This window comes from Antedon mediterranea, chromosome 4 (assembly GCF_964355755.1).
Source record: "Antedon mediterranea chromosome 4, ecAntMedi1.1, whole genome shotgun sequence".
Classification (NCBI taxonomy): domain Eukaryota; kingdom Metazoa; phylum Echinodermata; class Crinoidea; order Comatulida; family Antedonidae; genus Antedon; species Antedon mediterranea.
Window position 1 is genome coordinate 13,555,942 of NC_092673.1, and position 72,089 is coordinate 13,628,030.

The 72,089-nt window shown below is 34.5% G+C and overlaps 3 protein-coding genes and 2 long non-coding RNA genes across 5 annotated transcripts in view; all 5 read right to left on the reverse strand.

Moving 5' to 3' along the window:
• LOC140046593 (putative nuclease HARBI1) overlaps positions 1 to 1,046 on the reverse strand; it is a 1,325-nt gene extending 279 nt beyond the window's left edge. The window contains exons 1-3 of the mRNA XM_072091287.1: positions 908 to 1,046; positions 376 to 440; positions 1 to 314 (exon numbers count right to left, since the gene is read on the reverse strand). The exon at positions 1 to 314 is cut by the window's left edge and continues 279 nt beyond it. Coding sequence (XP_071947388.1) covers positions 1 to 314; positions 376 to 440; positions 908 to 1,046 — 518 coding nt within the window. The remainder of the gene's footprint in view (positions 315 to 375; positions 441 to 907) is intronic.
• Positions 1 to 3,886, reverse strand: part of LOC140048016 (uncharacterized) — a 14,201-nt gene extending 10,315 nt beyond the window's left edge. Inside the window, exon 1 of the long non-coding RNA XR_011845028.1 lies at positions 3,597 to 3,886. This is a non-coding gene — a long non-coding RNA (uncharacterized lncRNA). The remainder of the gene's footprint in view (positions 1 to 3,596) is intronic.
• A 16,079-nt stretch (positions 3,887 to 19,965) lies between these two features.
• On the reverse strand, positions 19,966 to 26,065 carry LOC140046594 (uncharacterized; the record flags this gene model as incomplete). Its single annotated transcript, XM_072091288.1, has 4 exons — positions 19,966 to 20,212; positions 24,575 to 24,676; positions 25,054 to 25,565; positions 25,610 to 26,065. Coding segments are annotated over 4 exons (1,317 nt in total), but the record flags the coding sequence as incomplete, so codon positions are not given.
• Positions 26,066 to 27,366: 1,301 nt separating this feature from the next.
• On the reverse strand, positions 27,367 to 30,647 carry LOC140047866 (uncharacterized). Its single transcript, XR_011844976.1, has 3 exons — positions 30,606 to 30,647; positions 29,919 to 29,960; positions 27,367 to 27,408 (listed from the first exon to the last, which is right to left on the reverse strand). It is a non-coding gene; the product is annotated as an uncharacterized lncRNA (long non-coding RNA).
• Positions 30,648 to 63,329: 32,682 nt separating this feature from the next.
• LOC140047569 (uncharacterized) lies at positions 63,330 to 63,863 on the reverse strand. The gene has a single exon (XM_072092611.1). It carries the CDS (start codon positions 63,861 to 63,863, stop codon positions 63,330 to 63,332), a length of 534 nt encoding a protein of 177 aa, XP_071948712.1.
• Between the last annotated feature and the right edge of the window lie 8,226 nt (positions 63,864 to 72,089).

The window sequence follows — 72,089 nt, forward strand, 5'->3', positions numbered from 1 at the left end:
AACGGTGTCAACAGAAATGGCCGTAACGCATACCCAGAATCCCCCAACAAATATCCTTCTGGCATTTCACCATTTTCAAATGCTACACCAAGACCACTCTCCCTAAAAATTCTGGAATCAAGCGTTGAACCGGGCCAACGCAGTACACAATTTGTGAATCGCATGTTTGCGTCACAAACGACTTGGATGTTCAGGCTATGAGTATGATATCCTTTTCTGTTCACATAAACAAATTCGTCGACTGTTGGAGCTTGTATCCGGACATGAGTGCCATCAACCGCTCCAATGACATTAGGGAAACCAGATATGTCATGAAATTAAATTTTTGTTTCCCTAATGCTTGCTGCATCCATCGGGAAAAACACATACTCAATCATAATGTCTCTGTAAGGCCAGTGAAACTTGCCTTACAATTCGGCAAGCTGTCGATTCATGAATTCCTACAAACAAAGGAATACAAAATATTATAATCTTGAATTAACCTAAAGTATTAAATAACAATTGATAATAGAGAATAAATATGTATAAATTTAATTTTATAAATTTATAAGAAAAATTTAACTTAATTTATATATCAAAATTATAGATATTTTTACCATAATTTTATTTTTATTAAAAACTAAACTAAAAGATACAACAAAAAAACAAGCAGCCTATTTACTAGTTGGCTTGTTGACTCCGCTCACTCACCATACCGCCGCCGTGCAGCGGGTGAATGTTTTTAAATGGGTAAAGGTGCGAGAGTAAACTAGCGCCGGCGCGATAGTCTAGGCCTAGGTATAAATAATTATAATTTATTTTACTTAATTATACTAAGTATTTACTAATTTTATACCTTCATTATTATCATTAAAAACTAAACAATATTATTATTGTAGTTGTGCTAATTATTAATATTAATACTTACCAGAAAGATCGCCGGAAATGTTATGCATTGATCCACTTGCATAAAATCTAAGTGCTGTGCACACTTGGAGAACCGGTGGCACTGCATTATTCCTATTCGTTACATTTAAATCAATTGCTAAATTATCGCTAAGCGTCATTATAGCTTGCAGGTTGAACCGAAATTTTCTATATAATTCGTTGTCATCATATTTATCAAGCGGATGCAATCTATCGCGAAAAATACGACCTATTCTCTCTCGATAGCCTTGCACCGCGATAAAGTTCGCCATTTTTTTTGTCTTCGCAACGAATCCTAAGCCTGCTACGAGGAGGCTTAAAATTTAAGACCGCGAAACGTCCTCTCGTAGGCTTAGACTTTATATTGCAAGAGGCTTTATTCTATGACCTCCATTGAGGGTGGTATAAGACCTAGGCTTAAGTCTAAGACCCCGGTTAAGACCTTTATTGCAATCCGCCCAGGGACCTACTAGGCCTCCAACAATCTTCTTTTTGATTCTGACGGAGCAGGACGTGTTGTCGGGCCATCCATCCCAAACCTTATTTCTTATAATTTGTATCGTAGCTTGTATTAAATTGGTAAGTTCTACCATTATATAAATAAAAGGGCCATATGGCTCATGAGAATTTAACCTACTTGTACTTTCATCATTTAAATCAATTTAAGTATATCATTATCTATTTACATAGGACGTGAAGCCGACGGAATATGACCGTCGCCGAACCTGACGCTACCTGTCATAAACATAAACCCTCTTTACCTAGCAATAATTATTTAATTTAGTGTACGTCGTATGTGAGAGAGAGCAGACGGAACGAGAGGAACCTGAGAACCTGATAGGCTAGCCTAGTGACATTAAACTTCCCATCTCTCAGTAGAATAAACTAGTGCGTGGGACTCTTCCGGTGGTCCGTTTATTAGAAGGAGCACACTCCTTCCGATAAGCCGAGCATCTTATCTTTAACTTTATAATAAATAACTAGGCTAGACAGGCTCTAATCTAAGCCTAACGAACGAGATTGCTACCAGGCTAGTTGTACACAGTAGAGACAGGAAAGAGGGAAAAACTTTACAATATTTTTGAATTTATTTTATTTATTTATTAAGGGTACAGAAGAGAGCTCTAAGATGTATTTACGGTGCTAAAGTACATCAGTTATGAAAATGCTTTATCCATGTCTGGATTATGTTCCCTTGAAGCCAGAAGAGATAACTTGATGATGAAATTTGGGTAGGGGCTACTACTCTCTAAACTCTATCGTTATATGCTTCTCCCTTATCGTAACCACGGTCACAATTTGAGAAATGTTAATTTGTTAAATGCCCCCTTGTGTAAAACTAATCATTGGAAACGCTCTACCATCCCTAACATTATTGATAGAATGAATGAAGCCTCTAAAACTAAAACTTTGTAGGTTTATAACATTAATAATAATTAACGAATTAGTGATTACCGCATGCTTTGGTTTATCTGGGTCTTTTGGCATTTTAAAGAATTTTAACGGCTTTTAATGATCTGATTTACTGTGTACTTGTATATATTATATTGTTCTAAATTCTTTTAAATTTTTACTTTGTACGTTGTTTGCAGAATTTTTCAGCCGTTGGGCTGCCTTCTGTTTGTACTATTTATGTGTTTTTTTTATGAATAAATACCTATATATTTATTTAAATCATGGTAAATTTAACGCAGATCATGAAAGCGAAAGTGCTCGATACAAAATGTAGAGCCAAATATAAATAAATGATAAAGACGCTAGTAAATTACCAACTGAACATTTTATTGCACTACAGGCTGTTTCATGAGTATGAACTCAATCTTCAGGTGCTTGGCTCTGAATGATAGTCACAAAAAGCTATAATGAAGTTATAAGGCAAACTGTTTATGTGAACAATAGTATGTTAATTAGCAAGTACAACAGACTGTCCAGGAAATAGAAATGTGTTGTACTTGCTAATTAACATACTATTGTTCACATAAACAGTTTGCCTTATAACTTCATTATAGCTTTTTGTATTCACTTGTGACTATCATTCAGAGCCAAGCACCTGAAGATTGAGTTCATACTCATGAAACAGCCTGTAGTGCAATAAAATGTTCAGTTGGTAATTTACTAGCGTCTTTATCATTTATTTATATATATTTATTTACAATTATTTTTTATATATATTGGAAGCAAATTTTCTATAAAAAAAAGTTGTGAGTATTTTGTCTAATTTGTTGTCAAATTTCATGCAAAACAAAGTTTGCATGTAAAATTCTGTTTACTTCTTATTTGTTGACAATTTGTTTACAATGACCTTGATAACATTTTCATTGACAAAATATATTGAAATTAAACGTGTATTTCACCAACAATAAATGCATTAAAAGTTGACACATTCTAACAAGTTTTTAGCCCTCTATTGTTGTTGCTCTATTTGGCACTCCATAGAAACGAAAATTGAACATGGAATCGATGGATGCAAAATTCGCTAGGAGGAGAGGGAGAGAGAAACACGTCTGAAAAATCACCAATTTATAGAATTTATTTCTTACTTTTTATGTGATTCTCCTTCATAAAACCTAATTCTAAGCTGTGGTATTCGTGATAAACAAATTTGGAGTAAAAAAACAAGGCAGGTTGGATAGAGAACTGGCGCCGAAAAGTGAGTTTATGAAATTATTATACAAATATAATTAACTTACCCTCTTGCTGTTGTGGTTGTAAACACGTACGTCCCCGCCGGCCGTACGCGACGAGCACGCATGATACACTGTTTGACACGCGCGCAGGAGGGTTAGTTTAGGCCCCTCTCTAAATCAGCAGTCAGTGTTAGGAGAAGCATTTCAGCATCATGATCGTGTTCCTCAAAAGTCAATTGGGCTTGTTGTTGAAAAAACTACTGTATTTATTTATAGTTTAAGTTAGAAAATTCTGTTCTGAAAAACTGCCGAACTTCAAAACTGGCAAGAGCCTACAACAATACATCAATGTGCGCTCTCTTTTAGGCCTAGTATTTTTCCATTTATGGCGGCAAAGATCAATCTATGACGTGATTGCCTATGGGCGGCTAATATGACCATAACAGTGAAGTTAAAAATGAAAAAAATTAGCTCAGGCAACTGTGCTGCAGGAACCACGAAGTGGCGGGTTATGGTACTACAGTATTATATCTTTGGCAGCAAGAGAGAGAGAGAGGAACTGAGCGAAACACTTGGGCAAAAATGCAGAGCTACCGAGGGTGTGTTACTTAATATTATTTATTGAAGAATACTGTGTAACTCAAGTTTTTGTGAAGTCACCAATAGGCCTATTAGTGTAGGCTGGTATGTTGTTTATATGAATGTCGTGTATATTTTTTGTTAAAAGCAAACTTTGACTTTATTTCATATCTTGATAATATAAGGAATGAAAAAAAATATGTTGCCATTTTTTCAAGACATTTAAAGGACCAAATTCAAGATGGCCGCCAACATTCAAATAACCCTATTAAAGATCAGAATATCACCAATAATACAAATTATGAATGTGGAACAAGTCCGTTTTGATGGTATTACTGTACCCATTATACAATCCTAACTATGTAAAGCGATAATATGTCAGCCATCTTGGATTTCAAAATGGCCGCCAATAAAAATTAAATTCTTTAAATAATTTTTTTAAAATCTGTGTATAAATTGTTGTTTGTACACAATGTTCTAAAATTGTCACTTCTCACAGGATTGTAAATTGTAAATATAAGGCTAAAGTTGTCAATGTCCTCTATAACAGATATATAATACCCCACTATGACTATTAAATTAAATAATCGTTCAAAGTTGAAGTTGCAAAAGTATGGAACAAATTAACAATTTATATCAAATATTCAACAACAATTACGTCTAACTAGAGGGTTAGACCTCTAGTTCGCTCGCTCCCCTCAAGGAAGTGTAAACGAAGGTTCTCGGAAGGATAATGACTCGGGTAAAAAGGTTTTAGAAGGACGTCCTCCTTGTACGTTTTCTGTCGGTTACCATTATTGAAAATGCTTGACATTCGAAAAACTAAACCTACTCTGTTTCACAGTCTCTTAGATGATTAATAACATTTTAAAGTATAGTGTTTATTGTTTAATAGGGCGGAGGTGGGGAGGCAGAGTTCATTTGAGGGAGATGCTTATTCGAGGAATTTTTTAGTTTTAATAATATCGTAACATTTATAATCAAATAAAATCCTCTAATAGATATGAAAAGTGGTAAAAAATTATAACAAATGCTTGGTAAATTATAGTTAACAGTGTAATGAATTCTATTATAAATAGTATATACAATATCGTGTGTATAATTAATGTACTGTAGATGGGCGTTTATTAGATAGTTGGGTAGGTGGGGGGGGGGGGGGGGGGTGTAGGCGATTATTATTCAAAGTGATGTTTTATTGGGGAGGCGTTTATTCAAATAAATACCATCATAATACATTATTTCATTTAAACATCTTTTGAAACTAACTTCCGCGACAGTGTAGGCCGTTTCGGCCCAAGATGGAAGATGTTTTTAGACTGCTTGCAATATGGGCCCTAATGGGACACAGATATAAAACTCGGCTATCGGGATTTAATTTTTTAACTACTGTACCTTCACACGCGCGGTCCGATCCGAAAATAAACAAAAAACTAAAATAGCTATAGCCACTAACGACCAACTTAACTGAAACCAGGTAGTTGCAAGGTGAACCTGTGAACTCATCGTGAACCCGGAAATTACTTTGACCGCGTACAATTGAAATTGAGTTGAAAATCTACCGATGAATCAGAAATTTTGTTTTAAAACTCTTTATAATATATTCCTAAGATAGAAATATGGAACAATATCGTAATAGTGAAAACTGTTTTACATTTCGCGGTACACCTGAGATAGTTCAGGTAGGTATCCAAGGCAGAAAGTTGTTCCAAAGTTTTTCCATTGTGCTCGCCTATGTCAGAATTAACAATAATTTATATATAGATTCTAAATTACAGATCTCATTTCTTTTCATGAAACTGAAACTTGACAGGAGACAGGACCACAATATAAAACAAGTGCATTTATACCTTATTGTGAAATCCTGTATAAATAAGTTAAATAATAAATGCGTTATTGCTATGTAATTCAATGTCTGAACCTTCAGGGCCATAGTCACCAGTATGGTTGGTAAGTTTTCAACCTGTCAACTTTTGGCAGAAGGTTGAAGGAAATACAGATACAGCTCTGCCTATAAATAACCTTGTAAATGAATGAACTCCTACTTCTCATCATCTACAATCTCAACCAATTTCATTAGATATGTACCCCCTACAGACAGACCAGCATTATACACTGGTTTGATGAGTGCACATGGTTGTGGTATAAAAACTCATGTACTAGGGAAAGACAAGAATGCCTGGTGATGACTCTTGCCCAAGATGAGTGGAGGTGGACAGAGATGACATCAAAAAGCAATTATTATGTCGACCCGGTGAACTCTATGGCTTTTGGACATGTAGCATTGTGAAAATAGTGTTGAGGCAAGTGCTTTTGTTGAAACTGAACTTGTATTACCTATACAACCAGTGACACAAATCGGGACACAAATGGAAAACATCTGTAAAGGACAAAAGCACACTAATTCTGCTTTCTCTCTACAACTTGCTTCTAGTTTCTACAAATGCAGACGGAGAAAGAGATTCTAAGTTAAGTATCGTTTTGTTTGAAAGAGGCTGATCATAAAGATATTAACTTGAATACAGAGAGTCGACGAAATCTAAATGATGTGGTTAAACTATATCCCTATATATGTATATGAGAGGACATGTATGTGTGGGACTTGCTGGATTTACATCAATTGATCAGGGTCATTGAGCGTGGTATCATTGGAATAACACAAAATAATGATTTCATCAGAGCTGGCAAATCTAGTTAACATTTAAAGAGAGATGATATCCCGATTAATGAAGAATGCTGCAATGTTTGTTGGCCATGGCATGAAATTGGACAGAAAATGCCAATTTGTTTCTGAACAAGGTTGTTGGGAACGCAGATCAGTCTGTGGAAGTTTGATGGATACAGTAGTAGAGAACGAAGGAAGGTCAACTTACTGTATCGCATTCAAGATTAGAAATATTTCATTGAAGGACTTTGGCAGAGTTAGTTGTCATTTAACTGAAGAAGTTTATGAGATGTTTTAATATGAAGAAGTGTACAGTCAGTACTATAGACCTCCTGATGGTCAACATTTTGTGTTAATCACCATCATTTTGTATATTTCAATCTAATTTTATTTAACTTATACAAGTTTTAATAAGAAATTTAACCCATTTAAAAAAAAAATGTTGTTGTCATAGGCCTATCATTTTATGTGATTTCAATCAACGTCATAACTTGCACATGTTTTAATAAGAAATTTAATCCATTTTAAAAAAATGGCGGCCATTTTGAAATTCAAAATGTCAGAATACTAATGAATATAGGTTTATAATAATTCTTATATAGCAGAGAACCCATATGAACTTACAATATTATTCATAATGGGTGTTACTTTGTCCAATATGGTAAATTTATTGGATATTTTACGTATTGGCAGCCATCTTGGATTTGACACCCTTAAGCTTTTTTAAAAAAATGGCAACATATTTTTGTCATTACTTTACATCCTAAAGACACTAAATCAGCTGGAATTTTGCTTTTAACAAAAAAATGACACGAAATTAAATAGTGGCCTACTTACACCATATATCAATTTTTCTTAAAATCAATGGCAACAATTCAGGACGTTAATTTAAAACTTGTGGACGCTAACATTCAAAGCAAGTACTATACTTGGAAAAAGTACAATAATAAACAGTAATTTACTAAATATCGCACTAAGATTATAACGTGATACAGTATAATTAAGCTATTATAAATATAACATATATAAGATGCAGTCTTAACTCTTCTTGACTCTGTTTATTCTGGTCTCGAGAGACCGCGATCATATGTTTGCTCTATGTTCTTTGATTTCTCTTCAGCCTTTAATACTATCCAATCACATATTCTGCTCCGGAAACTCCGTGATATGAATATTAATTCAGTGTTCACACATAATCTTGTGGATTTGTGATTTTCTATCAAACAGACCACGTGGTTAGGATAGGTGGACTTTCTTCTAGTACTCTTTTCACTTCCTCAGGGATGTGTTCTTTCTCCTGTTCTTTTCTCTCTTTACACAAATGACTTTAAAATTGAAAGTAATTATGTTAGTATAGTTAAGTATGCAGATGATTCTGTTGTTACGGGTATAATTCAGCATAACTGTGAAGATGAGTATAGAAATACACTTAAGTTGTTTGAGTCGTGGTGTAAGAAAAATTTTCTTATATTGAACGCGGATAAAGACCAAAGAATTAATTTTTGATTTCAGAAAGAAGAAAAGTGTTATTGATAATATTGTATTAAACGACCAAAAGATAGAAACTGTAAAAGAACATAAATATTTAGGAACAATGGTAGATTGTGAATTAAATTAGAATGCAAATACTGTAAATATTGTTAAAAAATGTAATCAACGGCTGTACCCTCTCAGAAAGCTGAACTCTTTCAGAGTGAATAATGATGTACTTTTTATGTTTCACCAGAGTGTTATTCTTGGTGTTGTAACTTTCAGCTGTGTTGTTTGGTACAATAGTCTGAGTGCTAATGATAAAAAGAAACTTGACCGTACTATGAAAACTGCTAGTAAAATAATAGGAAGGAATGTCAATGTTATCGACGCAGTTAATTTACAGGCGCGATGTTATTAGCCAAGTTAAGAAAATAATGGAAGATAACTCGCACCCATTGAATGATAAATATGTTGTTAATAAATCAGGTAGAATTCGTCCTTTAATGTGCAATACCACTCAATGTAGGAACTCATTGTCCACAACTCTATTCATGTTTCCAACACAACATTCCAAAGATAGTTTGTTTACTTGTTTACTACTGTATATAGTTTTAATGTATTGTATTGATATTTTTAATGTTTTATATATTGTATGTGTTTTTAAGCATCAAGGAAAACCAATTTCATGGTCGCCTTGTTGTGTTCATGACAATAAAGATTTATTTTATCTTATCTTATCTTATATTTGATATGATATGTGCAATATGATAGATACGAGAAAATTAACTAAAACAAATAAAACCAAATCTTTTGATCGCCAATCAGTGTTCCCTGTCCTCCAACTCTACTATCTGTGCTTAGATCATTTCACGATGGAATGCAGGGTTGTGTTGTTCAATATGATGGCGATCTCTCTGACTCTTTTTCCATAAATAGGATGAGTCACAAGCAAAGCCAAGTTTCCGTACCTCTCTCTTTGGAATATAGCCTACTTCTCTTACGTGTTTCAGAGAGCCTTCATAAACCAGCTATGTTCTTAATGTATTCCACTTTAAAGTTAAAAAAACATGGGTGCAACACTTCATTATTATAGAACAGATGCAGCATTTTGTGATAACAACCTTTTTCAACTTTAATATCTGTCTTGATGGTTCTTACAGTTGGCGGGTTCTTACAGTTGGCATGTGTCAACTTCTTTGGCCCTAATGACCCTGCTCGATCGATTTTGCTAGCAGGAAAGGCCGAAGGTTTCGGCAGTTACAAATAAATTGGCCTAAAAAACACATTTTCGTACAATTTGCCGTTCTAATATAGACTAATTGATAAAGGGGAACTAAAAGGTGTGCAAGATAGAACCGCGGACTTGCGGTTTAGGAGGAGATAGAGGAACACATTTTGGGTATTATAATATAGATAATTTTATTATAGTAATCTTATCTTATTAATTATCACAATTAGCATTGTTCTTTGGCTGAATCACAAATTAATGGTTACAGATTATACCATCTCAATCCATATCACTATATGGCAGCAAAGATATGTTTGATACTTTTTATACTTCTCATGAAAATGACAAACTTAAATATATTTTGGGATACTCAAGATAATTTAATTGATGAAGAGTGTGAAAATATTTTGGATAGTTTTTGTAAAAGATACCTAAAACAAGCATGGAAATTTCTAAATGATTTACTGAATTCCATAACTCAATAACTATGTTATCTACATTGCTACATTAAGTAAATTGAAAAGGGGTGGGTGAGGGGGTTGGTGGGTTTACGTAATAACCTGAGTTTAGTCAGGTGATTTTATTTAATACACTTTTACTATATTTTGTTTTGTATTCATTTGTGTAAAGTAATGATCTACTGTATGTATCGATGTAAATTGGGGGTGGGGTAGGATAGGGGTTGTTAGTTGCTTTTGCCTTTTTACTTTTCTATTAATTGTTATTAGGTGATCATTTAGAATAAAATGATCACCTATTGTTATTGTATGAAATCTTTATTGGTTATCCGCCTCAAGCGGATAAGCATTTGTTATTGTAGTGTTACTTTTTTTTTTTTTTATTATTCTTCTTTCTTTCTCAGATTTTGTGCACGCGTTTTCTCTTCAACGTGTTAACATAACATTTTGTAACTTGGTCAACATATAGACAATTAACTGAAGATGTACTGCCAAGCTTTTTGACAATGTCAGATCCGCGTAGCGTAAGTTACGCGCGATTTTCTGAAAATCTTAAATCGGTCATAACTTCGAAACCGATAAATATTTTTTAACGAAATTTTCAGCCACGTTTTCTTCACATCAATGGCTAACTTTTGGAATGTTTAACAAATTTTTGGAGATTAGAAAGTTTTCGCGTAAATTGCGTTTGAAATATTTTACTCTTCTTATTTTGTGCACGCTGTTTCTCTTCAACGTGTAAACATAATATGTTGTAACTTGTTCAGCATTTAGACATTTTACTGAAGTTGTCCAGCCAAGCTTTTTGACGATGTCAGAGCCGCGTAGCGTAAGTTACGCGTGATTTTCTGAAAATCTTAAATTGGTTATAACTTCGAAACAAATGAATATTTTTTAACGTCATTTTCAGCCACGTTTGCTTCACATCAATAGTTAACTTTTTTAACGCTACCCCAATTTGTAACATTAGAAAGTGCGCGCGTAAATGGCGTTTGAAATTTTAAAATGCTTCAAATCAATTTCTGATCAAATTAGAGCACGATTCAGGTCATTTTAAGCGTTAAAAAAATTGCCACTGGTGCGCACATTTTTACGCGCGCACGACGCAGAGAACACGTATGAACATTTCTTTTGCACGATTTGTGTTTTTAAATCTTCGGTTAACAATTTTACGTTATTTTATTCACTTTTCAACTTGAAATGGCGTTCTACGAGCACGTTAAACATGACAGGTTGCGCACGAAAACGTCAACAAATTGTGAAAATGTTGCAAAATATGTCTACTTTTAAAAATGAAACAGTTCATCAGAATGCAAGGTTACCCCCATTTTTTATTTTATTTTCTTGCAGTGTATTAATCATAGGTCTAATTTATTATAGTCTTGAATGTTAAAAAGTGTTTGATAGCTACATTATTTGCATATTAAATGTAATTTTTGAAATAATTATCATCAAACTAACATAAACATATTCAAAGAGTAAAACAATATACATAACGTTTATCTTTTTTCTTTACATGTTAATATATAAAACTTGAAAGTATGCACTTTCATAATATGTAACTGTTTAAAATTTGTGAAGATTTCATCATAGTAAAAATTATGATTTAAGTTTGATATGTAATAATCAACTTGCATCGAGGGGGTTCACGACATACCGAATGAACGAGGACTCTTTCTTCGGATTTTCTTCAGCAGGTGCTCATATGGCTCGATGTGTAGTGCAACCGACTTTGGTATCAGAGGTACCGGGATCGAATCCCATCACGGGAAAGCAATTAAATAAAAAGATTTGTTTGGTTAATACACTGAAAGGACAGTTTTAATTTTGAATAGGCTACTTTTTGGAAAAGTCACAACTGAAAAGTACTTGAATGCGCAAGATATGTTTTGTTGCGGGCGGATAACCAAACTCGTCCTCAAGTGACGAGTTTAGATCTAGTTGGTTATCCGCAACGAAGTTGCAGGATAACCTCTTGTGATTGTACGAAATCATCATCAACATCAACTTTTTATTAGTTATCCGCATTGAGCGGATAACTCCTTGTAACTGTACTGGATCAATTTCTATGTTTTTCTTCTTTCTTTCCTCCACTTTTTTGTGGCTCATGTATCTCTAAAATGTGTTAACATAACATTTCATAACTTTGTCAACATATGAACATTTATATGAAGTTGTGCAGCATGTATTTTTTAAATACGTCAGAGTTGCGCAACATGACTTACGTGCGATTTTATGAATTTCAATGATTGATCATAGATTAAAAACCAAGCATAATTTTTTTTTTACACTTTGTGAAAATTTAAGTCATATCAAGGGAAAACTTTTTGTGGATTAAAAATGGCATGTTTTACAAGAAGTTACGCGCGCATGCGCATTTAAAATTTCAAAATGCACAAAATTTATTTCTAATCAACTTTCTACGCGTTTCATGTCATTTTAAGCATGTCAAAAATTCCCACGGATGCGCAAATTTTTGCGCGCGCGGTGTACACAAAGCGTGAAATACGTCAATGTTTTACGTAAATCATATTTTTCCAGCCTTTTATAGTAATTTTACCAAATATGGAACCATTTCGACTTAAAATTACGTCAATACGAGCACGTCGAATTGGACAATTTGCGCATGTTTTTGATGAAAAGGTTCAAAAATTCATCAAAATCATGCCCTTTTTTAAACAGTCGTAGTTTCTAAACTAAACGGTGAAAGTTATTTTTATTACATATTCTGGAAGTTGATGAGTTGTAGATATCGGTTCATGCTTTAATATGGCTAACCGGACATTGTGACGTCATCCTATGGCCACGCGAATATAAAATATAGGATTTTTGTATCTTTCGTCATAGCTCATCACATTTAATTGAGCGCATCTCCACTTATCTGTTTCTCATTTTCATCCCGATTTTTATATTTTCTAGGTCAATCAACTATCTTTCGCATTAGTTAAAAATATTTTAATTTTTATTACGTAATGATGTCTAAAAATGTAGATAACCTGGGTCACTTATTTTCATCTTTACAGTAAATTTCAATCTGTTATAGCTCGTCAGAATAAAACGTGATAATCATGATTAAAACATTTTCAGGAAGCTATTGGATTGTAGATACGAATTCATGTGAACATTTTGCCAATTAGATGTTGTGACGTCATCATATGGCCAGTTAAATAAAAAAAGTCGTATTTTCATCTTTTGCATCATAGTTCATTACATTTAAAAGAGCGCGCATCAATATTTCACATATTCAAATTTCTTAAATACGTTAATATGTTGTTGCTGAGATAATTTCCTTCCGAAATTGCTATCTTAGTTTTTCATTTTGATACCGTCGCCATGTTAAAAATTGGAATAAATAGCTGGTCCTGTAATTTCACCTATTCTACACTGTATGTAGTATACAGATTATACCGTTTGCACTGTATATACCATATGACACAAAATTGACAGAATTCAGCACTAAACAGCATATCATATTCTTCAGTTCAGGTCATAATGCCATAATCTTTTTCTGTGTGCAAACTGTCAACGTATGACGTGCACGTGGCGTTTGTGTGGTGCGGATAACTAACTCGTCAAAGTGACGAGTTACATGTCTAGTTTCTCTTCTTTCTTTCTGTATGATTTTTGTGGAACGCTTTTCTCGAAAACTTGCAAACATAACATTTTGTAACTTTCTCAAAATATCGTCATGCACATGAAGATGTGCAGCGAAGCTTTTCATGATGTTTACAATTGCGCAACGTGACTTAAGCGCGATTTAACGATTTTGTCGTATTTAACATAGCTCGACAACCAAATAACATTTCAACTTGAAACTTTGCAAAAGTTTAATTTATATCATGCGCTAACTTTCTGTTGAAAAAAAATTGCGTGTTTTACACAAAGTTACGCGCGCACGCGCATATAAAATTTCAAAATGCGCAAAATTAATTTATAATCAACTTTCTACGCGTTTCATGTCGTTTTAAGCATGTCAAAAATTCCCACGCGTGCGCACATTTTTACGTGTGCGGTGCGCACGTAGCATTGAAAACGTAATTTTTTCGCGTGATTTATGTTGTTCCAGCTTTTTCAAGTAATTTTACCAAATTTTAAACAATTTCGACTTAAAGATACGTCATACGAGCACGTCGAATTGGACAATTGGCGCGCGTTTTTTATGAAAAGGTTAAAAAATTCGTTTAAAATATGCTTTTTTTTAAACAGTCGTAATTTCTAAACTAGACGGTCAACTTTTTGTGGATGGCATATTCTGGAAGTAGATGAGTTGTAGATATCGGATCAGGTAGTAATATGGCTAACCGGACATTGTGACGTCATCGTATGGCCACACGAATATAAAATTTAGGATTTTTGTATCTTTCGTCATAGCTCATCACATTGAATAGAGCGCATCTCCACTTATCCGTTTTCCATTTTCACCCCGATTTTGATATTGTCTAGGTCAATCAAGTATCTTTCGCATGAGTTAAAAATATTTTAATTTTTTTTACGTCATCATGCCTAAAAATTTAAATCACGTGTGGCATTAATTTCATCTTTACAGTAAATTTTAATCTGTTATAGCTCGTAAGAATAAAATGTGATAATCACGATTAAAACTTTTTCTGGAAGCTATTGGATTGTAGATACGAAATTATGTAAAAATGTTGCGAATCGGATGTTGTGACGTCATCATATGGCCAGTTAAATAAAAAAGGTCGTATTTTCATCTTTTGCGTCATAATTCATTACATTTAAAAGAGCGCGCATCAATATTTCACGTATTCAAATTTCTTCTACACGCTAATACGTTGTTGCTGAGATAATTTCCTTTCGGAATTGCTACCTTCGCGTTTCATTTTAAAACCGTCAACATGTTAAAAATTGCAATAAATAGCGGGTCCCGTAATTTCACCTATTCTACACTGTATGTGATATGGATACAGATACTGTGTATACTATATATGAATTTAAATAATAAAATTCAGCAATAACAACATATCATATTCTTCAGTTCAGGTCATAATGCCAACGTGAACACTTCCTTTTGTCCTCAACCTATCCTCTTAATGTTAATGTTGCACCACTTGCGCGGCGGATAACCAAACTCGTCAAAGTGACAAGTTACATGTCAAGTTGGTTATCCGCAACGAAGTTGCAGGATAACCTCTTGTGATTGTACGAAATCATCATCTTTTTATTTTTCTTCTTTCTTTCTGTATGATTTTTGTGTAACGCTTTTCTCTAAAACTCGCAAACATAACATTTCGGTAACTATCTTAACATATTGACATTTACGTAACGTCGTCAAGCGAAGCTTTTCATGATGTTTGCAATTGCGCAACGTGACGTACGCGCGATTTAACGATTTTCTCGTATTTAACATATGTTGAAAATCAAATAACATTTCAACTTGAAACTTCGCAAAAGTTTAATTTATATCATGCGCTAACTTTATGTTGAAAAAAAATTGCGTGTTTTACACAAAGTTACGCGCGCACGCGCATTTAAAATTTCAAAATGCGCAAAATTAATTTATAATCAACTTTCTACGCGTTTCTGGTCGTTTTAAGCATGTCAAAAATTCCCACGCGTGCGCACATTTTTACGTGTGCGGTACGCACGTAGCATTGAAAACGTATTTTTTTCGCGTGATTTATGTTTTTCCAGCCTTTTCTAGTAATTTTACCAAATTTTAAACAATTTCGACTTAAAGATACGTCATACGAGTACGTCGAATTGGACAATTTGCGCGCGTTTTTTATGAAAAGGTTAAAAAATTCGTTTAAAATATGCCTTTTTTTAAACAGTCGTAATTTCTAAACTAGACGGTCAATTTTTTGTGGATGACATATTCTGGAAGTAGATGAGTGGTAGATATCGGATCAGGTATTGATATGGCTAACCGGACATTGTGACGTCATCGTATGGCCACGCAAATATAAAATTTAGGATTTTTGTATCTTTCGTCATAGCTCATCACATTGAATAGAGCGCATCTCCACTTATTCGTTTTCCATTTTCACCCCGATTTTGATATTGTCTAGGTCAATCAACTATCTTTCGCATGAGTTAAAAATATTTTAATTTTTTTGACGTCATCATGCCTAAAAATTTAAATCATGTGTGGCATTAATTTCATCTTTACAGTAAATTTTAATCTGTTATAGCTCGTAAGAATAAAATGTGATAATCACGATTAAAACTTTTTCTGGAAGCTATTGAATTTTAGATACGAAATTATGTAAAAATGTTGCCAATCGGATGTTGTGACGTCATCATATGGTCAGTTATATAAAAAAGGTCGTATTTTCATCTTTTGCGTCATAATTCATTACATTTAAACGAGCGCGCATCAATATTTCACGTATTCAAATTTCTTCTACACGCTAATACGTTGTTGCTGAGATAATTTCCTTTCGGAATTGCTACCTTCGCGTTTCATTTTAAAACCGTCAACATGTTAAAAATTGCAATAAATAGCGGGTCCCAGAATTTCACCTATTCTATGTATGTCACTGTATGTGATATGGATACAGATTATACTGTGTATACTATATATGAATTTAAATAATAAAATTCAGCAACATATCATATTCTTCAGTTCAGGTCATAATGCCAACGTGAACACTTCCTTTTGTCCTCAACCTATCCCCTTAATGTTAATGTTGCACCACTTGCGCGGCGGATAACCAAACTCGTCAAAGTGACGAGTTACATGTCTAGTTCTTATTCTTATTATTTATTTCTCTCTGTACAGATTTTGTGTAACAAATATCTCAAAAAGTTTAATGTTAATGATTACCAAAATTTCACAATGTCTTTCAAATACGTTAACTTAGTCCTAATAAGCTTTTCAGCGTGATCACTCATCCGTGACGTCACGTATACGTCATTTTGTGAAATCACATTATCAATCATATCTCCATAATTCATTATCACATATTAATGAAAATCACTACACGTAAACTTGAGGTCAAGGTAAAAAATATTAGCAAATAAAAACTCGGGCGTTTCAAGGTCATGCGCGTAAAATCGCGCGTTGAAATTTTAAAAAGCTCAAAATTTAGTTTTTATCAATTTAGAGCATGAAATAGGCCATTTGCGTGTTTAAAAAAATTACTGCGCAAAAACACATTTTTGCGCACGCGATTTTTAAAAAGGGTAAAAAATAAAATTTGATGTATACATCATATTCTACTCACAATCCTTAGTACATTCTCCGACTTTGAGTCCATTCCGAATTAAAATAACGCTATACGAGCACGTTAAAAATGACAAAATCCGCACATTAATTGTACAAAAGTGCTAAAAATGGTAAAAAATAAGGCCTTTTTAAAATGAATATAACTCTTCAGAATGGCAGGTGACCCCCAATTTTTTTAACTTATTATGGAAGCCAATAAGTTGTAGATATAAATATATATACATATTAGACGTACAAAATGGTATGACGTCATCAAATGGCCACTTGAATTTAAAAATTAGTAATATTATCTTTTTGTGTGGGTTATCACATTCAATAGAGCGCATCTCCGTTATTTGAGCCCGATTTTCGCACACATTTTAGTATGTGCTTCATAAGTTGTCAACATTTTTATTTTGATGACGGCATCATGCGTAAAAACTTGAATAACCTAGGTCGTGTAATTTCAGCTACACCATACATTTGAATATCTTATAGCTCCTCAGAATTAAAGGTGACCTTGAAGATTATAATTTATTATGAAAGCTGATGAAATGTAGATATGAATTCATATAAAAATTAAGCCTATCGGATGTTGTGATGTTATCATATGGCCAGTTGAAGTTAAAAAGTAGTTTTTAAATTTCTTTAGTCGAAGTTATACAAATTTCAAAGAGCGCGCATTGCGCTTCTACGTGTCAAATTCTCTTCCAATCCTTTCGAAATTGTCATCTTTGAGTTTATTTTGATAATTCCATCATACCAAAAAATTAGAACATGATGTGTGTCCCATAATTTCACCTATGCTACACTGTATATAGATATACAGTATTTACTGTACATTGTATATGGCATATAATAGGCACAACTCAGTACTATAGCGTATAATAGGATGGCATACATCAACATTTTCCTATCGTATGTTAACGTACGTACATGTTTAAAAAAAATTAATTTCATTAAAATGATAAAATGATCACCTATAATTCGTCAAAGTGACGAATTAAATTCTAGTATTTTATATTGTTATTGTGAAGGATGCACCTTTGTGCTAAGTGTGCCACCGATCTAAAGGTGTAATTCCAAATAAATAAATAAATAAATATCTTCCGATAGTCTAAATCTTCGTCAGTTTCAATATCATCATCGTTTGCAGTGACTCTCGTTTGAGCATGTTCTATTCATACATAGTTCAGAACAGGTACATATTCCATTGCAGTGCAAGTTGCTTTTATAACACCACACATATTGATTTTACATTCACTTTTACATTCACAGCAAGTCATTGATGGAACAACTGATGGAGCTGTTGTATATCCATCCAATCAATGTCAATACTTGAACCTGTTACAACTCATCCGATTTATAATGATTGGTAGTAATTTGCTCGCAATGTCTTCTTTAGTGGATCGGAAGTTCCTGAAGATAAGATAAGCAATTGCATTGCAGAATGTAGTTCTATTTTGTATCAACCAGAGTACACAGATGACTTTCTATTAGCTTTGAAAGAAGCACAAGTCCTGTCACAACATGACCTCCTATTAATGCTTCGCATACAGACTTTCCTAGGTTCTCGGCTATATATTCTTGTGACGTTGACCGAACGAATGGTTTCTCCCACTCCAGTAACAACTACACAATTAGTTGATATCCACTCCAGCCACATGCAGCTGTTTCCAAACCCATAACATCAGTTTCAGGTGACTGAATTCATATGACATCTGGTTTAGGTGTTTGGTTTAATGGGTAGTGTGCATGGAGAATGAGGCGTTGGTCAGCTTCTTGCATGTTATATTCTATGCAGGTCAATATCTCTTGTGACGCCAGTCTTGCAATAAAAAGTTATCAATTATTCTTTGGATTGTCCATCACGTGGAGCCTTTTTTTAATTTCTTGTCCACTCTTTGACATGAAGTACTTATTGTAGTTACAACACTGCCGTCAGTTGATTTAACTCTCTCATCTCTTTCCTCATTTTTGATAGATACTGATGGATAGGTCTCGCATACCCAATCCACAGGTTGAAAAAGTGAAGCATGTTGTGTAGTGAAACCTTCTTCATCGGATCATTAAACGATTTAGAATTTAGTTGATTGTTTCTTGATACATGTGCATTCATTGTTGGAACACACATTTAAGTTGGAGATGGTATTACTTGTAGCCACTTTCTCTGTTACAACCTTGACAAGTCCACATTTCCCCTTTTCTTTGGAATTCAGCATATCAATAGCAACTTGCTCTGAGCCTTGTCTCCCAGAAGAGATATCCGTTGGCAAAAAGGTTGTTCCATTTGTTGACAGTGTTGATGATTCCCTGTATCTTGTCTTCATCCTCTTTCATACGTGACATACTTGCATCGTCGGCTGTAAATCTTTTTTTTACTTTTCATCATTTAGTGTTGAACAACTCCTCATAAATACAGCTCTTTGAGTTGATAATATTTCCCATTTAAATGTTGCTGCTGGATTCATAGATATGTCAGTAATTCCCACCGTGGGATTTTAAATCCCTGTTCACTTCCATCTCCGTTTCCTGATCAACAAGAACTCTGCAAAACGGCATTGTTTGTGCTTTTTGTTAACAGTGAAAGGAATTCCGTTTAGAAGATTTACCTCAGAATCTGTATGCGGGTCTGCAAGATTTAGCATCGTTAAAAGGTGTGTCTTGCATAGACAGTTCTTCCACAAGCAAAGAACCAAGGTAACATTTCTAACTCGGTGTTGAGGCCACCATCACCTGTACGAGATGCTCTGACATGGCACAATAGTATGTCAATTTGGTCCAAAAACTTGCCTTTCAATTAGCTTCTGTAATGCATCAGCCTTTCAATCTCTGGTTTCATTTGATCAATATCGCTTCTGTCTTCAATAATGCCATAAATCGAAGACGACTAATGCTTCGGCTGTTAGTGAATGAGCATAGAAACCTCTTTCCCATTGCTTTCCTTCCAACACCCTATCAACTAAGCCCTCTGCTAGAATGCGAGCCTCTATCAGAATGTCACGTAACCCAGCACTTCCAAATCCGGGATATACAAGGAAGCGAATTGCTGTGTGAAATGGACCCTGATGCAATGCTATTCGGCCCATTTGAGAATCCTGATTAACTTTGCTAAGGATAAATTGAAAAGATTGTGTCCAAATTCCTATAAATACAATAACTGGAACGGAGCATGTACCCTTTCCATGATATGTCTATAATTTGGTCTGTCATCTCGACTGATCTTTTAAGGAAGGTGTAGGCCTATATCACATTATAATTAGGAGGTTTATGGATGGTTTGGCAGTAACCTATTTTATGGGGTACCATCTGTACTGTATCTCTACACACGTTGAAGCCTTTCCGTCCAGGATCACATCGTCGATGTTGTTATTAATTTAAAGAAAACTCCATTCGTGTAAGTTTCCAAGCCATGCCGGTTTTATCTGCAGTATCTTTTATACTGAACTTTAAAACTGATTGTTGTGAGCGAGGTGGATTAGTCTTTTTGTTTATAATATAACTATCAATCTGATCGACAAATGGCTTGATAGATATACGCCTTGTTCTTGAGTGACTAAAACTGATGTGTCCTGGAAGTCAATGGCTACCAATTGGTAGTCCCTGCTGAGCGATGTATCCTGTTGTATCATGTACTTGACGTGTTCCCGAGAAATGGCCGTAGTTGTTGTCCCATCCAAATAAAAGAGGAACATACCTTGTGGAATGTGGTATCATTATTTCTAATGCGTAATTCAGCATTTGCTCCATCGATTTCATTCATCCATAAACATTTATTTCTATTAATGGTGCATAGAAAATAACAATAACAAATTAAATAAAGAAATATATCATTAATAAAGGATTTTACAAAAAGTAAAACACGTAAAACCCTTAGGACAAAACAAGGGAGACTCATTGATGCAGTTTTGATTTTTGTTTAGAAGAGAACTTAAAGACAGGCTTCCTGTATTTGCTTGGCTTAGTCATTCCAAAGCTTTCCGACAATCGGTCTTTCTAATATCTCACAGGATGCCGTGATCCTGCACGAAATCACACATCATCTTCGCTTCGTCAACATCGACGATTGCCCTTTTCTTCTCGTTGACATGTACTACTGCTGATGTACAGTAAGAGGAAAGGCGTAATCGATATTCTCATGTATAGGTGACGCATTGGAATTCAACTATATGGTTCCATTTTATTTCATTTTCATTAATGACGAAAACATGGCGCTTTAAGTTATTTGTTATATTTTTGAGAATGTGCGATGGGTCATACATACAAAACATTTTCTGCATTTAAGTACCATCCATTCTATGTAAGGCTTATTTTCACTTACCACTATTCATTGAACATTCTCCTGTCATCATTTATGATGAGCCCAGTCTTTTGGTAGCAAATTAATGCACTCCTTTAATATACTCATTTGTCTGTAACCTGACGTTGCCCTTGCAGACAGAAAGTAACCCAAAGGTTGTTTCCATTTAGTGTAGGCCTTCATCCCTCTAACCATGAAAACCAGGACAACCTTTTTAAGTTCTTCCAAGACTGCCAACATCTTCCATACCTTCAATTATATCTTTACATCATAATGTAGAGCACCTTTGATACTCATTATCTCAGTTCTAGACGTTTTTGTGTATAACGTTTTAACTCATGTTATATAACTAAACAACTTAGTACCTATTTGATATTGCCTAAAGTAGCAGTAATATGACATGGACCGGGGACATTACTTGCCCCAATCAAAGTATCGTTATCTCAGTTATAAACATTTATGTGTATAACGTTTTAACTCATGTTATATAACTAAACAACTTAGTACCTATTTGATATTGCGTAAAGTAGCAGTTATATGGCATGGACCGAGGACTTTAGTTGCCCCAATCCAAGTATCGTTATCTCAGTTCATGACGTTTATGTGTATAACGTTTTTTACTCATGTTATATAACTAAACAATTTAGTACCTTTTTGATATTGCTTAAAGTAGCAGTTATATGGCATGGACCGGGGACATCACTTGCCCCAACCCAAGTATCGTTATCTCAGTTCTAGACGTTTATGTGTATAACGTTTTAACTCATGTTATATAACTAAACAATTTAGTACCTATTTGATATTGCTTAAAGAAGCAGTTATATGGTATGGACCGGGGACATCACTTGCCCCAACCCAAGTATCGTTATCTCAGTTCTAGACGTTTATGTGTATAACGTTTTAACTCATGTTATATAACTAAACAATTTAGTACCTATTTGATATTGCTTAAAGTAGCAGTTATATGGTATGGACCGGGGACATTACTTGCCCCAACCCAAGTATCGTTATCTCAGTTCTAGACGTTTATGTGTATAACATTTTAACTCATGTTATATAACTAAACAACTTAGTACCTATTTGATATTGCTTAAAGTAGCAGTTATATGGAATGGACCGGGGACATTACTTGCCCCAACCCAAGTATCTTTATCTCAGTTCTAGACGTTTATGTGTATAACGTTTTAACTTTTGTTATATAACTAAACAACTTAGTACCTATTTGATATTGCTTAAAGTAGCAGTTATATAGCATGGACCGGGGACATTACTTGCCCCAACCCAAGTATCGTTATCTCAGTTCATGACGTTTGTGTATAACATTTTAACTCATGTTATGTAACTAAATATTTTAGTACCCATTTGATATTGCTTAAAGTAGCAGTCATATGGCATGGACCGGGGACATTACTTGCCCCAATCCAAGTATCGTTATCTCAGTTCTAGACGTTTAAGTGTATAACGTTTTAACTCATGTTATATAACTAAACAATTTAGTACCTATTTGATATTGCTTAAAGTAGCAGTTATATGGCATGGACCGCGGACATTACTTGCCCCAACCCAAGTATCGTTATCTCAGTTCATATATTTATGTTTATTCAATATATAAAAAGATACAACATTTTAAAGTTGTTTTACAATCCATAATTATAAGTTTAATAATAATAATTCCCTTGGTCCATGGTGTCTAATGGCTACTTTAAACAATATTTACAACACAAATACTACATGATACATTGGTTTAGGCAAGTGAGGTCCAGGCCTAATATTATAGATATTGGGATAATGTTTGGACCACATGTGCTGACTTCTGTCATAGAAGCTTTCTAACAAATATACAAGGTAGCCTGGTTGTTCACCTCTTTGGAGGGTGAATGATGAACTTCTATCGTACAGATCATCTTGCATGTCATCGTATGTTACCCACGTGTCCCCTTCTCTCAACCTACATTTGAAATGTGATGTCGTATGTATCGTAAACGCCTGTAGCGTATATCTGTATTAGGGAAAACATATTTTGTTAGAGTTATCTTCTTTTTTTTTCTCTGTAGTGGTTAACCACCACCTTTATACATTCAGTCTTTCATACCTATTTTATTCATATTTCATTTTTGTACTATTTTTTCTCTTATCTCTTTAAGAGTTACAGTGTATGTACTGTTCAATGTTAGGGTGTAAATATAGGAACACTTTGGGATCATTGAAAGTAGGCATATATGTTATACCAATTTATAGTGCCTTGTGTTCGCTTCTAGAATGTTGTTTTAAATGATTTTCCGTTATTCGGATTTCCCTTATCACTTTCTTTTACAAATTTCTAATGCTAAAATCGCGGATTACTCATTCTTGTGATATATATTCTTTGATTCAGGGCATGGCCTAGTTAGACACGTTTTTGGTAGTTGACATGTGTGGCCGCACCGTCAAACACTAGCTTGGTTATTGTATGAAGTTAATGGGGACTGAGACGAGATTGAACATTCTACTAGAATAAGGTATATAGGCAACAAGAGTCATGGCTTAATATACCAACCTTTGTTCTTTAACGATTATCACCTCTTGATAAAACAGTGTAATCGTAGACGTTCCTTCGTCTTCATCGCTTACGTCGGTACTTATTATGCTTAATACAGGATTGATGAAAAGTATTGGAGGGACTCTGAAATTTGTAAATACCCGTGCACTCCGTTGCATTTCCTGTTTATTGTCAAACAAAAACTACGTAATATTTTTAGGGCAGTATATTTGTCTACAGCAATTAACCCTTTTTTAGATGTTAAAATTGCTATAAAGCTGTTTTATCTGCTATGAAGTTGGATTGTTTTCATAGTTACATAGTATAGATAGTTATAATAAATAAGAGATGACACCATATTATAACCAAGGCATTCCAACAAAAGGACTCTAAGCTCGCCTTGTCCAGATATGAACTATTAACAGTCCTTTGATCTTACGTCCGACTGCGACAAATACCAATATATGTACATATTCGCCACATTTCATGTCGCAGCCACAGATAAACCCTTTGATCTCCGGCGGTCAGCATCATGTTGTTAGATTGCCTTGATATATAACGTAACGAAATTGCAACATGGGATCTATCACTGTGGTTAAAACACTGCCTTACTTAACATTCGGCAAATTACCGAAATGTGAGAATATTACCATACCTGTTAGACGATAGAGCAAAACCACACGGTGATATAACGGAAGGGTGTATCCAATAATTCAGAGCTTCTTGAACAGTCGCTATTCTTCTGTCTTCTGGCATTCTATAAAAGGGAAAAGAACACAATTATAAAATGTTGAAAACATGTGACGTTGTTTGCAGTGTGTTTACACCCTAAAACTAAAACATTATTAACAATTTATTTACATTCGGACCACTTTTTAAACGCTTAAGAGCGCACTGTTTCAATAAGTATTGTTAATCATGCAATTCTGTCACTATGTTTTAGTCGCGTGTGTTCAACGCGACTCTACAGCTCACTCTATCGGTCGGATGGTCGGTCGGTTGATCGGATGGTCGGTCGGTAAACACTAACTCAAATTTGAGTACGCGACTGCTGTATATGGCCTTGTTAGTATTAGGAATATTTTTTACGTGTAAGTTATTGAATTGTAACTGTGTATTGTTTACTGAACTTACCCTAACTCAATGGACGGGCTACGGATATTCCTTATCTTCTTGACACACAGAGGATTTGAACATTCAGACTGTTGGATATTTTCTTGAAAGATGGACATATGTCGCACAAAAAAGTTGTACTCCGATCCAAAAGCATCTATGTTCTGCCGTTTCCGTTGTGTAAGTTGTATGTTGTGGACTTCACAAAGCCATCTGACTTTCGCCAACGACCATTGACCTTGGTTGTAATTGTTCACAATATTTTGCAACAACTTGCACATGTCACCTCCATGATCTTCTATGGTTTTGTACAGCATAGGAACATTTAGGATAAGCCTAGACAGTATAAGTAGCAAGTTGTCTATAGTGCATGTGTTTTGTATAAAACAATGAACACCACGATAGACAACTTGCCCACCCCATATTGGAATATTATTTGACATATGGGAGTCATTGCTGCAGAATGCATTGCCTTGGCTTTTACTCCTTCGTTTCCAAATTTCTTCCGGATTCTCTATGTCTTCTTTACTGGACTTTTTTTTGACTTGGTTTTGTTCCTGGCAGTGGGTGTGTTTACTGAAGCGGATTTGGTATCTGGTTCATTGGATTTTCCATTTTTTCGGTTAGTTTTACATTCGGATTGTGATGCGCTTCCTAATTTACTTGCATTTTCCGTATTTTGTGGAACGTTTTCCTGTGCCATCCGATTTTTATTATTTGAACGTCTTTTCTTTGGTTGTGGGAGCCCATTCTTTGGTTTTGAGAAGTACTTTCCCGGCTTAGTTCTTCGAACGTGTTCCTGTGTTTTCCCCTTAACTTTTCGCTTCTTGCTTTCTTTGAGATGTACTTCAGCTACTCTTCCGGTAATATTAAGGTAGGATTTGCGTATGAAGTGTGCTGGTCGTAAGCGTTGACGGTTTCCCCCGAGATAATCTTTTTTGACGTTCCCAAACCAATTTTCAATAACAGCATTTGTAGCTCTATTAATTACATACTGGTTTGTGGCTTGCAGTTTCCTTCCCGTATATTCTGTTTAGGTCTCCGGGAACATTGCGCTCCATAGCGGGAATATATGCAAGAATTGGTCGAGTATAATTTTTGCTAGTCCTTCAGTGTAGTATGGATTCTGTTCAGGATCAACCGGTGTATGGTCATCGTTGACACTTTCGTAAACTTCATTAAATGTTACGTACCAAGGCGATGATTTCCTGATTGTTGCAGATCGCTCTTGACATGCGTATTCTGCTTTCACATGCGATGCTGTAGGTGTCTTGCTAATTAGATTGTTCATGTACTTCACTGATGCATCAACCGATGTCGACGCTGTTTTGGTGTTTAGTATAACACACAAATGCCTGAAAATTGTTGATGCATCTTCCAGTTTATACTGAGTTTGTAGTGCGGCGAAACAGTATAATACGAACTGTCTCTTCTTAACGTCAGTTGAAAGACTTTTCAATTTGCGCGAAACATCATGAATCATGTGTGCAGCACAAATGTGCGGATAGGTATAGCCTTTAATTTCATGAACACTCCCGTGGGCAATGCGCCACGTTCGTTGCAAATATCCTTTGCAATCTTCTGAATTGAAGCTTCGCAAGACTGCTTTAATAAGGGCCCATGAATAGTCGATCTCAACTCGTCTTGGTACCACTGACGCCACAGGCCTGGTTCGGCTTACGGTATTCAGAAAACGCTCCAGAAAATGTTGTATTTCCGAGGCATGCTACTGGTACTGGTTCAAATAACCGTCTCACAGAGACATCTGGTAGCCATTGACTTAAAGTTGGCATTTGGATGTGTTACTTTTAAATGTACAGTACGAGAGTGACTACTACCAAATTGCACAGTCACAAAACAACTTATAAAACAGTTCATATACAGTTAAAACATTGCTGGGAATTATAAATTTCTGTTGAAGCAGGCTCCAATGAAGTTGCATCTAGGTCTTTAGTACAGTACCGTATGCATATTAAACAAGTTCTCAATATAAATATGGAATACAGTATTTAACATATTTTTATTTTAGTTTCAGTATCTATTTAAGATCACAATTATGAAATATACTAAGTATAGTACAAAATGCCAAATTATAATTCCTGAACAATAAAGATAACAATGAATTGTTAATTACAGGCAATATAAGGCAATAAACCAAAATTTTATTTTTATTGAATACAGTATCAATATGTGAAAATGGTTTCTTAATAGTTTAGCTGGTGCAAGTGTGTTTCACGTATTTATCATTAAATACAGTTTTTTTTTTTATATTTTGATGAATTTACAATTTTTGATTCAAATTTTTTCATAAAATAATATTGATGGAAAACATACCTTCTGGATTTCTTACAAACTGCCTTGAAGGTCCGGGTTCATCTGTAAAAAAGTGTTTACAGTTTACTATACTGAACAGTAAAGAGTCATTAGTATTTAATTTCTAAAAAGCCAGTGCATGCAAATTATTTTCACAAGTTTACAAAATAAGTCTACGAAAAGAAAGCTACAATCAACACATTCAGTTCTGATTATTGTATAGTACCCATGTTACCAGTACTGTTAATGTTAAAATTATATTTAGGTGATCATTTAGAATAAAATGATCACATATTGTTATTGTATGAAATCTTTATTTTTATTTTTTTCCTTTCTGTACACTTTTTGTGTAACAATTATCTCAAAAAGTTGAATGACAATGATCACAAAAATTTCACAATGTCTTTCAAATACTTTAACTTAGTCATAATAAGCTTTTCAGCGTGATCACTCATCCGTGACGTCACTTATACGCCATTTTGTGAAATCACATTATCAATCATATCTCCATAATTCATTATCACATAATTATTAATGAAATTCACTACACGTAAACTTCAGGTCAAGTGTAAAAATATTAGCAAATAAAAACTTGCACGTTTCAAGGTCATGCGCATGAAATCGCGCGTTAAAAATTTAAAAAGCTCAAAATTAAGTTTTGATCAATTTAGAGCATGAATTAAGCCATTTGCGTGTTTCAAAAAATACTGAACGTGTTTTTGAGCGTGCGTACATAGGAAGCGTAAAAAATATCAAATTTTTGTACAAATTGCATTATACTCATCTTCCTTAGTACATTCACCAAATTTGAGTTCATTTTGACTTAAAATAGTGCTATACGAGCACATTGAAAATGACAAAATGTGCACATTAATTGTACAAAAGTGCTAAAAATGGTACAAAATAAGGCCTTTTTAAAATGAATATAACTCCTCAGAATGGAAGATGACCCCCATTTTTTTTAACTTATTATGGAAGCCAATGAGTTGTAGATATAAATGTATATACACATTAGACGTACAAAATGGTATGATGTCATCATTTGGCCACATGACTTTTTAAAATAGGGTTTTTTCCCCTTTTGTCATAGACCACCATATTCAACAGAGTGCAGCTTGCTTATCTGTGATCGATTTTCTTTTAATTTTTAATTTATTCTACCTCAACCAATTATGTTACTCATGAGTTACCAATATTTTCATTTTGACACGTCTTAAAATTTGAATAACGGTGATTACGTAATTTCACCTACAACGTATATTTGAACACCTTACAGCTCTTCTGAATTAAAGTTGACCTTGATGTTTATAACTTATTATGAGAGCTGGTGAAATGTAGATATGAATTCATATACAAATTAAGCCCATCTGATGTTGTAACGTTATCATATGGCCAGTCGTACAAAAAAGTAGTTTTTAAATTTCTTTAGTCAAAGTTATACAAATTTCAAAGAGCACCCTCACCGCGCTTCTACGTGCCAAATTTTCTTCAAATTGTTATATTTTATTGCTCAATTCATTATCTTTCGATATTGTTATCCACAAGTTTATTTTGATAATGTCATACCAAAAAGTTAGATCATGATGAAACGTAACCGCTTTTGTTTATTTTTATAGCTCACGCATGTATTTTTAATGCTTTTATATAAACTTTAAATCATCGTTAGTGCAATATAATAATAAATCATATAATATAATTAAATAATAATAATATTTATCTAATTTTAACAATTTTTAGCCAACTTTTTGTGTGTGTTTTGTAAATTGTATTTTATATTTATATTTTTGTATTTTGCCAGTTTTCAAATCACATTTCTGTTTTTTTTTAAATGGACAATAAAGTATATATGACTATGACTATGACTATGTGTCCGTAATTTCACCAATGCTACACTGTATTTAGATATACAGTATATACTGAACATAATATGGCATATAATAGGCACAACTCAGCACTATAAGCGTATAATAGGATGGCATGAATCAACATTTTCCGATTGTATGTTAACGTACGTGCATGTTTAAACAATATTAACAGTAAAATCATAAAAATGATCACCTATAATTCGTCAAAGTGACGAATTAAATTCCAGTTCATATTACAATTGTTTTGTTAAATGTAGTTTGGTGGTTCTAAATGGTGATTGAGTAATTCTTGTTCATGTCTTGGTCACTCAAACCACATTGGATATGCTATGAGAATGTAGTTTGGAATGTACGTCACAGCAAGCTGGAAATTCTTGATGTGATTTAGCAAAAAAGGGCCATAATGATCAGCAGAATACTTCTTTGTTTATTGTAATCACTGTGCCTTTCCCTGTAGGTGGCCTCATACACACTCTAAACTGAATTGTGTGGTAAATGTAAAATTGCGACTCAATTAGTACAGTTTTTCAGTGTGGTGTATAAAAACTATAAGATGCAGGCTAACAAAAAATGAGTGATATTACAAAATTAGATATATATATATGCCTATGCCATTTCAGCATTTAATTTTGCCTTTGAAGTCTGACCAGGAGTACAGTATCATAAAACTTGGTGGAATTGATAAAATAGATGATAATACCAAATTACCTTCTTGATATTCAACTGTCTGTCTTGATGTTCCAGGATTATCTGTAAAAAGTTTCATACTGTAAATGGTATTTCTAAACTTTCCTTCATAAAAAAATACAAAAAATTGATTTTCACCACTGGTTTGGTACTATTCCATCTTTTCACTCTACTGCTAGCTTAAAAATTTTACTTTTTACACATTAACCAATCACCACTCAGTTTGTATCCTGATGGAAACATTGGGTAATCATAATAATTCCAATAAATCATCGGTAAAAATGAGCTTATTTCTTTCCTTTTAACTTTCTTGATTAGTCCTTCAGTTATTAATATTAAAAATGTTTCCATTGTTTTTTATCGATATTATAAATAATGGATTAACAAATTCATCAAATGACAGTCTAATCATACAAGATCATTACTTCCAACTATTTAAACTAACAGTAGTTAAACATTGTATACTCTATTTCTAACAAATTTCAATCTTCTATCAACTAAAGACAAAGTTTAGTCATTGTCTTGGACCACTCTATAGTCACCACCAGGTGGGCTTTCTTCATCAGTGCTTCTATGAATGGATTATTTGGGAGCAGGAATGCTAGTGGACCAAACTCTTATGACTTAATAATAATCAATGAAATCAATCAATAAATAATACTAAATAAACCGAATATCCTGAATTAAGCACAATATGAATAAAAATACCTTTTGAAGTTTTTGACCTTTTTGTTGATGGCCTGGCATCACCTGTAAAAACAATTTTTTTAAAGTTAATAAACAATAATGTTATTTTATGTTACATTTAGCACAATAAATTTGTTGATGATCCAGCATCTCCTGTAAAAAGCAAATTATTATTAATTTTGACCAGTATAGGCTTTCATTAAATTGAAATTGTACTGAACAAGAATATATAAAATACAGGGTGTCTAAAATGCCACTGCAAATACCCAATACCATCAAATATACACACATACTGAGGGTATAAACAGAGAAATGGTATTTCCAAACAAGAAAATGGTAACATGGATTATATAAACATACCTTCTGAACTTTTTGAACTGATTTCTTTTTGTCTAGCTTTACCTGTAAGAATTAGTAAGCACAAAGTAAATTTTAGTAAATAGAATAAATATAAAAAATCAGTGATATCTTTAATCAATTTACAGTGATGTTACTATCGATTTTTGCCTAATTTGTTTTTATTCAATTTGTATTTGTTGCATGCAAATCTGAAATATGAATAAATCTTCCATATAAATATCTTTCTTCAATACTTTGCAAAGTGATTTAAACAAATTACAACAAATCTTTAAAAATGCTTCTTAGGCCCCGTTTCTGCTGCCAAAAATATACCGTATATATACGGTATATTTTATATACGGTATATTTTTTGGCAGCAGAAATGGGTCTCATAAAAAATATACCGTATATATTTGCGGTATATATACTGCATAAATATCCCCATCGTTTGTGGATATTATACGGTATATTCCAAAATATACCGTATATTTCGTTCCCCGTTTCTGCTGCACTCAAAATATACCGTAAATGTGACCCGACTCATGACACGAGGTCAAAAACTAACAGAGCGCGACGCGTTTGTTTTGGTTTTTCTGCTGCATTGAAAGTTGAAAAACACGTGTAAAAGCAAGCAACAGATCAAAATGTCACTGTGGACCGAACAAATCACTATTTTTGCAATTCAATTGTGGGGGGAAGCGAAAGTTGGGGGGAGACTGCATGGCAACAGAAGAGATACCGAGATTTTAATTACAATAAATCGAATGTTCTTACAAGACAACAACGTGATGTAAAATCATGGTAAAATACTGTATAATAGAAAATGGAAATTAAAACGGCAATATAGGATAATATAGCATAATATAAACTCAATTAGGTATATGCCATCCATCGTTCTTGTTTTTTACTCGGACTACAAAATTTTCACGTAACAAGTTAATTCTAGTGGGCATTTCTAACATTTCTTCACCAAAATGTTCTTCTTCATCATACACTGCCTGGAAATTAAGTCAAACTTAGTCTAGGCATTCAATCTAATAATTTGCTATATCTTTCCAAACACACCAAATGATACTTTTTTTTTAACACCTTGCCAAAACCTAACATTTTCATCCATGTGAAATGAATCAAATTTACCACACATCGACCATTGTGTAAGTAAAAATGTATGTCCTTGTCATCAGTTCCTAGCTTAAAGCCCCATTCCCTACGTTTTTTAGATCTAATTTAAGATCACAAACTATATTTAATGTAAAAATAATACTATATGGTCCTATTGCGATAACTTTTTTCGTCTTTAAACGGTTAAAAATGTGAAAAATAAATCGATTTTAATAATTATAGCGGCCCGCTATAAATCCCAAAATGCATTGCGCGCGGATTGATATTGTTGTTTTTCACCTGTAATTCGCCCACTTTTCGATCGATCGTGAAGCCAAAACAAATGGAAGACTCCTAACTTTTCAGCGAAAATACCGGGTTTTCCCCAATTTGTATCAACGGAGTCTGGCAAAAATAGAAAGACAATTAATGCAGCAACTATACAACGTCAGGCTAGGTATATAGCTAGCGTACGATGTTCGTACGTTACCAATGTTTACCAGCTAGGCCTACAAAACTAAGCCTAGCTAGGCTAGGCCTGAGACCGTCCACGAGAGGTCGATCGCCGCGAGCTACTTAGGTAGTGCATTGTTTCTCACTTTTTATCATAATTTACCATAAAACGTACATTTAAGACAAGGAATGACATGGTTTAATGTTTTTAAAGTGATATATATGTATTATTTTCCAAAAAACGTCCAAAATTGCAGGGAAGGGGTCTTTAACCCATTTCCATTTTTTTTTTAAAGTAAATTCCGAGAATTCTTCATTTACAGCTTTGTATGGAAATGACAGGATACAATAGTTTTTGAAGACTGTGCCTGGTGGTCCACATCTGACGGTAGAGGAAACTATTGTTTCAAATTTGTTTTAATACAAGATCTTTTGTTTTGTCCCAAACATTTTCTATAGAAATATCAACTTTCTTTCCCTCTTCAATTGCTCCTGGATTTATGACTAATTGTATGTCTTCATCCTTAAGGTAAAGAGTACCACCTGTACAGTCCACAACTTTTGTAATTTGCTGGATTAAACAGAAACCTGTGCAGTTAGTAAGAACAATACAATAATTTGTGCATCAAACTAAAACTGATGGGTTTAATTTTTAAATGAGTGTAAAAAGTCTTATATATAAACTGTTTATACTTATTTCACAATTCATTAAAATTCATGTAAATTCACACTTTATATAGTTACACTGGTTGAACACTTGAGCAAGTATTTAATTTATCATTTATTAATGGGATCTTTCCAGATGCTCTGAAAATAGCAAAAGTGTATCCTATTTTTAAGAAAAGAGAAAAAGATGTTATAAACAATTACAAGCCTATTTCTGTTCTCCAATTTTAGCCAAAATATTTGAAACATTTGTTAATGTCCGAATGTTAGAATTCCTCGAAAATCACCATATTCTCTATGATCACCAATATGGATTTATGAAAAATAGCACAGTATTAAAATCTCGGAGGAAATGGAATACAGATATAAGCGAGATGCGCTAATGTGATGAGCAATAACGAAGGAGATGTACTGTCCCCCAAAAACATGAAAAATGAAGATTAATTAAATCAGATTTTGAATATGTTATTTTGTAGTTTTAATAAAATTAATCACTTCCATAGAAAAAAAAACGGGAAAAAATAATGTTTTAACTTGTAAAATGACAAAATAAATAGTTAAATTCAACCAAAAATCCATTGACTGGCAGCCAATTTGACCAAATACATTTTTTTCGATCCAATTTTTGGTAAAAGTGGATAACTATTATGTTACATTAAAATGGAATATTCAACAAAAAATGTTTAAAGAATTATTTTTTCATCTTTAAAGGGTGGACAATAATTCAAGAAAAAAACATAATTTATTGATTGATTGATTGATAATAATACAAAAATGATGTTTTAAGAATATTGATAATATTAGGGACTATAAAGTATACTTAAAACAAGCTCACGATAAAGGATTCACAATAAAATCTATTCAGTAAAATTACTGTAGTCGAGTTATGACAAAAACGCAATGTTAGGTCAAATCATGCTTTGCTTTTTGAAAATCTAAAGACTAAAAACGAAATGTGTTTATAGATTTTGTAAGTAAATGTAGTCTACGGTGTATATCATTGAATTTGTACGATTTTGAGTTGTATTTTGTGCACACTACCATTTCGTAGGGTCTTCCTTTTACATGTGCGGTTTGTGGTTGTTTTCAGTTGTTTTTGGTTATTTTCGGTTGTTTTGGTAATTGGACTGACCCCCACTAGCCCCAAGCTTAATGTGTGTGTACCCACGGCCAGACCGGTACTACTAGTACTGTATCAGGTCTAGTTAGGTAGGCGAGGCTACTTCACTAATATTTCACCTTCTATTTGCACTTCGTTTCTGTTTTTTCCATTTGTTTACCCTTTTAAATACTTTTATTGTTTTATACATTTTAATGTAAATACACAGTAATTTAGCTTTGGCTGCGACAGTGATATTGAATAAAAGAATATGTCTATGATGTAAGACCTCCCTTTCTCAGACTAGCATAAGTTGTTATTTTGTTAATGTGAACGTCTCTCACGGTATCAGACATTTTCTTTCTTCCTTGACCATAATGTGCTTACATCTCTGGATTGAGAAAACCACAATTGTCAACATTTTCGGCATAATATGATTTTAATTTGTCATTGTGATTCATTCTTACTGTACCATGTTTGATGTAGTCAGATGGACAAGGTATTTTATTTATGGTTTTTTTGTCTTTTCATGGAAACCACAATTATGTTTGGCAAAGTGGGATTACCCTCATTGCTCTGTATCAATTTTGTCCTCATTGATTTCCTTAACGTTAATTTTGAATGATTCCTATTTACATACATTTTTGAACAAAACAAAAACAATGCTCATTTACATCTGCAGTAACAAATTATTGCATTTGTTTCAGATTGTAAAAAGAGTCTGCTTCATTTATCCTCGGCAGTAATGATACATGCAAATGTATAGTTCATTATTTTTTGTAAATGATATGACAATTAATTGATTGGAATGGTTTGCTAGCAGCTCAATCTGGATGGGTCAGAAAGTGTTGAGAACAGGTGCGTTTAAGGTGTCAAGTAATAAATAAATCCTTGTTAAATTTGTATAACATAACCAACATCAAGTGGACAGATTCCATCAAGTAAATCATGCATGATATCTAGTAATTAGTTTTTGTGCACCTCAGATCCTTGAACAGATTTGTTTTTATTCCTACTGTACTATTATTATTGCTGCAAAGCTTGTGTATTCATCTAGGACCTATTCAATTCAATTCAATTCAACTTTATTTCAGACAAACTGTCCATATATTATTGATTACTATAGTTTACAAAAACAACACATTATTATGGCTATACTGATACTAGTTAACACACGTAAAAGTATACAGGAGATTATATATACAAAAGTTCTGTCCATTTTCTATGCAACTTTGAATCTTTTAGAATACGAGAAAAAACACATGTAATTAAAGTATTACAGCTTTTTTCAATTTTTGTTTTGAAACAAAAAATTGATTTCCGAATGTACTCATAGAAGGAGGGAACATGGTTATCAACAAACATAGCACTAGCACTACAGCTCCTTGAGCGTCTTAAAATCTTTCTAAGTGCGTTATTATAACAGACCTGTAATGACTTTATAGTTTTTACATTAAAATCGCACCATAAGGCCGCACAATACATACTAATACAGTATGACTTAAACAAAGTAATCTTAACATCTGTTGAGCATTTACTAAATTTTCTACAAAGAGAGTTACCTCTAATACATAATGATCGATATTGCCTTTTAATATCCAGTTCGTCCCTAGTATCATTGCTGATAACACAACCAAGGTAGGTAGTGGATTGAACGTAATTTAGTTCTTTACCACATAGAACAGTAACATAATTACCATTCAGTTTTCTTTTCCTAGGGCAAAAACACATGCAAATTGATTTTTTTGAATTATATAATACATCAAAGTCATTAGCAAAATCCTCACATATGTTAACCATCTTTTGGAGGGCATCTAAAGAGGGCGCAAGTAACACCATGTCATCTGCATAACTTAAGTTGTTGAACTTTGTATTATTGAGCTCACAACCAAAATTACAATCACTAAGCATACTGTTTAAATTGTCAATGTAAACATTAACAGAGGAGACATAACACCACCTGTCTAACGCCATTGGTAACTTTAAAACCTGAAGACATAGAGTTACCCCATCTAACAAAAAATCGTTGATTCTCATACCAAGATTTTAGAAGTCTAATAATGTTTGTTTCTCTCATAATTAATTGCCTGTACAGTGACCAGTGATTGACTCGGCCGAACGCTTTACTCGCGTCGAGAAAACAAGTAAATACGGGGCTCCCATTCCTATTATAGTAATCCACTATCTGCTTAAAAACCACCTCAAGTATGAGTTTAATAACATTAATTTGTGTGTGGATCATTTTTTTTTTTTTGCAAAATGACCATGGAAATCTTCCATTATGCCATCTTCACTAGGATAGTATGTCTCTTATGTGTCCCATTGTTTAGTATTGCCTATTTATAAATTCTCATTTATATATCCACCAATTCTTAGCTTAACTGGCCTAACATGTAAATAGCAATTTCTGTTAAAAATGTTTATCTTTATTGAGAAGAGAATCACAATTTGTTTCAAGAAGAATAAAAGTTTCTAAACAAAAATTTCTATTTATAGTTTCTGAGTATTTTTCCATTCCATTATCCTTTATTTTAACTTTTATTGTTTAGCATTTCTTCAAATTAAATTCTTATTAAATTCTTATTAAGTTCTTATCATTAATTACCAATGTATCCTTTGGAATTTTATACTATGTCTTTCAATACTATTAGCCAAAAGTTATTAACATTTTAACCGACCTCAAAAACCCCATCTGACCACATTACATAGTGTTGCACTTTTTCTAGGCCTATACCTTTTCTTCCCTAGAATCCTGGTCGGTCTAGGGCATTTATTTACATAATACATGGCCACTGACTCAAGTATATAAACATTAAATAAATAAAATAAAATATTGGCATAAAAATAATATTCCAAAAATTAATGGTTTACAGTAAAATATTTAAACACATTTGAACAGTTTCCTATTCATCACTATGGACCATGTTTACTTGGTTCAACAGAGACATTCATTCGTGTAGCTGCATATTTAACCTGCAATTTTTTTTTGCTATTGCGAAAATTCAAAGGAAACCTTTGGTCGCAGTTTCTGACAGTTTCAAGAATGGTGGAATTTTATACATTTTCAAACCACAACTTATGTCAAAATGAAGTTTTGTTGCTGTCATATCCGTGCTTATGGATTTCCATATGATCTGTAGTAATTATTGAAGTCAGCTCAAACCTGATGTCTTCGACCTGTTCGTCTGTAAAGATACTTGAACTAAAAATACATGTTTACATTGCTATTTGGTTTATAGTGGGATATCGTATCACAATATGGTACATATACCAATGGCTGTAATCTTTCATGTCTGTGGAAGTATCAAGCATTCAACAAAAGACAATGAAAACAAAGTATGCATTTTGAATGATAGGGACGATTTTTCTCCTGTACCAAAGATTGTACCAGAACTATTTGATGCAAAAGAGAACAAAATAACATTATTTTTCTCTTCTCTAACATTGGAAACTGTTTTAAATTGTGCGACTGTTAATAATAATATAATACAAAAGAGCATCATTTACAATTACTGTACCATCGAAACAGCTACATACGACAATGCACCAATGGTGTTGGTGCTTTATGAACAGTAAACTGCACAATTAATCACCAACAGAAAGTGCTGCAACACAGCAGTACACATGCGGCAAGTTCTGGTGTGAACAAATAAAATACATCAATTCATGAAACTGTCTGATAAAGAGTAGATCAAAGATAGAGACAGACAACTATGGTACAGTACTGTATTCAATCAAAACAGGAGATGAGTAGTACCAAATATGAAATGCAAGAGTGTTATTTGGAGTACGCTTCCAAACATTGATGAATAGGATTAACTACTTCACATTGTGTCTATTTCACTGTATAGTATATATTCATTATCGATGTCATCGTTAAGAGGAGATGTGCCTTAAATCACTCTTTTTGCCTCACTACATTCCGTTACACTGCATGGTGAAAGTATAATTGATTGGACATAGCTAAATTCTCCGAAGTGGGACATTGTGTTGTTGCTAGTGATCTGAACACCTGTACATGCAATGATTTTGACTTTGTTAATGATGATGATGATTTTTTCAAATTTTAAATACAGTGTTGATAACCATCTGACGACTATGGTCTTTAAATAGTAGTTGCAGAAATAGTGGTATTAGAAAAATTTAAAAAAAAAATACTTTTCAATAAAAAAAAATCTTTCTTATCTCCATTTTATACACCGTTTAAGTAATCTCTAGCTTGATAAACAAATTCTTTCTTATCAATATCCACTGTTTAATCAATCTTTCTGCCTTTTCACGGTTTGCTTAACTTTAATGCTTGCATCATCAATTGTCACTTTCCGATATTTGGAATGTCTGTATCTGGAATGTGGTTTCTTGAAGAATAATAAGCAGTTTGTTGTGTCCCTGACCTTTTGACACATTTTCAAAATGTGTAACCAAGCCAATAATGATTGTTTGACCATCCTAAACCAATTTCTGAAGTCAAATTCTCTGGACCTCAAAGTGCATACAAAAGTTGATCTAGCTACTAGAGTAATGGAACACAGTTAAGAGTATTACATAGATCATTGACATCAAGTGCTTTAAAATTGTAAATTATACTTTTACGATTCAAATTATCATTACTACAATAATAAGCAGTTTGTGGTGTAAGATTAAATTGTGTTTATCTGTTGCTTGCTTAGTTGTTTGTAGCGAAGACAATTTAACCTGCATGACATTAAATTGACAATTGTCTTGTGTAGACTAGCTCCATATTGGGACCAATCACATCAAAGGTCTTTTCAACATTACAATTAGAATGAGGCAGTATCAACAATAGTTTCATTAATTAGATAGGTGATCTGATTGAATCTGTTTTAAAATAAGAAAATTGCTCTAGACTTTAAGGTAGCATACTTAGCTGTTACATTTCCAACGTTTTCGCCTGGTATACTCTGCTGAGCACACCTTATACTATGCTGAGCAATATTACACATACCATATTTATTCAAATAATATTGTTCAGGTGGGTTTTTCCTCCTTCCACATTCCTATCCTTCTACATTCCATTTTTTCTATTTACATACATACAGTAATCTAGCACTGCAGTTATAGACAAAAGTCCAAGATAAAGTACTTGGCGCACCAATTGACATTCCATTTTTTAAATACACTTAATGCCTCTTCAATATACTCTGTTTTTTCTTCCTTAATTACAAATGTTTCAACTATTTGGTAAGCAAAATTAGTTGCACCTCATAGAATAGGAAAATAGGAATTGCATACTTGGTAGTCTTGTACGTAGAATCACGTTGATCTATAGAATATTCAATTATGGATTTGACCATGTAAGTCGTTTGCGTGCGTTTAATATATGGCTAATCAGGGTTTCTTTATTAATTTCCTAATTAATAATTTTAATTGGCAACATGTGCCGATAAGGAAAACATCTATCTTGTTTAATATTTTTTGTCATGCAGTATTTATGGGATATCTGTCCAAGGATTTGGTATCATATAGTGGGAAATGATGGGGTGAAATTAGTAGTTTAAGTCCCTGGGCCTGTCCAGTGTCAAGGATTTTAGCTATATATGTTATGGTGGGTTGTGGGTTAGAGACATCAGTAGAGTCAGCTGATCATTACCTGAAACTAAAATTTTAACATTTATAACTACCTACAATATTCTCATAACAATATAATACAATTTAATTAATCATAATAATGAGTTTAGTTTATAGATGTTTTACACCTATATTCTATTCATATTCTACGTATGAAGTGGTCCACCATCGGTTCCAGGATGTTAATCTACACAATTAATTTAAATACTGCACTATATGACTTAATTCTTTCATTTGCAAGACCTACTTTAATATTAGCCTAGTTTGACATAACTACTACCCTAGCCCATGCCTACATTTATTGATTATTTATTGTATTACTTAAAAATATTCTTTAAAAGTAAATACTACATATGACAGACATCCTGTTGCTTTCTCTTTACATTTAACTGAGACATTTGCATCTAATTGTGATAATAATATTGTTTTTGAGTCATTGAAAAGCTGACTAATGCCATTTTTTCACCGTCCGTAAATACCGGTCTTCTTTTAGTTACGCTCATTTTCACACGTAAACTGCGAATCTATACTCATTGCGTTAAGACTAGCAACAGCAATGATCTAACGCTTTATTAGTAAGACCGTCTATCTGATAAAGCCAGCATTAAAATGGGAGTTGAGACCCTCAATTAAGACTGTTTTATAGCAATCCGCCCATGAAACAATATCGAAAAAACCATACCATACCATAGACTATTAGGAGCCTTCAATACAATAATCGCGGTTCTTGATAAACTACTCCAACATTGCCGACTTATTGGTTTTGTTGTTGCAGTTGAAAAGCCTCAAATCGTCTCTCCCTATTGCCATCCTTCTTTCTCCAGTTCCTGGTCCATCTCCATTTTTTTCTGAATTAAGCTGAGTGTTTCATCCCACTGTTCCTCTTCTTTAGTATGTTACTTTCACCCTCATGCCTAAAAATAAATGTAAAAAATGATAATTATTATTATTTTCTACATGTATTCTTAAAGTGTCTTTTAGTTGGTTTACAAAGCTGCCAATAGCAACATGATGCTGTCAATAGCAACATGATGCTGTCTTCCAGATCTTATGACTTTTATTTTGTACTTTTTGTAAGCGAGTTTTACTTCTACAGCATTTAACCCCCTTTTGTGGTTCACTGTCATACACTGACATGAATGTACCTCCCATTTTTAAAGTAGGATACTGCTAATGTTTCATCCACTTTAGATAGGTCATTAAGGGCTTTACATCTGTCAACTGTAGATGAATACTTTAACTTCATGTAATGTGTTAAGATATACTTTGCTTTTGATGCTTCTTGGAGGTGTTGACACAGGAACACATGTAAGCAGATGCTACATCCATGACTGTACAGCATGCTTCTACTTCACATTGTAAAGTGATTAAAATTATTAGTATTATATGAAATTTAAGTTAAATTTGCATGGCCAAAACAAACATGGTCTTGCCATGTACTGTAACTCTTCCAGCTTCTGAACTAAACCATGTGGATAGTTTGCTTCGAACGTCAATGGCGTCTCTACTACTATGGTGTCCAGTATGTTCCAGATTAATTAGTTCTGGCTTATAATGTGAATTGGCAACAGGATCTGTTTGAATGTTGATTACACTGGTATTGCGAATAAAATTATGCAAAATACATGCACACAGCACAATTTTGTAGGTTTCAATTCAATTTTCCTATGGAAAATCCAAAATCTGGACACACGTCTTGCTCTGCTGTTGTAGTTGTAAATTCTGTCATTTGTGTGTGTTTTGTTTTGTGATGTCATCTTTAACGTGACCGAAAAGAACTCTATACATACCTAAAGTAATGGTAACATTTTTCTGGTTCTGAGAAAAAGTCGTCACGGATTAATGTCTGGAATTGACCATGGGGGTTTCTTTTTTGTTGATTATGTTAACCAATTCCGATATTTTTCTCTTTTTGTTAACTGTTGACAAATAATTCAACATCATCTTCGTCGCTGTAATCTTCCATTGTCCATGTTTACATCGTTTAACTTTAATGATTTATAATTAAAATGGCGTGCGAACCGCCGTGCAGTGATGTGAGTGCACTAATTTAAAAACGTAACACGGACTGAATTTTTCTTTGGCCATCGGCCCGGATCCGGGCTTGATGTGATTGTGAATGTGAACTTTTGTATGTTGTGTTTGTAATTAAAGTCGCCTTTCTCGGCTATAATATAAAATATAAATCAAGATAAAATGTAAAAATCCAATCTAAATTTTGCAAGCTATAATTTAGTTTTTTATTACTCACTTTTCCACTTGTGTGAATTTTGTGTTGCCCTTTGTTTTCCTTTAGCTTTTTAAAAAGGACTTTGTCTGAAAGCTGTTGAACACACTTGGATTTGATTCGTGTGGTCGACTACTTCTAGAATTATGTGTGTCATTGCCTCCAACTTCCTCTGTTCCTGAATAACGCGTGTATTGGAATACATATGTGACGACTGTTTATAGAATTGCTGCCATTTGTGGCACTTCCTACATAATACAATTACTGTACATCAAGTAAAGCCTGTTTTGCCAAAGGTTGTGGAGGTGTGAAATCATAGTTGACTATTGCATATGCAAGGAATTTGTTTACGAAGTAAAACAGAAAATATGGAGTTACAGAAACTGTGGCCACATGCAGTAAACTAAATAATGTTGTTACAAATAAGACACAAATACAAACCATTAGCCTGCTGTAAATTAAAATGCCTGTGTTCATGTGTTGTACAATGGTGCAATGGTACAAATAGTGATTGGTCGCTTGCGTATAGTTTATTGATTGTTCTCTGAACAAACAACGTGCACCACGTCCATCTTCGTCCCATCCCCTGCAATTTTAATGCTTTCTCTTTTGTATTTTTGTAGCCTACAAATTTGTTACTTACGCCAACCGACAACAGAAGTCAAATGGCCTAGCCCCAAACAATCCTTTCGTTGTCGCATATCACCTGCAAATTCTAAATTCGCGCAAAAACATATAGAGTATTATGCCAATTTGCTGGTCAAAGGTTAATCGGTTAATTTTTGGCTGTGGAAACACGGCCATTGATTGCAGTACTGTGGAAATATTTGTACTTTTAATACATAGAACCTCTATACTGGGGCATTCTATGCATACATGTTTGCCGTCCACATGCAAGAAATTCCATCGTTTAAAAAAATTGGTCTGTCTTTGAACTTCTGCATCTCCTCCACTTACTGCAGACTTCTTGACATCGATAAACTTAGATCTGTTAGTTCTGCTGCATCAGATTGTTTTTAGTTTCTGGTTTTCAAAAAAAGTAGTACATTTCTATAGTTAATTAATAACTTCCTCCATCAGTTATTGCAGTACCAAGTGCATGTTTTAAGATTTCATCTATTTGGTTACTTTGCTGGTTTTTAAATTGATTAGGAGGAATAAAGTTGTTTGTTTGTTTGTTGGCGATGGTCACTGACACATTTTTACATTTCACTACTGCCCCATTTTCACTGCCTGTTTTTCACAATTACAAAATTGACTCTTACAACTCTCCTTCCTTGAATGCCAGATGGTATGCATCGGTCATTATCTGTCTGGCAGAGGTAAGTATGGAAATGCCTAAATCCTAGGCCTAGCCTATAGGGAGTATTCCTATAATAGCCTTAAAAGGCTATCTAAGAGGACCTTTTTCCCTCCATTCTGGATGCGGGGTGGATTATGAAACAAAATGTTTTGCTTCAGTGTAAAGCCTTCCTAAATACTTCCTAAATACTTCTTGTCTTCTCTGTTGCCAACAAGGGCACCACTAGACCTGGCTTCGCCTCAAGCAGTTATGTAGACATGATGCCAAATTATACCTAGCTATGTAACCTACAAATATATTGTTACTTACACCACACCGACAACCGTCAAATGGCCTAGCCTAATCTAATCCATTCATCGTCGTGTATCGCCTACAATTTCTAATATGGCTGCGGAAATGCAGAAATAGGTGAAGGTGTATTTAGAATCACAAAACCCATGATTGCAGTACTGTGGAAATTTTCGTAGTTGTAATACATTCTATGCATGTTTGCCATCCACAGTTCCTATGCAGAAAATTCCATCGCTAAAAAAACTGGTCGCACTGCATTTCCAAGTCTGAAATTAAAATGCTTGTGAACTCATCACCAGATACCTCAGAGTTACAGTTAACGACTCATCAGCACTGATGGTACTTCTGCTGTTACACATGCACCAACATTAATTACTTGGAGCTTTCTTTGCATACCGAGCATGTGACTTGTTGTGCATTGCATCCACTAGTTTCGCCCTTGGCACGTCCTCGTTTTCCTCAAATGAGACCATGATCTGGATCCCCCTTCTTAAAGTATGACTGCAAACAAGATTGCAAATAGACCGCATGTGTTGGGAGCTGGTGGCTGCTGTTGAACATTGTAAATTTGAAAGTTTACTGAATCTGTCTCGGGTTAAATTATTGAAAAAGTAACTTCTTCTAGTACTGGTAGGTAATGTGGTAATGCCTATGCAATATTGGATATGGTAATCCAATGACTGGAACAAATGCAACACCAAGGCCAGACATTTTGGGAATTTTTTGGTAGCGAGAGACGACATTCCAGTAAAATTCACAAAAATATGTAATTTTTACCTCAAAATATATTTATTTTAGTGTTTTTGGTGAAATTTTAATTAAATTAACTTCTGATATGGTCCAATTCAGTTTATAGACATTACAGACTGACTTTGAAGATGTTTGCAATAAGGTTGTAATTGTTTGTGATAAGTTTTTATTTGCTAACAGATGTATTTTTTTTGGACTTTCTAACATAACATACTAATTTTTTAATAATGTATAAATATAACAATTATATAACCTTCATATGTAACAATATGAAAATATGAAATATTAAAACGTTACAATCAGTGGCGGATCAACAAAAAACAAGGGAGACATAGTACATACAAATACAAATACATTGTTAGAATGTTGAAAAACAAAATATATATTTAAAAAATACAACTTACAATTTTTGTTGATATTATCATCCAATAAACTGCCAATAGTTTGTTTCACAAATTCTTGGATGCTGTCGTTGTGGTCGGTTATCTTAGGTGATGTTATGTCATGATCTACGTCTTGCTCCTGCGGAATCTCCACATCATCATCTGTTCGTGTTTTCTTGTTTGGCGGTGGCAATAAATCGACATCGTCGTCATTATTGTCAGAATTACTATTAGTCCAAAACTCTGCATCATCATTAAGGAGTACATCCTTGTCATTCGACAGTGACACAATCTTGCATGTATGGAGGTTTCCGTTAAACTATTTCAACCTTGGAATCAACGGTCACATTTCCTTTCAGTTTTTTCGTTGGTACTATACACATACTTTGATCAAAATCAAAGTGCACATGGTTTGTGTACCTAATTATGCATTCATTGTCTTCATTTTGTTTTGTCAATTCTTGTATTACCCAAAATGTTATCGATAACAAAAAAACATAAATATTAATTATTAGGCCTATCATGTCACGTTATTGTTTCAGTACGGACAAAGTGCAAATAATAATCAGTGGCGTATCCAGTAGGGGGGCCGGGGGGCCCGGACCCCCCCTGATTTCGTTTCCGTCGGCACATCATCGCGGCCGTCGGCAAACAAAGGTGCCGGGGAAAAAATAAACTATTTATTCTGACAATAATTGAACTGTAAACATAATTCTTTTGAGTGTTTGTTTATTTACATATCATATCATCATTGATCCCTTCAGATCAACTATTTTTTATTTTCATTACATCTAACGAAACACGTTAAAAATGTGTAGCACGTACGTACGGCCGTACGTGGTAGATTGTTTACTCAAAAGTCTTTGACCTTACCCTAAAACCTTGTTTTTGCATGCAGTTGAGCCTCTCATGACCTGAGATTTGTATGTCTTTCCTACGCTAAGAGATTATATAGTTCCACATGCCATGTGCTTTTTTGTCTAAGATATATTTATTATAAGTGCCAAAAACCCGTTTTTTTTTCTCGACATGAGGCCTTTATTATTAAAAATTTTTAAAGAAAAAGCACATATACCACCATAAAAAATATCGATGTATTTCATTTTTGGAACAGAATATTCTGTGAGGCTCAACTACAAAACCACCATTTTGTGATATGATGTCATCGTAAGCCAATCAAAGCTGAGCTTTCTCGCGATTGGCATTGCTCACGGTTGAATGATTTGATTGGTGGATGCAAATCACCCGCAGCGGAATGTTTTCTCTCGCGCGTGTACCATGAATCTCTCTGATCGTTACTACACAAAGTTAGAGCAATGAATTTGTCCGAATTCCGTTAAGTAAACAACTTTATATATTTTATAAGCATTTAATAACATGTTTTATTGATATTTCCAATGGTGATATATAAAATAAATTACTAAAAAACGTAATTATATGTAATTATTTAAACCAAAAATGGCGTAGTTAATAGAATTGTCGACTGAGGCCGCAAATTGTTTTACTTCTTTCGTGGCTAAAAACGATCATTTTCGGCGATGTTTTAGACCCTATATTTCGAAAACTACAAGTCAGATTTTCCTAATTCTTTCTTTATTGTAATATGAATACAACATACTAACAGATAATGTTGGTTTGGTTTTAATTTTGTATCGTTATCCCATATAAGACAAAGACAATATGACTATGTAATCCTAGAACATATATTGATCAGAGACGTCGTGTATGTACAGATAATGACACCAATTTTGTCGGCAAATTGGCAATTCCCGGCCCCCCCCCCCCCCCCCCCAACTTCAAAATCCTGGATACGCCACTGATAATAATCGTTCAATCGCCACTACGTCGTCCAAACAACAATACGTTGTCCAAAAGCCTGTGGTAAAATCATAAATATTCTTTAGGCTGTTTCGTAGCAACCGAGATTCTCTGCTTGCCTGAATGCGTTTTTGTCGTTTGGGATATTCGATATATCACACCTAACCATGTTATATCTCCGGACAACCTTCTTTTTTTCACAGATTTTGTTTTTCTATGTCTTTCTTCTTATTTTGACAAATTTGCATCGGTTGTCTTTGTTGACGTTCTTTATTCTTTAACATTGTATATGTGCTGGCATCTCTGCTGTTAAACATCATAACACAATAATAAATTGGTTAAATATACACTGTAGTACGTGGAGAAGTTATAACACGAGAATGTACTTGTCTCAGTATGTGTTGTAGAAAATGTGTCCTTGTGGTTTAACTTTTTAGAAAGGATAGAAAATTCAAATTTCAAGATCTTTTTTTCATTTCATTTCATTTCATTTATTTCAATATCATTATCGCAGCCTTAGCTGAATTACAAAGATATTTACATTTGTTCAATATTAAAATTTGTAAAAAAGTATAAAACCAATGATAAAAAAATATAAAAAAGGAGGAAATTTACACAAGAAATACAATACAGGAACATTCAAAAAGTTTAGCTTAAAATATTAAAATAGAAAAAAAAACACCTAAAAGCATCAATAAAAATCGCAAAGCTGTACTGGGTGATATATACAGATTATTCATTTAGAAGCGAGATAAGGTATGGAATTGCACTTTTTCTATATCTTTCAACTCTGCATTTGGGTTGTTGATACTTTACACGTCTTAGTTTCATGTTACTTACATTCTTCACTGGAAACCATTTTCCAAAATGAATACTTTTTGAACAATTCAGAGCAAACTTATAGCATAGATTACGCCTTCTATCAGATAAAGTGTCTAAAGAAAGATCATTGAGTGCTTGGTCATAACATATGTAGTCATTACACAATATTATTCTGCAAGCCCTTTTTTGGACAGATTCTATCATATCACTTTGTTTCTTAGTGAGACTAGAATGCCATACTGGGACAGCATATTCAACACTTGGTCTTATGTAACTCTTAAATACATCTACAAGATCAAATTTCGGAAGATTGAACTTTCTTAATCTACATAATATTATATGCAGACGTCTGCTGGCTTTGGATACAATTTCTTTAACATTACGGTCCCATTTGAGGTTAGAAGTTGAATCCATAAACCTAGTAACTTAGTTTCATTAACGATTTCAATTGTAGCATTACCAATGAAAAGGGGTTCATGTTCATATTGATTTCTTTGAAAGTTAAAATACATAGTTTTACATTTAGTTGGGTTAAGTTTTAGTTTGTTTTCATTAGACCATACATTCAGTAAAGCAACATCATTCTGAATTGAGGAAATTACATCCTTTTTTACTATCTGTCCTATGCACAAATCATCTACATATTTCCAAGTTTTACATGGCGAGTCTTGCATGGCATCATTAATTAGAGCAAGAAAGATCATAGGCCCAAGGAGCGTACCTTGAGGGACGCCACATGTTAGATTAACACTCATTGATAAGGTGGATTTATAGCGTACTTGTTGGGTTCTGTTTGATAAAAAGCTAATTAACCACGGTACAATTTCAGGTCTACAACCAAGTGTTACTAATTTAGAAACTGCTATTGTGTGGTCAACACAATCGAATGCTTTACTAAAGTCAGTTAAAACTAACTGACCAACAGATTTGGGAATGTTACTACCTTCATAGAACACATTTAGTAGATCAACCAAATTATGGGTTGTAGAAAAGTGTTTACGGCAACCATATTGGTTGTTATCAAGATTTTTCTCGATATCTGTTAAGAGCCATTTTTTAATGAAGCCCTCAGCTACCTTAGCTAGGATACATGTAAGTGAGATTGGTCGAAATTTGTCAACCCTAGTACAACCATTTTCTTTGGGAACCGGAGTAACAATAGCATCCTTCCACATAGTTGGGACATGACCCTCACTGAGGGAGGCATTTAAGATATTAGTCATAGGGATGCTTAGTTCACATGCAAAATCTCTTATTAATCTGTTAGGCACATTATCAGGGCCCGGGGACTTATTTACTTTAACTTTTCTTAATTGATTGTACATTTCCCATTCTTTTACATTAGGGGGTTTATTAGCAGGTAAATACGTAGGGAGCTTACATAAATCAATACTAGGTCTTCTTTGGGAAGTTATAGCAAAATGGTTGTTTACAAAATTACTTATACCATGATAGTCATCCTGCGGAATATCCTCAACACTAATAAGTGGTTGGGGTTTAGTTTTATTAGCTAACATCTGCACGCCTTGGTGCCATTTATGGGGATTAGTGACTTTTAAGTTTAATAAACGTTCATTGTAAAAGTTCATTTTGTCTTTCTTGATCACTTTTTGTACCTTATTCCTATAGAATTTCCATTCCAGCGATTTACCATGATTAGTAAAAGCGTGTTGACGTTTCATTATAAGATCCTTTGCTTGTTGTGAAATCCATGGCTTATCAGTTGGATGTATCTTAATGGATTTAACCGGGAAGAAAGTGTTCATAGCAGAAGTCAATGACAAATAAAATGATTGCGTTTTCTGTTCAGTAGTACTCGCGTTAATAACCTCGTTCCAGTCATGGGTAGTTATCCAACGGCCAAATTCTTCAACACTTTTCGCTTTCATTGGTCTGATTACACGCTTTTCGATTTTGTTGCTATTCGTCCTTGTAGTTGCTGACAACAGAACACAATTATGATCGCTAGCACCCATCGGCGACACAATTCGGGGATCGCAATAATACTGCTTCAGATTGGTGGCTATAATATCTAGTATTGCATCCCCTCGCGTTGGTTCTTTCACAATTTGTTTTAGGTTATGTGCACGGCATAGCGGGGCTAGGTCAGTTCTGTTCAGGTCCCCCATAATAATGAAGCCAGCGTCTGGGTGTTTAAGTTTAAGACTGTCAAGAGATTTAATAATATGATCCAAAAGTAGTTGTTGGTCAGAAGAATTAGGTGGAATATATATTCCACAAACTATAATAGAGGATACAGCTCTAGGAAGCCTCTTCGGTCTTATAAAAACCCAAACACACTCTAGCTCTTCGGGTACAACTATTTCATGTATTCTTCGCGACAGAAATTCAGAATTAACATATACAGCCACTCCACCACCCTTCCTATGCATTCTATGATAGGTATAAATATTGAAGTTGTTAATCATCAGTGCATCATCTGTTATTTGCGGTGTTTGCCAAGTCTCTGTGACAACTGATAAATCAATACAATTTTGAAGTAGAAGGGTTTCTAGTTCGTCCACACGGTGTAATGTTTTATCACTCTTCTATATTATACTTTATTCACATCGTCCATGTTGCACACGCTTACCCTTACCTAGAGGGCGGCAACTACATTACATTCCCTCCTTACTTTAGATAAGTTCTACAACTATCAAATACAACACTGAATATTAACTAACATTTTTAAATGGTTCCAACAAAGGATGTTTCCAATCTTTATCCTTTCCACTTTCAACAGCTTTCCTCAATTTCTTGAATGTTTCGTCACGATCACTCTCTATTTCAATTTCTTGTTTGGTCATTGCCTTTGGAACACTGTTCTGTACAACATAGTTTACATAACTTCCTATCATATTAACATCTTGACTAACTTCTGTCTGTGTATCTGTTGAAGTAGGATGTCTGCTCAAGTAATCTGCAGGGTTGTCAATACCTGGTCTATAGATCACTTCACAATCATATGGCATTAGTCGCAATCGCCATCTCTCAATCCTTGCGGACATCTGTTTTTGACTTTTGAAGATTCCTAGTAATGGCTTGTGATCCGTTGTTATCTTGAACTTTGCACCATATACGTACAAATGAAAATGTTCAGCACCGTATACAACAGCTAGCATTTCCCTCTCGGTTTGTGAGTATCTCGTTTCAACATCGGATAATGCTCTGCTTCCATATCCTATCACTTTACCATCTTGGCACATAATAGCTGACAGGCCTACAGGGCTTGCATCTACTAGAATATTTGTTCTCTTGTTAATGTCAAAGTAAGTTATTACATCAGAACTAATTAAAGCTTTCTTTAGATCTTTAAATGATTGTTCTTCAACACCTGTCCATTTCCATTGGCTATTTTGATGAGTAAGCTCTCGCAATGGTGTTGTAATCGAAGCGTAATTGTAGATGAACCGTGACAAGTACTGAGCCATACCTAACAAGGACTTTACTTCACTTGCCGACTGTGGTCGTGGAGCATTCTTGAGACTTTCTATCTTCTGTGTATCAGCAGCTAATCCGTCACTACTGAATGTATGTCCGTAAAACTTAACCTTTGGTTGAGCAAAACAACATTTCTCTTTATTTAAAGTTGCTCCACATTGCTTCAATCTTTCAAGAACTGCTTTAAGGTTTATGTCATGTTCTTGTTTTGTCCTTCCAAAAATAATTATGTCATCAGATATGTTTCTGCATCCATTTAACCCGCTCAATAAATTTCTTACTGCAGCTGCAAATAATTCAGGGGCAGAATTCACGCCAAACATCAACCGTTTGTAACGAAACAAACCGACGTGTGTGCTAAACGTTGTAATATATCTGCTTTCAGGATGGAGTGAAAATTGATGATATCCCGATGACAAATCTAATGTGCTAAACACTGATGCACCATTCAAATCAGATACAATTTCATCTAACGTTGGTATTGGGTGTTTTTCTCTCTTGATAGCTTGGTTCGCTTCACGCATATCAACGCATAAACGAACTCCATTTTTCTTCGGTACTACAACGATTGGACTGACCCACAGTGTTGGTCCTTCAATTTTCTCTATGATGTCAAGTTCTGATAATCGCTTCAGCTCTCGATCAACATCAGCACGAACATGAAATGGTATTCTCCTGTGTTTTTGTTCCTTTGTTGGTACTGTTGTGTCGATGTGTAACTTGATCTCTACATCTTTGATTTTACCAATACCTCTAAAAAGTTCTGAGTAGTCATTGATACATTGAGGAACACTATCTTCACTCTTACCAATTCCACACGCTAGTTTGACAAGCTCTAGTTCTTGAGATGTTTTCCATGATAACAAATTTCCTGTATTACCATGTACTATATAAAACTCAGTCTCTATACACTTCTGTGTGGATTCAATGGATATTTTGAGTTTAACAATTCCTACTACTTTCAGTGGATTTGCTTTTCCATATGCAAAGATTTCTGTTTTGTGTTTGTCAATTGTTGGCTTGGGTACTATCTTATCAAATGAAACACTATCCATCACGTTCACTGACGCTCCTGTGTCTACAAGTGCTCGCATCTGTACCTTGTTATTACAGTGGACTATCATATCACATGTTGGTAACTTATTTGATGGTCCTGGGAGAACAAAAGCATATTCTGGATCTGTTGCATAATCTGTATCTCCTGTTGCACCACTACTGCACACCTGTTCTTCCACTCTGCTAACTTGTTGTTTGCCTTTCGTGAAACAAACTCGTGCATAATGATCTTGTTTACCACATGCATTACAAATTTTACCTTTTGCTGGACACTCAGCCTCATGTGGGTATGCCAAACCGCATTTTCTACATGTTGATGATTTTCCTGCTGGTTTTGACTTTTGTTTGTAAGTGGATTTATTATACTGACTTTGATTCTTTGTACCATTATATTTCTTTGAACGGCTACGATTTGTAAACTTCATCGCATTCACAGATTCTGTTGTCGCATTTACAGCTGATTGGGATGAATTTCCTTCAACCTCTGTTGCCCTTTTTTCTGACAACTCAACAGACCGTGCTAAATCAAGAATTTGTGTCAATGTTCTTTCCTTTTCTAGGATACGCCTTCTAAATCGGCTGTCTTTGCATCCTGAAATTATCTGTGTTTTAATTTCTCTGGTAATGTCATTGAAATTACACTTAACAGCCTGTAGACGCAGTCTACTACAGTACTGGTCTATTTTCTCACTAGGCTCCTGATTCATTCTCCTAAAAATTATCGTTTCATAATCAATGTTACCTTTTGGGGTTAAATGTGTTGTCAATGCTTCTTTGGCCTGTGTGTACGTACCACCATCACCACCAGTATCTTGATCTGGCAGGGTGTCAAATTCATCTTGTAACTCTAACCCTCCATAGAATAACAACAGTGCTCTCTTTCGGGCATCATTTGTAATTCCAAAGCCTACCATGGCTCGCTCAAAACGCTTCAGCCACTTGGTCCACCTCGTCGCTCTGCTGGCGAGATCGGCGTGCACATCAAATGCAGGCAGGCTAGGCATATTACTATTCGCCGTAGCCATGGTGGTTATTCAAACGATATTTAACTTATATAAGACGGTATAGTTACGATTCTCATTTATCTAATTTATCTATCCTCATTTATTCACGTTTATCCTCGTCGCCAAATTGTAATGTTTTATCACTCTTCTATATTATACTTTATTCACATCGTCCATGTTGCACACGCTTACCCTTACCTAGAGGGCGGCAACTACATTACACACGGTAGATTAACGAACGCGGGTTAGTCAGGAAAATCGATGGGAGTGATGGCTGTAACATTGTATAGTTGACTTTACGAAGTGAATTAGGGAATAAACTACTTAGAAAACGCCCTCGCTTGTTGTCTATATAATCAGAAGCACGTGTAACAGTGATAATAGTGGGAATTTTTCTACGTATATTTACACCACCTCTTCTACCTCTACTTTTACGATAGATGCCAAGATTATTCAGCTTAGTGAGGGTTCCCTTAGGTAGGTATTGCACCTTATTACGACGTTTAATGAAGGCTGATCCAATATAAAATAGCTCATGTCTGGAATAACGAGTCATTTTGGCTTGCTCAGTGGCTTGTGTATCATTCCAAGATAAGAATTAAATCCCTTCTCGAAATCTGTAAACTAATTAAGAATGGCGACAGCTACAAAGCGCCCTCTACAAATTCGATTCGGGCGGACTGAATTGTTGTCAAACGCGCATTCTGAAGTCTTGTAATATTCAATTTATAATCTTCTAATGACGTAAAAGTACCCTTTTCAGGATTGTCCAAGAATCCATCAATTAAAATGTCCACACCTTCTAAAACATTCGGCCAATGTCGAGGCAACCCAAGTTCATTGTTAGAGACTGTGTTGTGATCATTGTCCGGGTTATGTCGTTCTTTTAGTCCGGGTTCATTTGGATCAGGTTCATCCCAATCCTGCACGTCGTTGGTACTCAGATCACCCAGATCATTCGCATTCTTAGCTTGATCGTCAACCCTTTAACATTAAGAGACATCCTGTTTTGCATGTACGTATTAAAGCACTCATGTGCATCTACTGGACACTCATGCATTGTGGTGGATCATTCGCCATTGCCATTAAATATTTTCAAAATTCGGTCTTATTTGGATGATCCACCACCGCAAGCTGTATGTTGATAACTACACATGTCCATAGAGTGAGAATGTTTCCCTGCTCTGTAGACAGCCTCATAACGGAGTGAAATTGGTAACTTGTAGCAACTGAGGGACAACATCGATCGATCAAAACCTGTAAATACATTTCCATACATAAAAAGCATCAAACAATGAACTTTATCAGCATGCTCAGTGTATTTAGAAATGTATTCATGCCCATGGCCCCACAAATAATCATCCACTTGATACACTACTATCATTCTCTCATCCTGGTAAAATAATTATAGATACGTCTGTTAACATCCAGTACATGTGAGCAAGAAATAAAAATTAGTTTTATACTTCTAGAAGGCAGATTTAGAATATGGTGAAGATCTACGGGAAGTAATCGCAGATGAGGTGTGTCTCGTAAAACATATTCGAATATGTCTGGAGAAGGAATGACATCATATGAAAAAAAGTCAGTAGTTGCCGATATACAATTAACTGTGCTGATGCTGTTTAAGTTGATCATCTTTAAACACTATGTGGAATCCCTATCTTTATATCGGTAAACACCGCGAGCCTTTATATTGTAGACCAAATGTCACAGTCAGACTTTACCGAAGTGATTCTGTATATGATAGAAATTGTGTTCATAAGAAGGATGTATATAAAAAGTTTTTTTTTAAATAATAATAATTGCAAATTTACTTTGAATTAGCACTTACTTTTTGACATAACAAATTTGAACGTTAAATCGTTACCTTTTTTGTTGTGTACAATTTTGCAGATTAATATACAAAATATTTCTACATTTCTGATGAAAATGTATACGTTCAATTTTGAATATGAATGTCTTTTATGATAAGTCTCAACTGGTGTTCAACAATTCGTGTTATATATAAATTCGATTGGAAACTATTTTTTTATACTATTGCTTTTGAAATACAACAGCGCCACCTATTTGGTACTTTCGTTACATATTATGTTATTGTACATTTTTAGAGAGATATATATGTAGTAATTCAGATCAAAAAGGCATTTAAATTAACTTTAGATCGTTTTTAGGATTTTGATTAATTAGCTTCACCCTTGCAGGGTTTCAGAACTGCCTCTTCCATAACTTCGCAGCTCTTGCAGGCGTTTGCTGCTCTTTTCATATATAGCAAATATATTGTCTGGAGCATGTCCACTATCGAATCAACTCCCGTGCCCTTGAAGGCATCTTTGACGGCAAATTCGAAACGATGACTCACACAATGGATCACCACCAGCCACGGAGCAGGTATCTCTCATTTTAATCGGGATGCTATTCCATTTGCGCTTCCCATATTCACATTCACACCATCAGCACAGAAACCAACAATGGGTCAATCTTGCAATACACGGAGCAGAATCTCAGTTAAGCCCAAAGCATGTGCGTGTTGAATATTTCGTACAGACAATATACGGGTTACAACTTCAGCATTATTTACATGAGTAACATAAACAAGTTCTTTTTCAAGATTTGAAACATCAGTAGAGTCATCGGACAATATCGAGATGTATTGGGCTTTCGTAATCAAGTTGAGGGAGTCATTTTCCAGTACTGTACCTTCCTGATTAACTCAGTAAATTCCTTACATTTTAATTCAGTTAAGGTAAGTATTCCCAAGTGGAACCTTGTGTCGAATTTCCAATTGGGCAATGCGTGGAAATTTGCTAAACACGATTTCTTCCATGGCCATCAACTTCTTAACCCTCTAGCGGTCTTCAGCCTCACCCTTGGCCATGCCAATGTGTGTTTGGGCGTATAATTCCGCACGTGTGAATAGGTCTCGGCTCATGTTCATTGCCCTTATATGTTGTTCCGATTTTCTATGTATGTTAATTTGGTCCCGTTTCTGTGTTTTGTTCTGTGAGACCATCGACAAAGGCTATGCTAAAATTCCAGTATCTTCTTAACTTGTTCACGTGCAATGCACACTCAGAGCACCACATTTTTTTCAGGTACTCGCCCTCACTTTCTAATTTAAAGCCATCGCTTAAAATCAGGATCTTGTCATTTTTTTGCAGTTACAATTCGTACACCTTTTTTTGGAGTCGCCAATTTAGTTAGAGATGACCTCAACAAATTAACATCGATGACCAGCGTTTGTTATTTTCGGCCTCTTCTATAAATAGGAAATTTGCACATTGTGGGCCCTTTCGTGCTGTCAACGAACTAATTAGTATTTTTTGCACAACTAATAAATATAGACAATCAATAAAAGCCACAAAAATTTAATTAATACCAGTTTTTACCGCATTTTTCAGGATAATTCCTTGCAATCTTAGTAAAGTCAACTTGGTGTTTTCCCATTAACAAACAACGTCACATGTTCTTGGTTGAATGAGACAAAACATATCCTAAGAATTTTACAATGTTGGGATGAGGAATAAACGAAAGCATCATATTTACTTTTCGAAATATTGTCTCTAAGCTTCTGATCACTGAGGCCTTCATAATTTTTACATTTTTTTACAGCTGCATTACCTTTACGATACCGATAAAGCTGAAAACATTTAAAAGACCAATTTCCAATTGTAGTCTTCAAATTGACTGTCTATTCGTGGAATGTGAATATAAAAATTTAGTCTTATGTTAGTAAATTACTGTATAGCTTGACATCGCATCTCCTGATCTTGTTTTAGTCTAAACTTCAGATATTCTGCTTTTCTTTTTTCATTTATTTCCTTTGCCTGTTTCTGATCTGTTTCCATTACAACAGATTTAATTGTCGCTCATCCTTAATAACTACTTGCTTACAAACATAATAATAACATGTTTCACTTCTTCCTTTCCTCGATCCAGGTCTCAAAACGTGGACTTATTTTTAAACTTTAAAGGCATATCAAACTTTTTTCCAGGTACAAAATTCTTTTCATTGATGTTGCAATCCATGTTAAAATGCAGTCTGATAGGAATTATCTTTTTTTTTTATCGTCTTCAGTGATATTCAGCCTAATATATTGAGATAAATAACATTTAAGAAACAAGTTGGAAAACTTTGATTATATAGTGATTAACTAATTAAACCTTGGAAATATCCAGGTACTTTTTCAAATGGAGATCACACTTTTTTAATGTGATTAATATTTGGGGTTAAATGGGACGTGGGGTTGAACATGACATTTTGGTTTGGTTTGAAGGCGTATAAGCGAGATACCGACGTGTGGAGGTAAAAAGGTATCATGAACGGAAGAATTTGTAAAGATCGACGTAAGTAAAATAAAAAGCCAATGTACAAAGGGCTATTACACAACATAGATTTTAAGGCAAGACTAATGTAATGTACAGTACATTGAGATAACCTTCACACCACTCCTGCAAATTTTGGCACGAGCATTCTCTTCTCTTCAGTTTTTTCCAGTGAAATCCGCGTTATAATATTTCTCAACCATTATATTTAATTCAAAACAAAGATGCCAAAGTAAGTTTAATTGTATTTTAATACAGTGTAGGCCGCTACAAATGCTAAAGCGGAGCGCGTCGTTCTTAACACCTGGACGCGTTCCACAGTGCGTACTACTGTTTGAAAGACGGAACAATTATATTTCTCACTTATATTGACCTACAACTTGAAGACCAATATTATGGTGAGTATACTTTACGTTGTAGTAATTTATTGTAGTTAAGTAACTAAACCAAGAGACTATAGCAATCTCTTTATTAGCGATGAGGATTAAAATTTAACGCAATTTTTTTCTGGCGAAATATGACGCTGAAAATACGCGAATCTGGACGTGCGTTTACCTTCAACGTAGATCGCCCCTCGCCAATTCATAACCGCCTCGAGGATAAGGACCTGAAGTTCATGTTCTCTCTTTTTATATTTAATATTTGACAATTGAACGATTGGCATATACTAGATGAAACTGTAATATAAGAATATTACCGTATTATTATTCATGCTCGTGACATGAATGGGTTTTGTATGTTAACCCGCTGGACCTGTGATTCCAGAGCGAAACAAGCCCTGTTTCATGTCCGATTTCGGAAAATATACGATTAGGTTAGGCTAGGAAGTATTAATTAAGTAGTTCATATTAGTGGGCCAGTTGTTTACTTCGCTTCTTCACTGGAAGTCGACAGTGTTCGAAGAATTTATTCATTTATTTTATTAGTTTAGTAGGAAGTGCAAAAAATCAGTTTAAAAAAAATTTCATTTGAGATGGCCGATGAAGCAATTTTGTAAGCAACATTTAATAAAGATATAGGATGCCAATTTTTCAATTCTTTTCTTGATTTATTTGCCTTTGGGATTAGAGTGATTGCTCCCTGTTTTTGAGTGACTGAAAGGTTACAAGTTTTAAAGCCATATTTCAAAGAATGAAGAAGTAGAGCACCTAGTTTTTCGTAGTTCTGGTTAATACGTTTAACTCTGCATCAACATCAAAGTTGACCTCTTCGGGCACAAGAATGGTTTCCCCACTTTCTAGAACAATGTCAATTGGGTATCTTAAAAGAAAAAAAAAGTATAAACAATTGACAATAACTATGGAATATTGTATAATCTCTGAGCAGCAGTGGTCTGAAATTTACATACCCATTGGAATCATCAATACCAATAACGATTCCTTCTTTTTCTGTAGATTCCGACGCCTAAAAAATACAATTTAATAACAGAATGTACTCCGACTTTTTGCATTAATACAATGTACCCGCCAAAGTACAATTGTCATGTTTTACGAAGGCCAACAATGTCTACTAATCATTTTCCATTGTCACACTAATATGCATGAACGTAGTATATTAATATATTAAATTCATATTTACTTCAATTTTGCTCGACAGCGTCGAAACCAACCGATTACTCTCTTTTATAAGGGCAGTTATTGAAACGTTTTTCCCAATAACTAGTTGGTTTGCCTCCGCGGCCACTTGCCCCCAGAGTACGATATCCATGTTTACGTCATCGCACTCCAGTTTAATACTCTTTCTTTTATACTTTGATGTTGAAACATATTCGCCAAGCTAAATAAAAAGGAAAACAAGTAAACAAACTTTTGGTTATTAGCAAGAAACTTTAAAATTAGCAGATAAATTAAACTTAAACGACATATTAATCACTTCTGTAACGTCTCCATTTAAACTTAATCGCCTCTTAACTGGGAGCCCTTTGGCTTCCGCCATGGAAAGATAATTCTATTCTATTCACATCAGTTGTGATGAACCGGTCTCCCACCGCTAAAGCGAGGGCTTTTTGAGTCACGTCGCTCCCCAGGTTTCCATTTATATAACATGGGATGATTTGTCCGCTTTCATCATCTTTAGTTATGCTTTCGCTTATCATCCCCATTATATAACTGGTTTCCGCGTCTCTTTTTTTTCTCTCAGTAAATTTTTCAACGACAATGAGCTTGCATGTTGATTTCTTTGTTGCCATCATGAAGCGTTGATTCAATATGCGAAAACCATCGAAAAGATCTGCTTTTAAATGCTCAACCACTAAAATGTTGCGCTATTTTCAGCATAATTTAAACTAATAATTTAAATAATAATAATAAACCAAATGGATAGACTTACCAGACCTTATGTTATTTAAAATTATCATGAATAAACAATTGTGCCAAAGATCTTAGAATTTTGAATGCTAAACGAAAAGGTGGCGCTTGTAATAGGACCTATTTAAATAATGAAAATCAATTTGCATAGTGCACCAACGCATGTAACACCAGCGTGTATTAAATCCTATTCCACTGTATTTTTTTTTTGCATAAATTGCATGCCATAGTTGAGTGACCAAAAGATTGTAATAGTTAGTAAGATATCTGCAGTGTTTATCATACCGTCGTGCAAACCAAATGCAAACCTTTTTTTGCCATTTTATAATAATAATTTTCTGATGTTATTCTACATGAAATTGTGCTTCCAATGATGTAACCATTTCTTGTGTACCATTTTTTTGGGGGTAGGGTCTATATTTTTTATTCAACTACCACACTATATTTTTTATAATATATATTAAATATTATATAATCTTGTACTTTACCAATGATTACTAATATAATTTAAGGTAGTTTACAATGACAATACATGAAACATTGAAAATCAAAGTATATTAACCCTAATTAAAGATAAATACATTTTTATTATATTACAAGTATGACATTTAAGGTGAAATAAAAGTTATTAGTTTAGACCAAAAAATGTATTAAATAAAAAATAATAATAATAAATAAATCAAATTGTCAGACAATTGGTTTTTGGTTTCATTTAACCATTTATTTTGTCTATTTGTTAAATGACTACTTTTCTTTTTATCTATGGAAATATATTTTTATTAAGTTATGACTTAATTAATCTTCATTTTTCATGTTTTAACCATTTGAAAAGGCAGTGCTCCAATTTTGACAGGTTGATTGTAACAAAAATGAACGTACTGTACTAATTAAAATTGCAATGCTCATGATTAATTGTAACAAAGTTTGTTAGCTCTAGGTTTGTTATTAGTCTTTTCTTACCTAACGTAGACAGGTGCAGTCCATCAGACGATAGTAGGCTTTTGTCAATGCTATTGTCACGGTATTTAAAATTACGATCATTACTTACGAATATTGGACCATTTTCCTCAGTGACATTCTGTAGAATTGTATTTAGTGAGTCCAGTTTCATCTGATCATGTTTACGATCTATTCTCGGCGGGATGCTGGCTACTTTGACTGATTCTGCTTTGTTTTTAGCTATTTCAATTACGCCAGAAATTCTAAAGTCTTTTCAGACAACACGTCATACTATTGAAATTTCGCTAGCCGGATCCATCTTATCCAAATTTTCTTTAAGGCTCGAGAAATTTGCTCCTTTACCACCTGGATATTCATAGTATCATCTGGAGGTATCGTGTCACCAATCAGCGAGTACGTCGCCTATCAACACCTTCATTTTTACCCTTTTTGAAATATCAACATTCTTTACACATTAAACATCCTTCTCAACCGTGACGAGTTGTAAACAATCCTAATTAGCATCAGGTATAATGCATACTCGTGGTTTGAAATCTTTGTTTACGTTCGCTCTCGAAGATTTTCCAGACGAAATGTAATCAAATTAATTTATCTGTTAATTACGTAAACTTGTTGTTTTTGGCTCAAATTTTTGACTTATAATAACTTTAATATTACTTTTATATGGCCAATTTAAATTTAGAATATTTTGACCTTCATATTTTGTGTTTCAAGAGACAATACAATACAATGACAAAGTCCATGAGACATACACGTCAATCACCTGGCAGATTAAAACTTAATTCTAATTGGTAATTAATAATAATAATAATAATAATAATAATAATAATAAAACAACAGCTATTTACGGATTTGAAATCAACAGAAAAAAGTGCACATGGTGGTAGTGAAAATTAGATGATGTGTGCGGACATTTTATACATTGCTGCGGAAACACGTCGTTAATTGTTCGCCTTAGATAGTCTGTAACTAAGCGAACATCCCAAATTTGTGCATATTTTGGAGTCGGTGGGTTAAAATTGAATAACCCTTTCATAAATCGTTTCAGTTCGATAGACTCCTTCATGTTTATATCTAAGATTTCGAGAAAGTTTACAATTACGCTTTTCGCCGTACTGATAGTAAGTACTAGTAGTACTATCAGTAGTATTATCGCTTAAAGAATTTACCATAAAAATTCAAAGTAGCATTGTTATTAGCATTATTGTCCTCAAGTAGGCTTCAAACCTTATATAATTTCACATTTACAAATATGAATATCGAGAATGAAGCAATCACCTTTTACATTTGTACATTACTAAAAACTAGCAGACCAAACAATACAGGTCAACTGGTGGTTTTCCACAAAGACCCTGCCCTATGTCTGGTCAGAACAATTCTAAAGTACAGGAAAAAAACTAGTAAATTAAGGGAAAATAAGGACATATTTTTTATATGTCATAAGAAACCGTATGCCGAGGCATCAAAAGACACAATTGCTCGATGGATAAGGACAGGTTTATCAGAAGCAGGAGTAGATACAACAAAATTTAAAGCCCATTCGGTTTGAGCGGCTGCATCTCCATCAGCAAAATTAAGGAATAAACCTGATAAATAGCCTAAGCCCTCGTCCTTCAGCTTTATCATGAAATCGAGGACGTGACCGGTTTCCACGTTGACCGTCTCCAGGATTGCTGCAGTATTGCTTATTCCTTTGTTGTAGAGTTCCCGCCCTGATAGCCTGCAGGCAAAAAAGTTAAGTCTGTTATAAAGGGGATGACAATCATCTGAAGGCATGTTTGGTATTCTTAAACCTCAGTGGTTCCCCAACCATCATTGATAGTAATTTAGGATGCCAATACTGTGTTGGCCAGTTTGGGACCACCATGATAACTATGGAATTATCTGTCAATATTTTTTGCAAACATCTACCTATAAGGCAGAACGGCGGAAAAGCATAGAGCTTGGCAGAGGACCAATTTTGTAGAAATGCATCGATACCAATTGAATCTGGATCTGGTTTCCATGATATATATTTTGGGAGCTGTGTATCCAGTTCGCCGAATGTTTTAGTGATTTTTATAAACAATTCTTTGTTAGCATCCATTCTGTCTCATCTTTAAACTGACGAGATTTTGCATCAGCTATTGTATTATCTCTACCTGGGAGGTATTCTACACTTATCCAAAAATTGTTCTCAATGCACCAGGACCAGATGGCTTTTGAAATTTTATTGCACGCAATTGATTTTGCGCCGCCCATGTTGTTTATGTAAGCTACTGCCGTGGTATTTGTTTCGATATTCAAACTGATAAAAAAACTTGTGCACTCGGATTGACTTGAATAGTGGATTTATTGTGTCCCAACTGATTATCTCAAGTAGGTTGTTCGAACCTATCAATAAAATACAAATACAATACTACGTACCTCACCATTCCACGAGACGCTTGTCAAGTGGGGAGGAGGGACGGTTACCAACACCACTAGTCTATTACGTGACTAGCTTACCTGGATGAACCGACATAGGCCAGAATACCACCGTACTAGGCATCTAGTCGGTGGTGGGCTGACAAGAAGAGGTAATTTGATTAACATACCTGTTTACTGTGGCTTCAGCACAGTGTGTGCTACTGGTGCCATGTTTTGAGGTCTTGGAGGTAGAAAACTGTGAACGTTGTATGCGATCGCCATCATGCTGCTTGTAGTACGTCTGCTAGCGGAACACCCGAGAACAGGGCCCATGACGCAGCCATACCCCGTACTTGATGCATGTGTGCAGGTGGAGGTGTTTGAGACGCCGAGTAGCCTGCCTGGATCGCGGCGACGATCCACCTAGCAATGGTGACCTTTGATGCCGGACCGAATGACAGGATTGTGACGCAGAAGAGGTGAGAGAGCTTCTCTCGTACGTCCTTGGTTCTTTATGCCTTTAATTAAAGACTCAGTAACCCCATTTTGCCAAGGAGCATCCGGCGTACTATATGTCCACTTAACATTATACTCCAGCGACAATTTCTTGAGTGTCTCATGCATTGCTGCCAGCTGTGACCCACAGTCCATAAATACTTCTGCTGGATATCCTCTTATCGCAGAAAACCTCCTAAATATTTTCTGCACTGCACCCTCACTGTAGTCAACCGCCAAATCGAGATGCAAAGCTCTAGTCACTAGACAGTTTAGTATCACTCTGAATGGGCCGAACAGATCACACCCTACATAAGTCCACGGGGGTGACGGTTTTAGTGATCCCATAATTTGTTCCTGCACTTTCCCTTCAAGACGTCTGCAGCCCATACACTTGTTTCTTACTGATGATACTATGCGCCTAAATCGGATTATCCAATATTTTGCTCTAACCTTTGCCATAGTAGTGCTCACTCCACTGTGAGATAATTTATGTACCTTCTCGATATACAACTAAGAAAACGTATGGTCTGTTGGAAGTAGAGGTACTAGTTTGTTATTGTAACTGAAATGAACATGGTTCTTGATTCTCTCTCCCACTACCACGATTCCATCTTCGTCTATCATCGGTCCTAAGCTACCATATTTGTTTGTAAATGCTACTGCCGTTTTAATCTTTAAGTCTCTTATCGGGCGTTGTACGGTCTTGATCCAATACCGTTCGGCTTCATATATGTCGTTCTCGTTCAAATCTATTACAGCGGACTTAAAGCTTTTTTGCTTTGCTATGCGTTTAACCTTGGCGGTTGTTTTTAACAATTTGTCGAAGCTTCCAAATCTTTTAATGTTAATAGGGCTTTCTATCTAGATTGGCCATTGCTCTAAAGGATTTCTCATGAATTCTGGCCCCTGGAACCACTGTTTATTCTCTTCTAAACATTTGCTCATAATACTCCTAGAAATAATATCTGCAATGTTATCTTTCAGCGATCCTAATTCTTCTTTCAATTTACTGTATTTAACTCCTTATTTAGGTCAACATATGACAAACATTTTTTAAAAAGGCGATGTAGAAGGAACATACGTCAGAAAAAAAAACCATGGATTTCAAATTCTTTAATTAAGTCAATTGATACAAGAAATTCCTATATATAAAAAATATATAAAATCTAAAAAAAAAACCCTCCCAAATTGAAATATATCAGATACAGAAATAAATTAACTAAATTGCTCAAGTATGCCAAGAAAAAGTATTACACCAACAAATTTGAATGAGTTAGCCATTGGACTTTTTTTTTTATCTATCGAAGGCCTTTGACACCATAAATCATAATATTCTTATTTATAAGCTCCAACATTATGGTGTCAGAGGTCTTCCTCTTAAATTAATTAAAAGCTACCTATCAAATCGTTATCAACTTACCTCTTTTAATTCTGTAGATTCTCCCTTGTTACCATTATCATCTTCGATGACGACACCAATATATTTTATTCTCATAAAAACAACAATGTATTATTTCAAACAATAAATGTTGAACTCGTTAAAGTATCTGATTGGTTTAAGTTAAATAAATTATGTTTAAATACTTCTAAAACTAATTATATTTTGTTCAACAAACGCAAATCTCGCAAATTCAAGGATGACATACACATGGCTGATTCCAAACTTTTATGTGTCACTTTAAACCAAATTCTTAGGCATTACCATTGATTCTAACTTAAAATGGAAACTATGGAACGCCGGGAGTGCCACTTTCGGCGACCTTTTAATGCGGCGACTGCTATTTCTTTCGGCGACCTAAACATTTCGGCGACTTTGGTACTTAGCGGCGACTTTTCCATGCAGCGACTTGGCGAATTTACCATTCACCTGCAACTTTTTTATGCGGCGACTCGGCGACTTTACCATTCAGCTGCAACTTTTCATGCGGTGACTCGGCGACTTTACCATTCAGCTGCAACCTTTTCATGCGGTGACTCGGCGACTTTAACATTTGGTTACAATTTGTTTTATGTGGCAACTTTGTTTCGGTTGAATAACTTTGTCGGCGACTACTTTATTGGCGACTTAAGGATTAGGCAGCTTTTTTGTATGCCGACTAATTGTGCAACGATAACAGCTTAACCTTGGAAGGTCACGGGACATTATGTAACGTCTGGAATGAAAAGGTTAAACAACTTATCAGTATCAAATTACCTTGTTGCATGCAGCGCATGCCAGAGTGTTGATTCATTTAGTATTTTGTTACGAATTTTATTATTATTCATGTGTACATCTTTATGAAAGCACCTTCAAAATGAAAACGTTGCGTGAAATTCTTGATGAAATCAATTTAGGACATCTTCATGTCAATTTTGAAAGAGAAAATGTAAGGATTTTTTTGTCTTTTATTTAGTAGTAAAATAAGCTGGCCTCTCTCTAGCCGTCCGCCTATATCTCTAACTAGGCTAGGCCCTAGTCCTAGCTAGATAGAGTAGGCCTCTAGGCGTAAGCCTAGTAGGCCCCTATATTATTATTCTATCTTTTTTAGGACCAGGCTAGGCCTACAGTAGTCATCTGACTCTCATATTATACTGGAAGGATGGTGTAGGCCCGGCTAGACTCGCATTGTCACAATAATTGAGAAATTTTAATAATAAATATAATTATTTTATTTGGATGTTTTCTTTTTTATTAAACAATGCCCTACTACTAGGCCTACTACTACTTGCTGCCTATAGCCTAGGCCTAGCACCTGTTGAATATAGGTCTAGCCTGGCCATATTAAAGAGGAGGATCGGCTGCAGTAAAACATCTTGCCTTTAAATTTTCCTTTAACTATATACATTTATATTTACACAGTTTGAGTATCTTCAATAGGAATTATGTATAGTTCGATTTTTATCCTACATTAATTTTTCATAACAACTGCTCCATTTTGTGGGTTTGTTGTTAAAAGTAAGAAATAAGTCCTTTGTCTGCCTTTTTTAAAAAACTTTATTACATTTCTATGATGTTTATATATTTTATAATTATGTTTTCGATAGAAAATTTTGATTTGATATTTCAAATATTGTTTGAATTTGGGTAAGATAAACATTTCTTTTAAAATAAATCTGTTAGATTGATGCTGCAAACATTGGTTCACTAACCAACTCTGAACTTGACATGCTGGGTGTAGTGTCGATAGGAGATAAGCACAGACTACGTAACAAATTCAGATTAAATGGTATGTTTTCACTGTTTTAATTAATTGTTAGCATAGATAGTAATAATGTTAGGCGAGTAGTCAGGTGTTAATGATACCCATTCGCATCCAATCTTAGCCTAATATAACACTATAATCACTTCCACAAATTTATTTTATAGAAACTATAAAAAAAAGTCTCCCACTTGATTTTATTTTGTTACACCTGAAAAATAAATTGTATGCAATATATATCAAATTGTCTAATGGAAATTAGACAGGTCTCTACAGCTTTAAATCCATTGAGACCAACCATACTGTATGTCACACTCAAAATTGTCTTTGGACAACCTAATGCACAGATGTGGGTATTGGAATTAACATTAGACCTAGCATGTATGTTTATTTTACTTTGATAGTAAATATTCATATTTTTCCTAGGCACACTGTTATCTGCAATAATAGGCAATAGAGAAACGAAAAACCAAGGTAAAAAAAGAAAAGCGCAAGGTTATGGTGGCACCTCATGGACCAAAAAGGTAGTCTGTTTGGCAGATCCTGAAATGGAACATGCCCCAACCATGGCCGAAAAGCAGGCATTGGCAGATGCTGATCTTGGGGAAAAGGTGATGTCAATAAAGCATTCTAACATGTCACCATCCAAGCTGAAGGAAGTAATGATGGAGTTGTTTCCAAACTTACCGAAGGCGGTTGCTATGAGTTCCTGTCGTGTTCTGGGAACAATAGGATTTTGGTCCCAATAAGTGGTGCGTACACACCAAAAAACATAAAAGAAAGAACAGGGTCTGGACGGATTTACATCCGACCCATTCAAAACCAGCTCAATCTGGATTCAGGAAAAGTAAGTACACTAAAAACTACCATACATCCCAGTGGCAGATCCAGGATTTTAATTTGTGGAGAGTGGGGGGGGGGGGGGGGGGATTTATTTCATTGTTTTCGGACATAATTTGAATATATAAAGTAGGCCTACCTCTATTATATATATATAACCTATATCTGTATATTGTGGTTATCCTTGGCAATTTGCCTAAAATGAGAATTAAAAAAAATAATAAAATAAAATAGCCATTCAGCCATTCAATAATTTTATTTAATAAATGGTTTTGACATAGTTTTTCAAAATTTTTTTTTTCTTCTAGAATTCAATTTCTGTAGAAAGTGGCTTATCGGAGCATTGTTTAAAGTTTCATGAACTGTTTTCTGTACACTTACTAAAGGAACATGTGAAAACTTGTTCTTTGGAAAGGTAACTTAAATTATTTGGCCTTTTTTCATTTGACTATTTCTTATTACACTTATTTATTAGGATTATCAATTACCTATCTTGCAATACACAACTAATACCGAGAAGAGGGAAGAGTGAACCTGGTATTACTATGGAGAATAACTGATTTCTATATGGCAAATACTAATATGTACTATATATTGATAATGTACTGTATGGGTATTTCAAAATTATTAGATCTGATGGGCAAGAGTCTTTCACCATAGGAGGACCTTCAAAATCAGCGTCAACATCCAGCAGGTACTTTTGGCTTTTTTGTTTTGTCTTAAAAGGCAAAAATAATTACTTTTTTTCTCTTTATTTTAACAAATATAATAACTTAGGCCGGTATTCATGAAAGGGGACTATCTTTAGTCCTGGACTATCCTTAGTCCTGGACTATCTAGTCCAGGACTAAGGATAATCCTGGACTATCCTTGATATGGTATTCATGAAACCTGGACTAAATAGTCCTGGATTAAGCCATGGAAAATTACAGCAGCTAGGTGGTCCATGATGTTTCCTTCTAAATTACGCAAGCGTAATGTTCTAATAGAATAGCGTATACTGCGTCCCTTTCTATAGCAAACGTAAAAACGTGTATAATTTCATTTCGCGCACTATGGACGGCCAAAGAAGGACAATGAATTGGAGTAGGGAGGAAAAAATGAATCTAGTCATGTTAATTAAAGAGAAGGCAGATATAATTGAGAGTAAAAAGACCGATTTTAAGACCAACAACGCCAACACATCGGCATGGAAATACGTGAAACGTATTCATGACGCTAGATTTGGGGACATTCGTTCCATTAAACATTGTAAGGAACAATGGAAACGAATAAAGCAAACACCAATCTACGAAGACGGGGGGAGGCCCACCACCACCTCCATTGACAAGAGTTTGCGGAATTGGTAGAATCAATTATTCCTAGAGAACTTCAATCAATCAGGAACCCCTTCGACGACGACGAGGCAATTGCCGTCGCAGAACTAACGCCAGGGGAGTATCTACTTCCTTTGGCTTCGCTGCCTTTGTCAACAAATGTATCAACAGCATTGTCAGAAACAACCATGTGAGTACATGTAAACATTGTCCATAAAATAGTAGGCCCATAGTAGGCATATGGGCCTATGTGAAGGCTACACGATTATGCAAAAGAATTAGGTCTATATATAGAAATACGGGCCATAGTTGTTTGATTCGATAGTGGATTTATTACCGGTAGTTTAATATTGCATAACATTGAATCATTGCCTTGCAAATATTTGTACTTAAAAATCAACCTATAAGAAATAAAATCATGCAGGTATTTTGGCTTTATTTCTGTTATATATTTGAAGTGAATGAACAAAATTAAATACCACATACAATATACTTTTTTTTAAATTATGATATACTAGATCTGATAGGCAAGAGTCTTTGACCATAGGGAGACCTTTAACATGAGCATCAACGTCAGCATCTTACAGGTATATTTGTCTTATTTTTCCAGTCAAAAATCAACATTTTTATTTTTGTCCAAAAATAATCAAATTTTTTTGTATGAGTATGGTGATCAAAATATCAACTAAGGCATTGTTTCTAATGCTTACAACAAATATATTTTTTCAGTTCAATTTCTTATAAATACTGTAGTTTTTGTTCATGACATTTTTAACAGTTATTTCCTATTTTTGTATGTAAGCAAAGATTTTACTGGATAATCTATATGGTTCTTAATTGTGTTATATTATTTTTTTTGATAATGTATGGGTATTTCAAAATTATTATAGTAGATCTGATGGGCAAGAGCCTTTCACCATAGGAGGACCTTCAAAATCAGCATCAACATCCAGCAGGTACTTTTGGCTTTTTTTTGTCTTAAAAGGAAAAAATTAATTACTTTTCTTTCTCTTTATTTACAAATATAATAACATCGTGGTTTGATTCGATAGTTGGATTTATCAATTTAATATTGCATTTATTGAATCAATTACTTGCCTTGCAAATATTTTTTGTACTGTAAAATGAACCTATAAGAAATAAAATCCTGCAGGTATTTTGGCTTTATTTCTGTTATATATTTGAATTAAATGAAAAAAATTAAATACCACATACAGTACAATATCAGGCCTTGTCTTTTGAAAATTATAGATGTGCTACAAATTGCACTCCTCAATCCCGGTCCTCAATACATTCAGGGATGCTGTAGGTGTGCTGTTTGTATTTTGGTGTGTAAAAGTTTGCCAAATTTAAGGGGGTTGTAAATCGCACTCCTCAAGGGCAGTTTAGGAGGGTGTTAGGCGAGTGATCGCACTCGCTCGCCTTAAAAGACAAGGCTTGCAATATAATTTTTTTTAAATTATTATATACTAGATCTGATAGGCAAGAGTCTTTGACCATAGGAGGACCTTTAACATCAGCATCAACGTCGGCATCCTACAGGTATATTTGTCTTATTTTTCAAGTCATAAATCAACATTTTTATTTTTGTCTAAAAATTTTTTTGTATGAGCATGGTGATCAAAATATTAACTATATAGGGCATTGTTTCTAATGCTTACAACAAAGCTTAATTTCTTATAAATACTGTAGTTTTTGTTCAGGAAATTTTAACAGTTATTTCCTATTTTTGTGTGTAAGCAAAGACTTTACTGGATAATCTATATGGTTCTTATTTGTGTTTTTTTCAGCCAGTATTGCTCTATTTTAGAGGAGTCAATTTATCTGTCTTCTGACTCTGCAGAAGATGACTATGATGATGAAGACATTTCAGTAGCAATCATGCGCAGCTTGATGGATGAGAAGTAATTTTTATTTTTATTTTCTGTATGTGTTTTTGTAAGTTTCCCGCAGGGTAAAATAACCGAATTGGTACAGTATTATGCTTTTTCACGATCATGATCATTCTACATTTACTATTTTACTAAACCTGATACAAAACAATTTCAAGCATTTAGTGGAAGATTTTCTTTTATATTATATATCAGAATAAAAAATGTGCCCAAACATAAGAGTCAGATCTTTTATAGAACAACTGTTGGGATATGATTATTGAAATTGTAAATTTTAATAAATTTTTTAATACATCTGCAGTTCCACTAAAGATTTTTTCTGTTTTCCACACCTACTACATTGACTACTGCAGAGTTGTTTAACTCGTTGAATACAGCAAAATCAGACAGCACAACAATTAGTATTTTCAACATCTGCAGGACTAGAATTTGGGATGGAGCAGTATATGTCGTAAATGATGACGTGCGTGTGTGTATTCGTCGTACGTCCGTGTACGTATTATTCCGTGCCTCTTCACGGTCTTGTTTAATTTAAAATTAAATAAATACTCGATATGAGGATATTTATTAGGCATGATAATTAGAATGTTCTAGGCCTAACCAAAAGGGTTGAAAAGAATTTCTTCAGTAAAATGATCATTGTGCTGTTGAATAAAAGGCGACTCGCCATCTGAAACATTCTCTGAAACCAATCACAAATTATGTATATAGGATAAACATTATACTGTATACGACATTAGCGCGACCAAAGTAACAACGCAATCGATATCAAACGCAACCAATATGATTAAAACCGTGGGCGACTTTGCGATGGGGCGACTTTGCGTTGGGGCGACTTTGCGATGGGGCGACTTTGCGATGGGGCGACTGTGCCGGGGTGACGACTTTGTATTGGGCGACTTTGTATGGGGCGACTTGACTGGATCCCGGCCTAGCTAGGCTGGCCTAGGCCTAGTCTTTGCTTCTTACCTTTTCCCTAATAAATGCATGTATTACATGCGTCATAGACAGTTCATTTAGAATCTCGTTAAGTTTTTGATCCATTTTAAATTTTTATTCAGAAATATCATGGATGAGATGGGGAAACCATATTAATCTACGACAATCGCGAAGGCGCCTAGCTATCTATCTTCTTTTTTCTTCATAAAATATAAACGTGAACAATTGCTAGACTGGAAAACAGCCGTTGCTTTCGTACGTTTTGACCTAATGTCAAAGGTTAACATTTAATTCGTCCAAAATATAAAGTCGCCAAATTAAAAAGTCGGCAAATACACAAGTCGCCGGAGGGTGTAGCTGCCGCTAATGACAAAAGTCGCTGCTGAATGCCATGAGCCGCATTAAAAGGTCGCCGAAAGTGGCACTCCCGGCGTTCCATAGAAACCTCATATTAATCGTGTATCTAATATAATTTCGATGAACAAACTAAAATATTATTTACCACCTCGAATTCTTTTA

Bases quoted from the DNA above. Each gene is read 5' to 3' on its own strand.
- LOC140047569 (XM_072092611.1), bottom strand. From the start codon at position 63,863: ATGGCAAAGGTTAGAGCAAAATATTGGATAATCCGATTTAGGCGCATA.